General features: G+C 36.9%; 4 protein-coding genes and 1 non-coding gene across 6 annotated transcripts; 2 read left to right on the top strand and 3 right to left on the bottom strand.

The window, feature by feature from the left end:
• Positions 1-2577: 2577 nt before the first annotated feature.
• LOC141669902 (small nucleolar RNA R71) lies at positions 2578-2684 on the bottom strand. Its single transcript, XR_012554149.1, has one exon. It is a non-coding gene; the product is annotated as a small nucleolar RNA R71 (small nucleolar RNA).
• A 34009-nt stretch (positions 2685-36693) lies between these two features.
• LOC141665863 (uncharacterized) lies at positions 36694-37284 on the bottom strand. Its single transcript, XM_074471848.1, has one exon. It carries the CDS (start codon positions 37282-37284, stop codon positions 36694-36696), a length of 591 nt encoding a protein of 196 aa, XP_074327949.1.
• Positions 37285-41472: 4188 nt separating this feature from the next.
• On the top strand, positions 41473-48951 carry LOC141663982 (protein ENDOSPERM DEFECTIVE 1). The gene is made up of 6 exons (XM_074469836.1): positions 41473-42715; positions 42847-42966; positions 45629-45745; positions 45837-45926; positions 48051-48158; positions 48512-48951. Exons 1-6 carry the CDS (start codon positions 41663-41665, stop codon positions 48566-48568), a joined length of 1545 nt encoding a protein of 514 aa, XP_074325937.1. The 5' UTR covers positions 41473-41662; the 3' UTR covers positions 48569-48951.
• Positions 48952-54519: 5568 nt separating this feature from the next.
• On the top strand, positions 54520-54882 carry LOC141665862 (uncharacterized). Its single transcript, XM_074471847.1, has one exon. The coding sequence runs from the start codon at positions 54520-54522 to the stop codon at positions 54880-54882; it is 363 nt and encodes a 120-aa protein (XP_074327948.1).
• Positions 54883-56051: 1169 nt separating this feature from the next.
• On the bottom strand, positions 56052-62387 carry LOC141668059 (uncharacterized). 2 transcript variants are annotated; one of them, XM_074474746.1, is made up of 6 exons: positions 61602-62387; positions 61435-61525; positions 57601-57827; positions 57131-57298; positions 56806-56922; positions 56052-56512 (listed from the first exon to the last, which is right to left on the bottom strand). In XM_074474746.1, the coding sequence occupies exons 1-6, from the start codon at positions 62289-62291 to the stop codon at positions 56399-56401; spliced, it is 1407 nt and encodes a 468-aa protein (XP_074330847.1). In that variant the 5' UTR covers positions 62292-62387; the 3' UTR covers positions 56052-56398. The 2 variants fall into 2 exon arrangements, with proteins under 2 accessions (XP_074330847.1, XP_074330848.1); XM_074474747.1 differs by having other exon boundaries at positions 61450-61525.
• Between the last annotated feature and the right edge of the window lie 9702 nt (positions 62388-72089).

The following is a 72089-nucleotide window of genomic DNA, read 5'->3' as shown; positions in this document are numbered from 1 at the left end:
GCATAGCATGGCTTAATTTACAGTTGTGAATGAATTTCGTCATCTTGTGATAGTCCTTAGAAGCAACAATGTTCTTGTCCACCAGAGCCACAAAGTTGTTCTTCTCATAGACAAATCCAGACTGAGACATAATCTTGACTACGGGTGCCATTATTGTGATTGAAAGCAGTTACAGAGAAAGAGGGTTTTTGGAGATGAAGAGAGTAAAAATTGCTTTGAGAAAGATAAAAGTAAAATAAAAAATACAAGGGGGATTTTATACTTTCTCAGAAATAAACAAGTAAAAATTAAAAAGTACAATAAAGTACCCAATTAAAATTGCCAAAAATAGCCGTTTAAAAATGAAATTAACTGTATAAATTCTAAATATTATCCATCGACATATACATACATACGGTAAGTAAATTCGATGGATAAGTTATAGAATTAACGGCTATGATTAAAGCAATTCAACGGATATAGATTAAACACATATCCGTTAAGATATAAAGTACCCAGAAAAATATTTGATTTTCAACAAATAATAAATTTCAACGGATATTCACTTTCAACGGATAATGAACATCCATCAAGATATAAATTTTGACTTAGCCAAATTTCATCTTTTTAGGAAAAATCAAATTTATTTCTGGCTGTATTACAAATTCCTTAGACATCAAAATAACTTAGGAATAATTTAGCATTCCTAACTCACTTACCAACCTAGTGAAGGTGGACTAATCAAGTGGCTTGCTAAAGATGTCTGTAAGTTGCTGCTTACTTGGAACAAAAATAAAGTTTCACAGTACCATTAATGACATGTTCTCGAATGAAATGGTACTTGATATCAATTTGCTTTGTCTTTGAATGTTGTGCATGATTTTCAGTAATAGAAATCTGATAATTGGATTTTATATCTACTTGGAACGCATCATTACATGCTTAAGTTGGTGTTTTGGACTCAAGTTATTGGTATTTTTGATGTGTTTTTGTGTTATTGCATTTCAGGCATCAGTTAAATGAAAAAAGAGCTTTTCAAGGAAATATGCTGAAAATAGCTAAGAATTGGAAGCGTAGGCCATTCTTAAGTTGAATAGAATCTCGTTAGCTTCGCGTGGGCAGTTGAATCGCCTAATTCTGATGAGCAGGACTCAAGATACGACCAAAAGAAGAAACTGCAGAAAAGTCCAGAAGTCAGGCGCGGCCGCCCCCAAAACTTGCGCGGCCGCCCCGCCTTTGTGCCAAAAAACCAGCGCGCCCATGCTAATTTGAGCGCGTCCGCCCTGCCTTTTTTGCCCCAGAATCCTGATTTTAGTAGAATTTAATGATTTTGAGGGTCCAAGCCCACTAGTGGCTTAAATATAGTGATAAAAAGACGTTTTTAACAACAAGGAGACTAGGGAGAGCAATAAGAAGACTTAGAGAGCACAAGAAGGCTACGGAGAAGAAGACTTATATTTTATTTAGTATAGTTGTACTTTGGATGCTTATTTTTTATTTGTCTTTGAACCCTAATACTCTTATATTGTTTATTATCATATTTTCATTGGAACCCATGGTGACGATAAGTTCGGTTATGAACTAATCGTTATCGTGGGGTTCTAACAGATTTACTTATGGATTTGTATAGTTAATTTGTTTCAATATCTTGTGTATGGTGATTAATTAATATCCTAGTACTGGTTGTGCTTATTCGTCTTATGTGTGTAGCTAACATATAAGATAGCGTGTTAATCTCTATTGAAGCGAAAGTGAATATAGAGATTTAGAACTTGCCATGCTAGCATAGGTTCATGTATTTATTATGCATGATTCATAGGTAATTTTAACCATCTTACTTGCCCTATGTAATCACGATAGATAACTTGTTCATTAAACCTTTATGTTGTCAAATTCTATAGGCATATAAGGTCTCAACATAATTGGTGTCTATTCAGCTTCAATCTCTTATGTGGATGTCTCGTAGTAGGGTATTCGTGCAACGAAAGTTGGCGTTTACTAGTTTCGTGTTATCTGATTAGTTGTCATCACCATTGTATGCTAAGGTTAAGAACAATGACTTTGAATGAAGTATTTAATGAAGTTAGAATCCCATGTTTGTCTCATATAGTTAATTCAATCACTTTGATTCTTAGTTAATTACATGTTAGTTTAATCTTAGTTATAAACATCTCAACTTGTTATTGTCTTAGTATTGAGCGATAGCCATACCATTGTTGCATATGTGCATAATCTTAACTTAACTAAAAAGAGTCTCTGAGGGTATGAATCTGATTTATATCTTATACTACTTGCGAACGCGTATACTTGCGTGTAATTTTAGCGCGAGTTTTCACTCTAACAAGTTTTTGGCGCCCCTGCCGGGGACTCGGTGTTAATTTTTAGTTTATGTGCTTGACATCAGTGGTCGTTAAAGTTCACTGACTCGGACTCTCTTACTTACAAGGTTTTCTTTAGTCGTGTGTTTCAGGTACTCTAGTTATCATTACAATGGGAGAACCAGTAGCAAATCCGAAAGCTTTGATGGATTATTCTCAACTGAAGATCAATGACATTCAGTCTAGCATTGTCAGACCAGCCATCGTGGCGAAGACAGCTGCACTCAAGAATGCTCTTACTTAATTTACGCAGCAATTAGGAGAAACTCTATGTGAAGCTTGGGAGCGCTACAAGGACATGCTTAGGAAGTGTCCTCATCATGGCATGCCAGATTGGATGATTATCAATTATTTTTACAATGGTTTGGGAGCACAGTCTAGACCCATGCTTCATGCAGCATCAGGTGGAGCATTATGGGCAAAAAGTTATGAGGAAGCTTATGGTCTAATTGAACTGATGGCTGCTAATGAATATCAGTATCCAACCCAGAGATTACCATAGGGCAAGGTAGCAGAAGTTCTAGAAGTGGATATAGCTACGACTATCACTGCTCAACTAAAGGCGTTGTCTATGAAGATCGATTCTCTGGCTAACTATGGTGTTAATCAGATAACCAGCATTTGTAAGATGTGTGCTAGTTCGTATGTGACGAAGCAATGCGCTATATCTAGTGAATTAGCTTAGTTTGTGAACAACTTTCAGAGATCGCAACAACCAGTTCTAGCCACTTATCATCCTGATAACTAGAATCATCATAACTTCAGCTGGAGCAAAAATTAGAGTGTGATGCAACAGCCTTATCAGCAGTATGCAGCAAAGCAATTCAACCCTCCTGGTTTTCAACAACCGCAATATGCACCAAAAAAACAACTCCAACTTCAACAATAAACTCATGGAGGTGTAGGTCTATCTTCGAATGAAAAATCTGAATTGGAGGAGTTGCAGATTATGTGCAAAAATCAGGCTCTTATATGTCAAAGCCAGGCTGTTTCTATCAAGACTCTGGAGAACCTAATAGGGAAAATTGCTAACACCTTATTGAATTGACCATCAAGAACGTTTCCTGGTGATATAGAAGCCAATCTAGGAAAGAGGTAAGTTAACGAACAGGTGAACGCCATCACCTTGAGGTCCGGAAAGATCGCAAGCCCCCAAATTCAGTAAAATGAAGAGTATCAAAACTCTGTCCAGAATGTAGGTGCATCTGCACATTTGCCAAATCCAGAAAATGAGATTGTAGCTGAAAAAGTGATGTAGAAGGATGCCGAGGTGGAACTGAAAAAGAAAGCTGTTGAAAGCAATCCTCCTGAGGGTAATACAGGGGATAAACAGGTCTACCCACCTCCACCATATCCTAAAAGGCTTCAAAAGCATAAGTTCAACAAGCTATTTGCCAAGTTTTAGGTAGTTTTCAAAAAGCTGTATATCAACATACCTTTTGCTGAAACTCTAGAATAGATACCGAGCTATGCTAAGGTCATGAAGGGTATTCTATCTCGGAAGCTAAAACTTGAGGAGTTGGAAACCGTTGCTCTAATAGAAGAGTGCAGTGTTGTGCTGCAACAAAAACTACCTCCCAAGCTTAAATATCCAGGAAGCTTCACGATACCTTACACCATTGGCAATCTGTCGTTCGACAAGTGTTTGTGTGACTTGGGAGCTAGCATCAATCTGATGCCCTTGTCAGTTTTCAAGAAACTTGGACTACCTGATCCAAAACCTGTGAACATGTCTTTGTAGTTGGCTGATCGTTCCATCACTTATCCGCGAGAAGTAGTGGAGGATATCTTGGTTAAGGTGAATAAGCTCATCTTCCTTGCTAATTTTGTAATTCTAGACTTTGAGGAGGATAAGAAGATTCCCATTATCTTGGGAAGAACATTTTTGGCTACAAGCAGAACTATGATCAATGTGTAAAAAGGAGAGCTTACGATGAAGTTTCATGATCAGAAGGTCACTTTTAATGTTTTCAAACTAATAAAGTTATCCACAGATAAAGAGCAGTGCTTTAAAGTAGAGTGGATCGACTCTGTCGTGAATTCAGAGCTTGAGCAATTTCCAAAGTTAGATACCTTAGAGAGAGCCTTAATAGGGGAATCATTTATTGAAGATGAAGAAGGAGCAGAGCAACTGCAGGTTTTGAATGCATCTCCGTGGAAGAAGAAGTTGGATATGCCATTCGATTCTCATGGGTTAGCAGAGCTGAAAATTTCTCAGGAGCATCTCGAACCGTCGATTAAAAAAGCTCTCACACTTGAGCTCAAATCGCTGCCAGAACACTTGAGTTATGCATTCTTAGGTGTACCTCCTGACAAGGGGTTAGAATATATCTATGATAATCTAAAAGGTGACCGGCCGGATCCTCCCGTGCTTACAGAGGGTACCTCGCATTCACCACAGACAGTTGATAGGTTTGGTCTTGGTGATGCGCAGTGTAGAAGGTTGATTCAGCGTATTGAGGCCATGCATGACATCCACCGATGTTTTGCTGAAGATTTAACACACGCTCTCGGTACTGTTTTCCAGAGACACTGGTGTCGAGGTTGATTAGCCACCTGATCCTCCACCCGCAGAGGGTGATCCTCCTGCTAACTAGGTATGCCTGAAATCCTTATTATTACCTTCAATGAGGACATTGAAAATTTTAAGTTTGGGGGTGATAATGTAAGGATTAGTTTGTGTGTGTCTATAAAGATTCATATAGATTTATATTGCATGTTTAGTTGTATTTCATTCATATTTTTGCGTGATTGTTCATATATGTGGCGCCCCAAAACCCGGGGTCAGGAGTCTCGGAAGCCACGCTATCTAAACTTACACAACTCACACTACGATATGTAAATACTCATGCTTCACGACCCCACACTTAACACACACACACACTACAGGTTATTGTCTTGGAAACGAACCATCATTACTAGAGAAATTTTATTACAACCCAAATATAATTAGTCTTACCGGGGGTGAACTTTAAGTAAGGTTAATCCTCCGGCCGAATATACGTTTCTTATTTCTTATCTTACATAAACCATACTTATAAATAAGCCGAACTATAAACAACTGAAAACTAATCCAGCTTATTCCGACTACCTGAGGTACTACACCAAACAATCTACGGAACAGCTGACCATTTCCTACCCGTTTCCTGGCTGTGGTTCTCATGGCAGGCATCTTGATTCACTGTTGTGTTGTGTCAATTTAAGAAAACAAGTGTGAGCTAAGATTCTCAGCATAATAATGTACAGTATGAAAATGACTGTATAATAACATCATATATTATATATATGTTTTATTTAAAAGTAGATTTCTTGGTGTCCCACACCTTCTTATGAAAACAATTCTTTTAAGGGGGTTTTATAACCTGCGAATACCTTAATAGTAATCCCAGCACCTAGGCTTGGGTTACGGTATTGCATATCAATTCCAATTGGAAGAGTTTGGACATCTCACAGGAGCCACCGCATACGATGATCAGTCGTCCTACAGAAGTAACCTTCTTTACTAGTAAAAGGACGAATACTGTCATCTCTCAGGTATCACCCTGGCCGTATTCGGGCTACGTGTCCCATTTTCGGGTATGCACATACTTCACAAGTTCCTGAATACACAAAGTACCTTCGCTTGCGGTACCTTTGGTAGCCCATCCAGCACACGTAGTACCAGAGTCTACCCCTCCATTGTCCTTCAACAGAATTCTATCAATCTCGGGAACTTGAACCATATCGAAGTTCCCCAAGCGTTTTGCTTGTTGATAGAGATAGTTTATCTTTTTAAATATAAGTGTACATATATGTATATATGTACTTCCGAGAATTTCGGAGGAAGTACTAGGGGTGTGAGTTGACCGTTGTCAACAGATAATTAATAAGGGGAAAAGTCTCTTCTTGAAACTATATTTAATATAACAATAAGTCGGAATAATATTCACCGACGATCTGAAATTATTCGAATAATACTTCTAAATCAGAAGGTATATCAGGATCTATGATCTTTCAACCAATAACAATCCTTAATAAATAATCATTACTTAAATAGTAGTCTATAAATAATTTAAATGATAATTGATATTAATCATACCTCGAATGAGTGATTCTCTAAAAGATTTATTTAAATAGTATTCCTCAACTAGTTTGTGTCTACATAATTAATAACCTATCATGATTAATTGGGTTTGAAATAAATAAACGTTGAAGTATACTACTCCTATAATAAAGGAAAATGTATATAATATTTAATATCTGAATCAATAAAATATAGTTGAGGGAATATGCTCGTTGGGAAATCGTTTTAAAAGTTCGAGGTGTTTTAATGTTTCGTAAGTGGACGATGAGTCCCTTTAAAATGTACTATTATGGACTTATATCCGCCCTATAATATCTCCGGAACGATTCCCGGGTTTTATCTTAAATCCCGACCGACACTCGGTCTTATATAATACATTACACTTAAAGCGAAATAACATTTCACGATATATACTTAGCGTAGTACAACATCGCTATATTATGCGAAAATTCAAAAACTACGTATCATGGCAAACATGGTATTTAAGCGATGATAGTAAAACAATCCTTTCATAACACAACAGTAAAAATGGAGTTGGGTTTGTAAACTTGTCTGGGTATCTCGAGGTGGAGGATGCTGTAGGTTCTGCTCGGAAATCTATAACCATAAACATATTTCATTTCGTTAGGTTCCGTCCTAACTTATGGTAACTCGCACTCATGTGCTACTCATTATACACCCTCTCAATTCATACTACCCTTAACATTTCTTTTAAGTCATAAACACTTTATGGTCATTTCATTTTCCTAAGTATCTTAGTTCATTCTCAATATCGACGTCGGCTCCGCTTAAGGATTCTTACGGTTTCTAATCGTGCGGTCTCGGCTCCGACATTTTTATAAAATTGATAAATCATTATTTTCACTTGAAATTTTTATGACAGTTAGGAAACTCCATATGTTACTCTGTGTAAAAATTTCATGATTTATGAATACTTTTAAGTCTATCCTTTATATTTTCAAAGTTCGTGATTCGTAGCAGTTTTTGTCGCGTAAAACACTTTTACTAAAACGATCATAACTTTTGATCCGTAAATCGGAATTAAGCGATTCAAGGGCCTAAAAGATCCTTAAAAAATTGTCTATCTTAAAAAAAGGTTATTTCTCAAGAATATACAGTTACGACTTCGAGACTTTCTGCAGAAACTTAAAGTTACAGTTTGTTGGTTTTAACGAAGTTACGCTTACGATCGGGGTTTCGTTTACGCCTTAACTATCAACACAACCACCAACAATCATCATATCATCATCAACACACAAACTCCTCTCAAGAACATCATGTTCTTGAGGCAACAACAACCAACCTTAAATCTACTTAGCTTAATCATCAAGATTTCATCAACAACATTTAGTAAGCTAGGTTTACTAACACCCACTAAATGGATCTTAAACATGAACCTTAAATAAAGTTAGGCCAAAGATTTTTACCTTTCTTGAAATCTTGAGATGTGTTCTTGAAGATGGTGGAGGCTTGGAAGTGCTTGGTATGATTTTTGGAACCTAAAACCACCATTAAAATCAAGAAACCAAAGAGAGGTTACTATTCACACTATTCACTAGTGAGTTTCTTGAATTTATTCCACCCATCAAACCTTGATAAAAAGAGATGAAAGATTTTTTTTACCTTAGTTTAGTTTTTAGGAGGCTTGGGAAATAATTGTGGGATTTTACAAGAACTAGAGCTTGGAGTTTTGAATTGTAATTTCCCTATTTTCTTCAAAATAGCCGAATGGGAGCAAATGGGAGTGGGGGGGGTATTTATAGCACTTGGTTGCTTCTCTTGGATGATTTCTAGGTTGCTTCTTGGAAGGTGACTTGATATCTTTGCAAGTTGATCTTCATTCTTCCTAGGATAGCTTTAGGTTTATTCCTTGTCTCCAAATCCATGGACATATCTTTGTAGCTTGCTAGCTTACAAGCTAAACTACAAGGTTAGCTCCTTAGCACACTATTTGCTAGCTAGCTTGGTCATCCTAGGGTTAGCTCACTATTTGATGAAGTAACCATGGTTACTTCCTTACCATGGCTTAGTTAGTGCGTTACGTTTAATTAATCGTTTACGCGTTCGCTCGGTTACTTAAACGTTCTCCGCAATACTTATTCGTAAATGGTTCGCAATGTAATTCTTTTCATATTTATTCCTTATATTTTTATTTATCCTAATTGAATATAAATCCGTAGGATTTTAATCTCGTAATTATATTGTGATTCCCGTAGTCCTTGATAAGTCGTAATTACGGTCGTTTTTCAAAGTTCATTTTCTTCGAAAACTAATAGCGTTTACATACACTCATTTGGTACGTATAGTTGTAATATCGATTCCGAAACTCATTTTCTTATGCACTATATAGTGTGGGCTCAAAAGTTTTTCCCGTCTGTCAGGGTTACTATTCATTAAACATTTTACAGGGTCTCAAAAATTCGAGTTATTACAGTCTTCCCCTCTAACTAGGATTCCGTCCCGGAATCAACTAGAAAATAAGTGGGGATATCTATTCCTCATGGTGTCTTCAAGTTCCCAAGTTGATTCCTCAATATTTTGATTTCTCCACAAGATCCTAACTAGCTTCACCGTTTTGTTCCTCAGCACTTGTTCTTTCTGGTCCATTATCCTTATTGGCTGCTCGATGTAGGTCATGTCTGGTTGTAAATCTACCTGCTCTTACTCTATACATGTCGGGCATCGGCATGGTACTTTCTCAACATGGATACGTGAAACACGTTGTGTACTTGTGGCAAATTAGGAGACAAGGCGAGCTCGTAAGCTTGAGGTCCTATCCTCCTCAAAATTTCAAAGGGTCCTATGAATCTGGGACTCAGCTTCCCTTTCTTTCCAAATCTCATCACTTCCTTCCACGGAGATACCTTCAATAACACAGAATCTCCTACTTCATATTCCCTATCCTTCCTGGTCTGATCGGCGTACTTCTTTTGTTTGTCCTGGGCTGCTACCAGTCTCTTCCTGATGAGTTTTACCATTTCTCTGGTCTGCGGGACTAACTCTGGTCCTAATAGCTTGTGTTCTCCAACTTCATCCCAACACAGGGGAGAGGTACATCTTCTCCCGTAAAAAGCTTCATACGGGGGCATTCCTATGCTAGCGTGATTGTTATTGTTGTAAGAAAATTCTATCAGGGGTAAGTGATCATCCCAATTTCCTTTGAAGTCGATGGTACATACTCGCAGCATATCTTCTAGGGTCTGTATAGTCCTTTTGCTTTGTCCATCAGTCTGGGGGTGGTAAGCGGTACTCATGTTTAGTCTGGTGCCTACACATTCCTGGAAGCTTCTCCAAAATCGGGAATTAAACCTCGGGTCTCTATCTGACACTATGGCTACAGGAACGTCGTGTCTTATTATAATTTCCTTCAAGTAAATATCTACCAACTTGTCTACGGTGTACCTTTCATTGATTGGTAGGAAGTGTGCAGACTTGGTCAGTCTATCAATGATAACCCATATAGCATCGTGATTAGTCTTTGTCCTAGGTAAGCCTGTCACAAAATCCATGGCTATGTGTTCCCATTTCCATTCCGGAATTTCTAGGGGTCGTAACAGTCCACTAGGTCGCTGGTGTTCCGCCTTCACTCTTTGGCATGTCAAGCACTTGCTAACCCACTCCGCTACTTCTCTCTTCATGTTAGGCCACCAATAATATTCCTTAAGGTCATGGTACATTTTCGTACTTCCTGGGTGGATTGAATATCTAGAGCTGTGCCCTTCATGCAACAGCTCGTCCTTTAATTCTTGCATATTCGGAATCCAAATCCGGGATGCATACCTCATGATCCCTTCCTCATCCTTCTCGCATCTCACTTCTTCACCGGTCAATGTCCCTTTTTCCTCACTCATCTTCTTTTCCTGACATACTCGTATCTTTGCAGTCAGTTCTGGTACTAGCTTAATCTCAAATAATCCTTATGTTTCCTTACCGGTCATTTTTACGTCAATTTCCATCTTCTCAAATTCCTTAACTAATTCCTCCGATGTCATTATCATCTTGAGTCTTTCCTTCCTACTAAGGGCGTCAGCCACCACATTGGCTTTACCCGGGTGATACAAAATTTCACAGTCGTAGTCTTTTATCAACTCTAACCATCTCCTCTGTCTCATGTTCAATTCCTTCTGAGTAAAAATATATTTGAGGCTTTTATGGTCAGTGTAGATCTCGCATTTCTCACCATATAGGTAGTGTCTCCAAATTTTTAGGGCAAATACTATGGCTGCTAATTCTAGGTCATGCGTAGGGTATCGGCTCTCATATTCCTTCAATTGTCGAGAGGCATATGCCATAACCTTGCCGTGCTGCATTAGTACATATCCTAATCCTTTAAGTGATGCGTCGCTGTATATCACAAACTCTCCCTTTCCATCGGGAAGAGCGAGCACTGGTGCTGACACCAGCCTCTTTTTCAGTTCTTGAAAACTCTCCTCACACTTTTCCGTCCATACGAACTTTTCTGCCTTCCGGGTAAGTCTAGTCAGTGGACCGGCTATCTTAGCGAAGTCTTGCACGAATCTTCGGTAATATCCTGCTAAACCCACGAAACTCCTAACCTCTGTTGGGGTTGCTGGTCTTTCCCAATTGGATACCGCCTCTATCTTGGCAGGGTCAACTAAAACTCCTTTGCTACTCACCACATGTCCTAAAAACTGAACTTCTCTCAACCAAAATTCGCACTTCGAAAATTTGGCATACAATTTCTCATTCCTCAAGATTTCTAAGACTATCCTCAAATGTTCTGCATGTTCTTGCTCTGTCTTTGAGTACATCAGAATATCATCTATAAAAAATATCACACATATGTCCAGGTACTTTTTGAACACTCTGTTCATCAAATCCATAAAGGCTGCGGGTGCATTGGTTAATCCAAATGACATGACTAAGAACTCATAGTGTCCATACATAGTGCGAAAAGCAGTCTTTTGTATATCTTCCGGTTTGATTTTCAACTGGTGGTATCCTGTCCTTAAATCTATTTTGAAAAAATGTACAGCTCCTTTGAGTTGGTCGAATAGGTCTTCAATTCTGGGAAGAGGGTACCTATTCTTTATAGTCAGCTTATTCAGCTCTCGATAGTCTATACATAATCTCATACTGCCGTCCTTTTTCTTTACAAATAGTACTGGTGCTCCCCATGGTGACACACTGGGCCTTATCATTCCGTTATCTAATAATTCTTGCAGTTGAGAAGCTAGTTCTTTCATCTCAACTGGGGCTAACCTATATGGGGCCTTGGATACTGGTGCTGTCCCTGGTGCTAACTCTATAGCGAACTCTATTTCTCTGTCAGGTGGTAATCCTGGTAAGTTTTCTGGAAATACATCCTCGAATTCGTTTACTATGGGTATGTTCTGTATATTAGGGACCTCCTTCTGGGTATCTATTACATAAGCCAAATAGGCCTCGTTACCTTTCCTTAACAATCTTTTTGCTTGAAGCATGGTCAAAAATTTCTGATTCTGTCGTTGACCTTTAAACACTACTTCTTTATCATTCTGCACTCTTATCTTAACTTTCTTCTGTTCACAATCTATTTGCGCTCCATTACTGGATAACCAATCCATTCCTAAGATCACATCAAATTCTCCTAACGCGAATGGTATTAAGTCGACCTCGAAGATCTTCTCTTCTAATTTCAGCTTGCACTTAGGGTATATTTGATTTACAAGGATTATTTCCTTGTTTGCTATTTCCACTCGTAATACCTCACGTAAGGGTATGGCATTAAGTTTTAACTTGCTAGCAAAATCTTGAGATATAAAAGACTTGGTTGCTCCAGAATCAAATAGGACATTTGCATGTTCGGAATTTAACAAAAGGGTACCTTCTATCACGTCAGTGTTTCGGACAGCATCCTGAACAGTCATGTTGAAGGTCCTAGCGGCTGGAGGTCGGTTGGATGCAGCTCTACTCATTCCTGAGGCTGGGGGCTTCAACGTTGGGCAATCCCTCTTCATGTGTCCTACCTTCCCACATTGGAAACACGTTAATTTGGGCCGGGTACAACTGTTGGCAAGGTGCCCGATTTGGTCACACAGGTAACATCTCAGAGGGGCTCTTGTATGGTTACACACTCCAAGGTGCCTCTTCTTACAGGTTTGACATTCTGGTATTGGGGCACGTGGTTGGCTATGAAATGTTGCCCTAGATTGTCCGTCGCCCTGGCCAACGCTCTCACTTGGGGCCTTTCTGAATCCGGGGCCTCTTGCAGGTTGGGACACCGCTCCCCTGACGAACCTACTTGGAAGGCTCCTGTTTCCGGTTCCTATTCCTTGGCTTCCTATCTTCCTCTTCCTATTCTCCTTTTCTTTCACAGTCTGCTCACTACCAGCTTCAACAATCGAGGCTTTCTGTACTAAGGTGGCATAGTCTATCAGCTCTAACACTGCTACTCGGTTCTGTATCCATTGTTTCAGACCAAGCTGGAACCTTCGCACTTTCTTTTCTTCGGTATTCAAAAACTCAGGCACAAATCTAGACAACTCAGTAAATTTGGCCTCATATTCTGCCACGGTCATCTTATCCTGTTTCAACTCCAGAAACCTAAATCTCCATCTGGGTTTCCATAAACCTAGGGAAGTACTTGTCTAAGAACAGTCGGGTAAATCTATCCCATGGGATCACAGCATCAGTTTCTAGGTTTCGTTTGGACTCCCACCAATAGTTAGCTTCTCCTTTCAACATGTAAGAAGCGAAAATGGTCTTATGTCGTTCCTCAACTCCTAGTATCTCGAAGGATTTTTCTATCTCTTTGAGCCAGGCTCGTGCTTCAACGGGGTCAGCAGATCCTAGAAACTCTGGGGGTTTGAGGGATTTGAAGGCTCTAAAGGCAGTAGCTGCAGTCTGTTGGGCAGCATGGGGTTGTGGTGGAATGGGCTGTTGGTTCAGATTTGCTCTCAGCAGTTCCATAAATTCATTTATGGGGTTCCCTCCCTGTTGGGTATCCTCAACCTCTTCTTCTACATATTCTTCCTCATCATATTCATTATAGTCTATGTCTTCTTCACTTTCCTCATTTACTACTGGGTCACCTCGTTGTTGGTTAACAGACTCTGCGGGTTGTGCCCTGGTTCCTCTTCTACGGGGTGGCATTATTCTGATAAGGAAAATTGGTCACATGATTATAACAGTTAGGTTATTTTATTCATATATAAGTATGTCATTTATTACTTAACAGGTTTTATAAAGTGCATTAATATAGACATCAATTCTTTAATAACTGCTTCGATATATATTCATAAGATCTCCCAACTATATCTTGGGGATGAAACAACTAGTCGAGTTCATACATGCCTGATTACAATCTATCACTGCTAGTTCTAAATACTGAAATGAAAATACATAAGCCGTGTACCCTGAAAGGCTAGGAAACGCTATCTACTACTAGCAATCCTATCAAAATTGGTGACAAGTCACTTAGCCTTCTTCAAGGTCTACATCTAGTCACTAATCTCTCAGTCACTATCACTGCGAGTGAGGTCACGCACCCTCCTCATCGCTCCTGCAATCATCATATCTGCATCGACTACCGGGATGTATCTTCCCACTGATGTCATCCTCATCTGAACCCTGGTACGGAGCTTGATCCCATCGATCTCTCTACGAGCTATGGCTGGGGAAGCAGCTCTGAAATCTCCGGGGTATCCTAGTCGGGTGGCTCTCTCAGCTGTCAGTGCCTGGCATAACTCAGCAATACGGGCAGACGCCGCGGTGATCTCAGCGTTAAGCTGACTCACTACCCAGTCGTGTACGGCTACATGCATGGTCGCCGGTGGTGGTAGAGGTGAATCTGGGTCGCTAGAAGATATGTCATGGACCTCATGGAACTGTGCGCGTATCGCCTCCTCATCATCGTCATCAGTATAGGACATTGGGCTCTGGATCCCTGGGGGTGGTGTAGGAGAGCGAATAGCCTGGTGTGGGTACATCTCTACATCTCTCCATACTACGCCATTAGCTACGGGGACAGGAAGCTCAGTCTCCTCCTCTAGGACATCCTCAGTAGGGCCATCGTCTGAATCATCAATGGGTGGGCTCTCTGGCTCGGGAATAGGGTTATGCTCAGGAATCATGACATCATCAACAGGGTCAACCTCCCTCCTAGGCTCCACTGGTACCTGACACAATAGGCAAGGTGTTACTAACTTAGAGTTGGAATTCCCTTGATGGTAAAACATTCAAGACTATTCGTGTAGCCCGACGTCGAACTCGACTTGAGATCTAATTGATTGTTTTATTATTCTTAGGTCTACATATTTTATATCCTATCATTTCCAAGATTTGATAACCTAAGGCTCTGATAACATTTCTGTGGTGCCCCAAAACCCGGGGTCAGGAGTCTCGGAAGCCACGCTATCTAAACTTACACAACTCACACTACGATATGTAAATACTCACGCTTCACGACCCCACACCTAACACACACACACTACAGGTTATTGTCTTGGAAACGAACCATCATTACTAGAGAAATTTTATTACAACCCAAATATAATTAGTCTTACCGGGGGTGACCTTTAAGTAAGGTTAATCCGCCGGCCGAATATACGTTTCTTATTTCTTATCTTACAAAAACCATACTTATAAATAAGCCGAACTACAAACAACTGAAAACTAATCCAGCTTATTCCGACTACCTGAGGTACTGCACCAAACAATCTGCGGAACACCTGGCCATTTCCTACCCGTTTCCTGGCTGTGGTTCTCATGGCAAGCATCTTGATCCACTGTTGTGTTGTGTCAATTTAAGAAAACAAGGGTGAGCTAAGATGCTCAGCATAATAATGTACAGTATGAAAATGACTGTATAATAACATCATATATTATATATATGTTTTATCTAAAAGTAGATTTCTTGGTGTCCCACACCTTCTTATGAAAACAATTCTTTTAAGGGGGTTTTATAACCTGCGAATACCTTAATAGTAATCCCAGCACCTAGGCTTGGGTTACGGTATTGCATATCAATTCCAATTGGAAGAGTTTGGACATCTCACAGGAGCCACAGCATACGATGATCAGTCGTCCTACGGAGGTAACCTTCTTTACTAGTAAAAGGACGAATACCGTCATCTCTCGGGTATCACCCTGGCCGCATTCGGGCTACATGTCCCATTTTCGGGTATGCACATACTTCACAAGTTCTTGAGTACATAAAGTACCTTCGCCTGCGGTACCTTTGGTAGCCCATCAAGCACACGTAGTACCAGAGTCTACCCCTCCATTGTCCTTCAACAGAATTCTATCAATCTCAGGAACTTGAACCACATCGAAGTTCCCCAAGCGTTTTGCTTGTTGATAGAGATAGTTTATCTTTTTAAATATAAGTGTACATATATGTATATACGTACTTCCGAGAATTTCGGAGGAAGTACTAGGGGTGTGAGTTGACCGTTGTCAACAGATAATTAATAAGGGGAAAAGTTTCTTCTTGAAACTATATTTAATATAACAATAAGTCGGAATAATATTCACCGACGATCTGAAATTATTCGAATAATACTTCTAAATCAGAAGTTATATCAGGATCTATGATCTTTCAACCAATAACAATCCTTAATAAATAATCATTACTTAAATAGTAGTCTATAAATAATTTAAATGATAATTAATATTAATCATACCTCGAATGAGTGATTCTCTAAAAGATTTATTTAAATAGTATTCATCAACTAGTTTGTGTTTACATAATTAATAATCTATCATGATTAATCGGGTTTGAAATAAATAATCGTTGAAGTATACTACTTCTATAATAAAGGAATACGTATATAATATTTAATATCCGAATCAATAAAATATAGTTGAGGGAATATGCTCGTTGGGAAATCGTTTTAAAAGTTTGAGGTGTTTTAATGTTTCGTAAGTGGACGATGAGTCCTTATAAAATGTACTATTATGGACTTATATCCGCCCTATAATATCTCCGGAACGATTCCCGGGTTTTACCTTAAATCCCGACCGACCCTCGGTCTTATATAATACATTACGCTTAAAGCGAAATAACATTTCACGATATATACTTAGCGTACAACATCGCTATATTATGCGAAAATTCAAAAACTACGTATCATGGCAAACATGGTATTTAAGCGATGATAGTAAAACAATCCTTTCACAACACAACAGTAAAAATGGAGTTGGGTTTGTAAACTTGCCTGGGTATCTCGAGGTGGAGGATGCTCTAGGTTCTGCTCGGAAATCTATAACCATAAATATATTTCATTTCGTTAGGTTCCGTCCTAACTTATGGTAACTCGCACTCATGTGCTACTCATTATACACCCTCTCAATTCATACTACCCTTAACATTTCTTTTAAGTCATAAACACTTTATGGTCATTTCATTTTCCTAAGTATCTTAGTTCATTCTCAATATCGACGTCGGCTCCGCTTAAAGATTCTTACGGTTTCTACTCGCGCGGTCTCGGCTCCGACATTTTTATAAAATTGAGAAATCATTATTTTCACTTGAAATTTTTATTACAGTTAGGAAACTCCATATGTTACTCTCTGTAAAAATGTCATGATTTATGAATACTATTAAGTCTATCCTTTATATTTTCAAAGTTCGTGATTCGTAGCAGTTTTTGTCGTGTAAAACACTTTTACTAAAACGATCATAACTTTTGATCCGTAAATCGGAATTAAGCGATTCAAGGGCCTAAACGATCCTTAAAACATTTTCTATCTTAAAAAAAGGTTATTTCTCAAGAATATACAGTTTACGACTTCGAGACTTTCTGCAGAAACTTAAAGTTACAGTTTGTTGGTTTTAACGAAGTTACGCTTACGATCGGGGTTTCGTTTACGCCTTAACTATCAACACAACCACCAACAATCATCATATCATCATCAACACACAAACTCCTCTCAATAACATCATGTTCTTGAGGCAACAACAACCAACCTTAAATCTACTTAGCTTAATCATCAAGATTTCATCAACAACACTTAGTAAGCTAGGTTTACTAACACCCACTAAATGGATCTTAAACATGAACCTTAAATAAAGTTAGGCCAAAGATTTTTACCTTTCTTGAAAGTTTGAGATGTGTTCTTGAAGATGGTGGAGGCTTGGAAGTGCTTGGTATGATTTTTGGAACCTAAAACCATCATTAAAATCAAGAAACCAAAGAGAGGTTACTATTCACACTATTCACCAGTGAGTTTCTTGAATTTATTCCACCCATCAAACCTTGATAAAAAGAGATGAAAGATTTTTCTTACCTTAGTTTAGTTGCTAGGAGGCTTGGGAAATAATTGTGGGATTTTACAAGAACTAGAGCTTGGAGTTTTGAATTGCAATTTCCCTATTTTCTTCAAAATAGCCGAATGGGAGCAAATGGGGGTGGGGGGGTATTTATAGCATTTGGTTGCTTCTCTTGGATTATTTCTAGGTTGCTTCTTGGAAGGTGACTTGATATCTTTGCAAATTGATCTTCATTCTTCCTAGGATAGCTTTAGGTTTATTCTTTGTCTCCAAATCCATGGACATATCTTTGTAGCTTGCTAGCTTACAAGCTAAACTACAAGGTTAGCTCCTTAGCACACTATTTGCTATCTAGCTTGGTCATCCTAGGGTTAGCTCACTATTTGATGAAGTAACCATGGTTACTTCCTTACCATGGTTTAGTTAGTGCGTTACGTTTAACTAATCATTTACGCGTTCGCTCGGTTACTTAAACGTTCTCCGCAATACTTATTCGTAAATGGTTCGCAATGTAATTCTTTTCATATTTATTCCTTATATTTTTATTTATCCTAATTGAATATAAATCCGTAGGATTTTAATCTCGTAATTATATTGTGATTCTTGTAGTCCTTGATAAGTCGTAATTACGGTCGTTTTTCAAAGTTCATTTTCTTCGAAAACTAATAGTGTTTACATACACTCATTTGGTACGTATAGTTGTAATATCGATTCTGAAACTCATTTTCTTATGCACTATATAGTATGGGCTCAAAAGTTTTTCCCGTCTGTCAGGGTTACTATTCATTAAACGTTTTACAGGGTCTCAAAAATTCGAGTTATTACAATATAGGACATTTATTTGTGTTTTTATGTGAGTTCATATAGTTGCATGTGCATGCATTTAACATGATCCCTTGGGTTAAGCTATTTCTAATTGGTTGGTTGATGTTAATTTGAGTGTAGTAATGACGAATAGAGTGATGTTTAAGTCTTAATGAATTGATTTGCATGACAGAATTTTTTTTCAAAAGTCTTATAGGATTGCTTTTGAGCTAGATCATGATCATATTTGTTTAGTTGTTGATATTTAATTACTTGGTTATATTTAGAATTTTTGCTATTCTCGTAATGATGTAAAAGCACTGATTTTTAAACTGGAGAAAAGCAGAATTTCATTGCTAGTTGTGAATAAGGCTAGGCGTCAAATGGCTAGTAGCCGGCTCATATTTATATGAGTAGTCTAGGGTTGAATGAGATGGAGCGAAACACACTCATTCAGAAATTGTTGAAAAAAAAAGAAAGAAAAAAAAGTATGTGTTAGTATATGCATAATTGATCACGATCGAGATCTTTAATACTCGAGTTATTAAGTTCTAGGGGACTTTGTGCCTAGTGACCTAAGGCTTTGATAGTCTGGGATCCGCTAACCTAACGCTCGCTACATGGTTATTATTGCATAAGTCTTGTGGGACCTCACTCATTGTACGATCAAATAAGCATCTTTGTTATGTGTTTAATAATAGCGTAAATCCTTGTATAACTCACGTAGGAAGGAGGTATTGTGAGTCATTATGCGTTTAACGTCTATTCTGTTTATAAACTTATGATTATTTTGATGATAGATAAGTTATGGTTATTGATCTAGTATCGAGAGTATATCTGTTAAGCATCCACACACACACATTTCTGGTTTGTGAGTTGGTTTGTGGGATTTATTCGAACTTTGTTTTAAGTCATTGCATTCTTAGAGACATTAGCTTGTTGGTTGGTTATGGTTATTCTGAAGGGATCGAATGCATTATCATTTAGTTGCATTCACGTAGTTGCATTCATGCATTAGGTTTATTTTATAGATTTGAGTCTATTTATGCTTGAGGACAAGCATCGATTCAAGTTTGGGGGTGTGATAAGTGGATTTTATATATACTTGGAATGCTTCATTACAGGCTTAAGTTGGTGTTTTGGACTCAATTTATTGGTATTTTTGATGTATTTTTGTGTTATTGCATTTTAGGCATTAGTTAAATGAAGAAAGGAGATTTTCAAGGAAATATGTTGAAAATAGCTAAGAATTGGAAGCCTAGGCCATTTTCAACTTGAATAGAATCTCGTTAGCTTCATGTGGGTAGTTGAATCGCCTAATTCTGACGAGCAGAACTCAAGATACGGCCAAAAGAAGAAACTGCAGAAAAGTCCAGAAGTCAGGCGCGGCCGCCCCAAAACCCGCGCGGCCGCCCCGCCTTTGTGCCAAAAAACCAGCACACCCGTGCTGATTTGAGCACCGCCGCCCCGCCCGTTTTGTCCCAGAATCCTGATTTTAGTAGAATTTGATGATTTTGAGGTTCCAGGTCCACTAGGGGCTTATATATAGTGATAAAAAGACGTTTTTAACAACAAGGAGACCAGGAAGAGCAATAAGAAGACCTAGAAAGCACAAGACGGCTACGAAGAAGAAGACTTCTATTGTCTTTAGTATAATTGTACTTTGGATGCTTGTTTTTGATTTGTCTTTGAACCCTAGTACTCTTATATTGTTTATTATCATGCTTTCATTGGAACCCATGGTGACGATAAATTCGATTATGAACAAATCGTTATCATGGGGTTCTAACGGATTTACTTATGGATTTTTATAGTTAATTTGTTTCAATATCATGGTGTGTGGTGATTGATTGATATCCTAGTATTGTTTGTACTTATTCGTCTTATGTGCGTAGCTAACATATATGATAGTGTGTTAATCTCTATTGAAGCGAAAGTGAATATAGAGATTTAGAACTTGCCATGCTAGCATAGGTTTATGTATTTATTATGCATGATTCGTAGGTAATTTTAACCATCTTACTTGCCCTATGTAATCACGATAGATAACTTGTTCATTAAACCTTTATGTTGTCAAATTCTATAGACATATAGGATCTCAACATAATTAGTGTCTATTCAGCTTCTATCTCTTTTGTGGATGTCTAGTAGTAGGGTATTCGTGAAACGAAAGTTGGCGTTTACTAGTTTCATGTTATCTGATTAGTTGTCATCACCATTGCATGCTAAGTTTAAAAATAATGACTTTGGATGAAGTATTTAATGAAGTTAGAATCCCATGTTTGTCACATATAGTTAATTCAATCACTTTTATTCTTAGTTAATTGCATGTTAGTTTAATCTTAGTTATAAAAATCTCAACTTGATATTGTCTTAGCATTGAGCAATAGCCATACCATTGTTGCATAGGTGCATAATCTTAAGTTAACTAAAAAGAGTTTCCGAGGCTATGAATTTGATTTATATCTATACTACTTGCGAACGCGTATACTTGCGTGTAATTTTAGCGCGTGTTTTCATTCTAACAAAGTGACACTTGTGTTGTCACGGAAAATTGGAATCTTGTTAACATGTAGACCATAATCCTATAACTGATTTTTTATCTGTAGAATCTGTGCACAACAACTACCAGCAGCAATATATTCAGCCTCAGCTGTGGAAGTAGAAACTGAGTTTTGTTTCTTACTAAACCAGGAAACTAGCTTGTTTCCTAGAAACTAACATGTTCATGTTGTATTTTTTATGTCTATTCTACAACCTGCATAATCTGCATCTGAATAACCAATTAGATCAAAACCAGAATCTCTAGGATACCAAATGCCAAGTTTTGGTGTTTCTTTGAGATATCTGAAAATTCTCTTAATAACTATTAAATGAGATTCTCTAGGATCAGATTGAAATCTAGCACAAAGACAAGTAGCAAATATTATATCTGGCCTACTGGATGTTAAATATAAAAGTGAACCTACCATGCCTCTATAATTTAAAATATCTATATATTTTTCAGTTATGTTTATTTCAAGTTTAGTGGCAGTGGTCATAAGAGTTTTTGCAGATGTGCAATCCATTAAGTTAAACTTCTTTAAAAGAACATGAATGTATTTGGTTTGACTAATGAATATTCCATCACTAACTTTCTTAACTTGGAGACCAGAAAAGTAAGTTAATTCTCCCGTCATGCTTATTTCATATTTACTTTGCATTAGTTCGGCAAACTTTTTACAGATTTTTTCATCTGTAGAGCCAAATATAATATCATCTACATAAATTTGAACAAGTATACTAGAGTCATTAATATTTCTAAAGAAAAGAGTTTTTTCAACTAGACCTCCTGTGAAATGATTTTCTACAAGAAATTTTAACAAAGTATCATACCAGGCTCTAGGTGCTTGCTTCAATCCATAGAGTGCTTTCAAAAGATAGTAAACATATTCTGGAAAGTTAGGGTCTTCAAAACCAGGAGGCTGACTGACATAGACTTCCTCCTCCAAATATTCATTCAGAAAGGCACTCTTTACATCCATTTGATAGACTTTGAAATTGGCATGGGCTGCAAAGGCTAGAAAAATTCTGATAGCTTCAAGTCTTGCAACATGAGAAAAAGTTTCATCAAAATCTATCTCTTCATGTTGACAATAGCCTTCAACAACCAATCTGGCTTTGTTCCTTATGACTATGCCATTCTCATCCATCTTGTTTCTGAATACCCATTTGGTGTCAATAGAATTCTTGCCTTTTGGTTTGAGTACCAGCTTCCATACTCCATTCCTTTCAAATCGGTTTAGCTCTTCCTGCATGGCTAAAACCCAATCAGGATCCAACAAAGCTTTCTCTACTTTCTTTGGCTCTTCCTGTGATAGGAAGCTTCTATAAAGACACTCATCTTGAGTTGCTTTTCTTGTTTGCACTTTTGAAGATGCATCACCAATAATTAGTTCAAATGGGTGATCTCTAGTCCATTTTCTTTGTTGTGGTAGATTAGCTCTAGACGAAGAGGCCTCAAAGTTGTCTTGATGTGTGACTGAGTTTTAATAGAAGAAACTCCCTCTGAGTTTGTAGATCTTTAACTTGAAATTGGGGTCCTTTCCGTTTATGATCTAAAATAACTTTCAACTCCTATTGATGGCTCAACGGATGTTGAATTTTGCCTTTTGATGGATGATGCAGATTGTTTCTCAACGGATGATGCACCTTGTCTTTCGACGGATATAGAGTTTTGTGCTTCATTTGTTGCTGACTTTTTTGGATTTTCCTTAGAAATTATTTCTTAATCACTTTAATCATCACTATCATCACAGTGTATCTCAATATTGTCAAATTTGAGGCTTTTATGGAAACCTTCATCTTGCAGTCCTTCAATCTTCTTATCATCAAACACAACATGTAGATATTCCATAATAATGCTGGTTCTAAGATTGTAGACTCTATATGCTTTTCCCACAACATATCCAACAAATATACCTTCATCAGCTTTGGCATCAAACTTTCTATGTTGCTCGGTTTGATTCCTTAGAATGTAGCATTTGCATCCAAAGACATGAAGAAAGTTAAGTGTTTGTTTTTTATTCTTGAACAGTTGATAAAGAGTCATACATTTTTCTTGATTAACCAAAGAAATATTCTGAGTGTAGCATGCAGTATTTACAGCTTCTGCCCAAAAATAAGTTGGTAACTTTGATTCTTCTAGCATTGTCCTTGCAACTTCAATAAGAGACCTATTCATTCTTTCCACCACTCCATTTTGTTGTGAAGTCCTTGTTGCTAAAAACTCATGCATGATCCCATTTTCTTCACAAAATAACCTCATTGCATAATTCTTGAACTCAGTTCCATTGTCACTCCTGATTCTTCTAACTTTGAGATCATGATGATTGTTGACTTGCCTTATATGATTGATAATGATTTCACTAGATTCATCTTTAGATTTTAGGAAATATGTCCAAGTGAACTTTGAGAAATCATCCACAATCACTAGGCAATATCTTTTCTTTGAGATTGACAACATATTGACTGGTCCAAATAAGTCCATGTGCAATAGTTGCAGTGGTTCTTCAATTATAGATTCAAGTTTCTTCTTGAATGATGCCTTGATCTGTTTTTCCTGACTAACTCATTCATAGTCTTGAAGTTCATATGGGACATCTTCTTGTGCCATAGCCAACTTTCATCTTGACTTGTTTTGCTGAAAAGACAAGTATTGGAATTTGCATTAGATGAGTTGAAGTCAGCTAGATAAATATTTCCTTTTCTCACTCCTGTGAGAACCACTTTGTTGTTCTTTTTGTTTGTAACAACACAGGCTTCTGAATTGAAGGTTACAGAGTTGCCTTTATCACATAGCTGACTGACACTTAGAAGGTTGTGTTTGAGTCCATCCACTAGAGCAACTTCCTCAATGATGACATTGTCTTTTGAAATCAAGCCATATCCCACAGTATAACCTTTGCTGTCATATCCAAACGTGACACTTGGGCCAGCTCTCTCCTTGAACTCAGTAAGCAGGGTAGAATCTCCAGTCATGTGCTTTGAGAAACCATTATCCAGATACCAAAGATTCTTTATGTTTCCCTGCATACATCAAAATCAAATCAAGTTGATTTCGGTATCCAAGTTTCCTTGGGTCCTGCCTTGTTAGCTTTCTTTTTAGGTTTCTTAGGATTTTCCTCATTTAACTTCGAAGATAGAGATTCAACCTTTGTTATTAGAGTATGGCTTTGAAAACCATTCATAATTGCAGAATTATAATGCACAGGTTGGTTAACATGAAATGGCATATTATGTGCAAATATGTTATTCCAGTATGGCATGCTAAATGGCATTTGAGGCATATTGAATGCAGTATAGTAATGATTTTATGCAAATGGCATATTAGCAAATCGTGCATTCAAATTTTGTGCAGGCATAACATTCACAGGCAATGTGGATATGTTGGGAAATGAGGGATGTGCAGACCTGGGTGCAGGCATAGCAGATTTGCAATTAACAGACAAATGATTAACACTACCATACTTGATACAGATTTTTCTAGGTGCATATTTATCAGGTATGTAGTTATTATATTTGTTAATTCCTACTTTCCCATTCTATTATTTTTCCTTTTGGAGTCTGCCTTGACCTCAATTTTTTTCAATTTGTCAATCAGTTGTTTCATTGACAGATGCCCCACATTAAATTGTTTGTTCTCCTTGGCTTGACTTAATTCTATTGTAACAAAGTTCTTGGATACTAATCCAAATTTCTCATTGTGTTTAGCTAGATTGGCTTTGCTAATTGGCTTACGTTCTTTCAACGGATGAGCATCCTTGTTTTTCAACGGATAATTATTTTTATTTTTTGACGGATAAACTTCATCATCTGTTGAATCCACATATGTTGATAATCCATCTACCAACTCAAGATCCATTTTCTCCTTGCTCTTTTACCAGGCTTCTTCATAGAATAATTCTATTCTTTGAACTTTAGCAATTTGGGCATGTACATTCCTTGATGACTTCTAGGCCTTGATTACCTCTTGCTCTCGTTCAAGCCGCTTTCTCAAAATTTCCTCTTTCTTCAAAGATTTAGTCAATTCATCCTTTGCAATATTACACTCTATCTTCAGTTTCTCAAACTCAACAAATTGAGTTTCTAACACAGTATCCCTCTCACTTATAAACAGATTGTTATCTTTAATTTTTGTGTTTTCTTTAGTGAGTGATTTAAGTGTAACACGCAAGTGATATAATTCCGTTGACATGTCATTTATAGCATCATTACACTCATCTTTAGAAAGGTGTGCTAGATTAGTAGTGATTACCTGATTGCTTGAAGAACTGACCTCTGCTTCATCTGATTTGGCCATTAGAGCTAGATTGACATAGATTGTTTGAGCAATTCAAAGTACTTCTTTTTGTAATCCACAGGCTTAAACTTCTTTTTCACAGAATCAGGCTTTCTGCATTCATTGGCAAAATGACCACTCAAGCAACATTTGAAACACTTGAATTTAGATTTATCCACCATCTTTCTAGTTGGCTTGGTTGCTCCAAAACTCTTTTTGAAGTTGAGCTTGGCAAATATTCTTGATAGGAAAGCTAGATGTTCATCTATGTCCTCTATTTCATCCTGGCTGAGAGGGTCTTCATGCTTAGCCATTAGCCCTTTTCCTTTGTCTTCACAAACCCTTGAGTTTGGTGTAGATTCCACAGCTTCAACCTTTATCTCTTTCACTCTCTCTTGTTCAGCTACCAATATAATTAATCCTCCCTTCTTCCTTCCTTTCTCTATATGCTCATCTTGTTCTAACTCAAGCTCATAAGTTTTTAGAATGCCATACAGTCTTTCTAAAGTAAACTCCTTATAATCTTGAGAGTTTCTAAGAGAGACAGTCATAGGCTTCTAGTTTTTTAGTATAGATCTGAGGAATTTCAGGTTAGAATCTTTTGTCTGATAGACTCTTCCATGCAGTTTTAGTGCATTTAGAAGTTTTTGAAATCTTCTAAAAATGTCACTTAAAAATTCACTGTCTTCATAGTGAAAGTGCTCATACTGCTGGATTAGAAGTTGCATCTTGTTTTCCCTCACTTGTTCAGTTCCATCACTTATGATTTGAATTGTATCCCAAATATCCTTAGAAGATTTACAGTTGATAACATTGTCAAACATGTCACCATCAAGACCATTGAACAAAATATCCATAGCCTTTTTTTCTTTGTGCACTTGCTCAATATCTTCATCTGTCCATTCTAATTGTGGATTTGGAATGCTTTGCTCATTGCCTATAACTCCTTCAACATCTATTGCAGCTCTTTGAGGAACATAAGGGCCTTTCTCAATACAATCAACATACCTTTTATCTTGAGAGAGAAGATGCAGGTGCATTTTCACCTTCTAATGGTGATTGTTGTCTTTATCAAGAAAAGGGATCTTCACTCCAACATCCTTCCTACTCATGTTGTTAGTTGTTTTGATCTTTCAACTCTTAGTGTGTCAAGAGCTTGCTCTGATACCAATAATTTTCCCAAAAAATCTAACGATAGAATTACAGAAGGGGGTTGAATGTAATTTTTGGTTTCCTTTTAAATTTAAGAAACTTCTTTACCAAAATATATCAATGTTTGAATATGCAAGTGTGCGGAATGAAATATAAATATATTCAAAATATAAAGTAATTAAACACATAGATTTAAAAACTTTCTAGTGGATTGAACTTTCCACCAGAGATATATATTGATTGAGAACTCTGTGATGGAAGAATGCATACATCTGCTTACAAGTAAAATTACAAAGTAAGAACAGAGAAATTCTTAACAGGTTTTTCCTCATTTAATTTCTCAGTTCTTTCAGTTGATAATTATCTACTTTCTACTCTTGGTTTATATATCATCAAGTTACATGAAGAAAAGACAAATACATATAACACAAAAATGTCTAAGTCTAATTACATATTTTCTTAATTTCTCTTTCCAGCATCTTTGTATTTTTTTAAGTAAGCATCGAAATGGAAATGCTTCTTTGTTCTCAAAATCCTGCTAATAGGCTGTCACATTCCTTTTACATACAATCAACCTATGTGACTGTCAAGTCACTATCAACTCCTTTTTGAATTTGTTATCCATTGAGAGTGACTTGGCTCATCCGTCGAGCCTCTATTGGATCATCTGTTGAGAGTGACTTGGTTCATCCGTCGAAGCCTTGCAGAAACATCCGTTGAAAGTATTTACATAGCAGTTGACACAATTCCATTTATGCAAAATTACAAGACATCTAATATTTACAATTAGCCAACCTATTTTGCATATCATTCTAGTAGTCAACATGACTTAAAATATCCTACAACCTCTAATTCTCTAAGGCATTACAGTATACAAGAATGTGCTACAAAAACTTATTTAAACATAAGCTACTCTTTCAACGGATGACAAAGTAAGATTATCCGTTGAAAGTTACAAACACACTTAAATAAATCTACTAAGGTGTTTTGGTGAAATATCATCAAGTCTATAACATATTCCTAACAGTAATAACTATAAAATTTCAATTGGAGGTGATGGTGATATATGAGTTAGTGTAATAATGGCTGTGTATAATTTGTAATAACTTTTTATCAAATTTTCTAAATCATTTTTACAATATAAATTGGTAATTTAGTAGCACATATTAGTTATTTGTTTAAGATAAATTAATTATTTCAACGTTAACCCGGTTCAGTAATTTTTGATATATAAAATAATGATTTCAGTTTAATCTTAAAAGAGTTGGTGAAATTGTGTGTTAATTATCGATTTATATAGTGTGCTACTCTAGTGAGACCAAACTTATAATTAGAACTTATTATGGGTCAAAAAATAGGCGCAATAAATAAAAGTGATCCGATGTATTACAATTTAAAATGTTATAGATATATACGGATAATCCTTACAAAAAGGTTAAAATATATGATTTCCCACGCAAAATAACACACCTTTTTCGCTCCTTCGGTACTTCGAATAAAATAAACTATCAACTCCAAATAAGAGGCAATTTTAATTCGATGATTTTTAGGTGATTTCAAGCAAGATTTTAGTGTTGAAGGCTATCAAAAAATGATTCTGAAGGCTATTAAAGCAAAGTACGATTTTCCATATGTATTAGTCAAATAAAAATGTGATTTATCTTTTAAAGAAACAAAAAATAACTATTACATGTTTAACATGTAAATATTATTTTAATAGTTAGAGTGCTATGATTTTGTATATTGACTATGGTGTATTTGGATGGTGTCATGGTGTAATATAGAATTTTGAGATGAAATTAGAGTGATGTGGTTATGTATATTGGATGTTGTGTGTTTTGATGTCGTTATGGTGTAATATAGTGATTTGAGATGAAATTAAAGTTCAATAGTTCTGTATGTTGACCGTTGTGTATTTGGATGTTAGCGTGGTGTAATATACTGGTTTGAGATGGAATTAGAATATTCTAGTTCCGTATGTTGTTCGTTGTGTATTTGGATGTTGTCATGATGTAATATAGTGCTTTGAGATGAAATTAGAGTGTTCTATTTCTGTATGTGGTTCGTTGTGTATTTGATGTTGTCGTGGTGATATGGGGTGCTTTTAGATTAAATTAGAGTTCTCTGGTTCTGTATATTGACCGTTGTGTATTTAGATACCGTTGTGTTAGTAAATAGCGATTTCACATGAAATTAAAGTGCTCTGATTCTATATGTTAAGTTTTTGTGTAATTTTATTATAATTTAAAGTACGATATAGTAATTATAGTTCAACTTTTTCCAAATTTTAATATCGTTGTGTTGTAGGATCTCGTGTTGGTGTCAAATAGTGCTTCTACAGTAAATTAAAGTGTTATGATTTTTTATGTTTAGTTTTGTGTTGATATAGGAATTTACTGTTTCTATATATTCAGTTATTTTCTTTTTTTTTTCAGTTCAAGATAGTTCTAATGCTTTTAGTTGAGTTTTCTCTGAAAAATTTGTAACGCTTGTCTAGTTGAATTATGTTTCTTTCATGTAGTAATTAAATGATATGAGAATTCAATATTGTAACTGTTGTCTGAATTTATGTTGTATATCTTATCTTCCTTCATTTGGTTTTTCAAATAATTTAATTGTGATTAGGTTCTACTACAAGAAAAAAGGAAGAGACTAAGACAAACAAGTTTTCCCAAAGCATCATTCAGTGACCCCAGGAGTATTGAAGTTGCTGCTGAGGACGAGAATACAAACCAAGCCACATTAAATATGTCAGTGACATTAAAAAAAATCTGAAAAAAGACCCTTAAATTGCACTAGCTAAGACTAATTATCCTAACGCATAAGAACTATTTAATGAAGTTGGTTTATGAAGTTTATTGCTATTGTTAAGAATTAACATAAATCTTGTATTAAACTATTTATATTGGTGGAACTCAAAGATTTGTGTGAATTGGTGTTGACCTGCACCAATACATCGATTTAAATTGTTAGAATATATCTAACTTGTTTAGCACACTCAATTTTGGAATGAATAAATTCATGCATATCTCATTAACTACACTTATGTCTATGTGTATGATTTTAATTTTAATACTACGTTAAAATTCACAAAAGTTCTAAATATAAAACCCCAATTTATGCTAAGTTCTAAAAAAAACTACATAAATCACTTATATTAGTTGGAAAAACACATGCAAGGCATTTTAGATAAAGACTAGTTTACTAAGTTGTATTTCACAGCGGCCTTAAAAATTAATGTTCCATTTTTTCTGTGTATCCTACTTTTGTTATGTACCTTTCCCGATTACCAGCATTGCTTCTTTTGTCGACTTCTTGTTCTTATTTTTAATTACAATAATTTATAAAGAAACACGTGTTGTGCTCGTGTAATTTTTTTATACCCCCTATTTAAAATCTGATAGATTTAATAAATTCAAGTAAAAGAGTTGGTTATGACTGTAATGATAGTGAAAGAGGTCTGGGAATGAAGATTATGTTATAGATGGTGGTTATCGTGGTGGTATGTATATTGCGTTTTTAGTGGTATGTTGTTGATATTTGGCGATTTTGTGTTATTATTTAGGTGATTTATGTTAAAATTTGATGTTTGTGAGGTGCTTTGTGTTAATTTTTAGGTGCTTTGTGTAAAAATTCGGTATTTGAATTATATGTTTTGTGTTAAATTTTTAGTGCTTTGTTCTGAAATTCGGCGCTTTGTGCCAATATTCGGTACTTTTATGAGGTGTTTTGTGTTAGTTTTTAGGTGATTTATGTTAAAATTCGGTACTTTCGTGATGTGCTTTGGGTTGAATTTTTAGTGATTTGCCTTTAAATTCGGCGGTTTGTGTTAATATTCGGTGCTCTATGTTAAATTTTTAATGTTTTTATGTTGAAGTTTAGTGGTAAAAATCTGGTTATTTTTGTATATGACAATAATGACGATGTGGTCGTGATTTTTATATTTAATTGTTTTTCAAAATCAAACGCGTTTTCAAAAATGAATATGTTACAATTACTTTTAAACTCACCAATATCAATTTTTCGTTCTTGAGAAACTATGTTCGTAACTATAATGTATGTAATGTTGTATCTAATACTTTGAATTTTAAAATTTAAATAAGTCGAGCTGTTGAAGGTTAACTGTATTTGCTATGTTATTTTTTTGGGCTTATTTCAAACTAATACTAAATTTTAATTTGAACATGGGTTTATTTAGAGTAGCACCTTACATAGACTTTTCATTCATGTATACGGGGATATATATCTTGATCAACAGTAGAATGATTTGTAGTGAATTCAAAAGAGTTCGGAGTTAATGCATCTAAAATAATTTAAGTAGAGCACAAAAACATATAAAATTTATTAATGAATTACAATAATTTAAAACAGATTATGCATTCACATTTATAAATATTTATACATATAAATACCAATCACAAATTCACACCTCGATTAACTGCATTACAATTCAACACTGCCTTTGTTTGTAGCTCATTGTAAAATTTTAGAGTACGGAGGAATTGTACGAGTTAAATAAAAAATTATTAAAACTAAACATGATCGAACCCATAAATCAAACAATAGTAAACCTACCTTCAAAGTTCAAAGAATTGAACACCGGTGAAGAGAGAACACCACAACATATTCATCGAAGTAGCACATCCAATCGACATCATAATTTATGTGTTTATGAAATTGTTTGATTCACGGAATAAATCAACACAATAATTACTCAAATCTTTTATTTAATAACTTAAAGATTTGAAATGAATTGTAAATTTGAAGTTGGTAGTATATCTTTTTTAAATAATTTAATTTTTTTAAAAGTTTATTTGATGAAAATAAATAACATCATTTAAATGAGCTGTCCACCAATTTTTTTGTCTTTATGTGTTTAGTAACTAATAAATTATACATAATACAAATTATCCGAACATATATCAAATTAAAAAAATTTACTTTTTTACATATTACTATAAGCAATTGTAAACCATAATGAAGTAATATTGTAAAAAGACGGCAATTATAGTTAATCAGTAGAGGTATCATATTAGATTATCGGTATTAATCAGAATGATTAATCGGGTTATTCAGTTATTTTTTATATAGTTTTTATATAACTTTAGTTATACGTATATAAACTACATATTTAATATATATAATAAATATGTAATTACGATTTTTATGAATAAAAAACTAGGTTATAGTTATTGCTAGGGTTCGCGAGCTCAAGGCCTTTAATGGCTGCACTTGTGTTTCGTAGCTTAAATCTTCATTCACGAGATGCCTACGTATTTCTATGAATTTAGAGAATCAAGCCAAAACGTAGTTCTGAATGGATGGGTGAGACCCTTTATATAAATATTGGATGTCTTTGAATTGTACTAGGGTTAGGAGACTTGATGAATAAGTCTTCATTTTAGAGTAGACTTTAGAGTCCTAATAAGTAGAAAGCAGATTCCTTATTGGTATGGGTGCCTTAGAGGCTACTCAATGAAGAATTTTATCCTTCATGAGATATACTTAATGAGTTGTTATCCTATCTTATTTATTAATTACAAAATTAATAAATAATCAATGCCTTGGGCCTCATTAACTAGGCATCGTTACTGGACCATATCGGGTTTAATTAATTCAACATTAATTATGCTTCGAGGCTAGTTTCAGACCCATATCATTTGTCCCCCAAATTTTGCGAAACCTGGCAAAGATTTCGCAGAAGTTAAAGTTTATACCTTTTATGGCTATCATTTTTTATCATAAAGTGTGGAGCGACCTACACATTTACTACGATGCTCCCTTTGGAATTCATCCTTATGGGCTTCTCTAATTTTTTCAGGAATTTTTTAGTACCTTCTGGTATTTTTAATGATTTTTCCTTAATTTTTCAGGAATATTCCAATACTCACAGGTATTTTCCTCAATTTTTCGGGAATATTTTGCTCAAAATAATTTTTAGAAATTATTTTCTAACTTTCCTAAATTTTTGGGATTTTCCTCTATTTTTCCGTAATTTTTGCGATTTTTAGCTATTTTTCTCATTTTTGCCCAGTTTCTGATTAATAAAATAATCAGAAAATGGGCTGCAGGTGGTCATGCATCCTAGGTGTGGGTCACGCCCTCCTAGGAGACATTTTTTGAACAACGCCTAAGATTTATGTCTCCTGGGCGTTGTTGGCTCTTTTCCTAGCATTCATCCTAGGCGTGGGTCACCCCCGCCTATGAGATAATTTGTGAACCATGCCTAGGAATCATGCTTCCTAAGCGTGGTTGGGCTTCATCCTCCCATAATTCTTAAGCGTGGGTCACTCTCTCCTAGGAGACATCTTGTGATACACGCCTATGAATCATGCTTCCTAGACGTGGTTCAGTTTCCATAGCTCCAATACTTCCTAGGCGTGGGTTGCCCCCGCCTCGAAGACATGGTATGAACCACGCGTAGGAATTGTGTCTCCTAGACATGGTTTGACACCTTCAAGTTTCAATTTCACCCCCGCCTAGGAGACATGGCTTGAACCACGCCTAGGAACTGTGTTTCCTAGACGTGGTTCGAAACCTTTATTTTCCCTTGTGATTATTTACAAATTCTGGGTAAATAATTTTATGCCCTTACTTTTTTGGTAAGGAATATTCTAGAATATTCTCGAATTTGGTAGTGCATTCTAAATTTTTAAATTTTATGGGCTTCCAGCCCTTGATGATTGACATGCTCAATTTCTTTTGGCCCAAAGACGGTTGAGTTACCGCATATAGAGGGCTATATAAGGAGTGAGGTGTGAGATCATTTCTCACACTTCAGTTCCACAAAAAAAATCAATCTATACTTTCTTTTTCTCTACAACTTTTTCTCTCCTTCTTTTCCACCACAAGGCGATTTCCGGCTTCCTATACCGCCGTAGTCCTCCACTGCTTTCTGGGTTTTCTTGAAGATTCCATTTGAATCTTCATCTTCTTCCCCTCCTTCAAGACTTTTCTGGGTTTTCAAGCATCTTTCGCAAGAATTTCCATGGCGGATTCCGACTCCTCCCTTCTCAGCCTCCTCAGGCCGCTCCTCACCCATCTAGGGCTAATCGAGGTAAAAAATCCCTCATCCATGCTTCTATAGTTTCTCTTAGGGATCTTTTAACAGAGTTTGGTCAGGCCTTCCCTAACATGCTCCATTTAGATGCTTATAATTACCCCTCAAGTTATGATTCTGAACAAGTAGGTACTATAGCCCGCTTATTTGGGATTTCTGCTCCGTACAGGGCTGAGGCCCCAGGCCCAAATGACAGGGCTTGTTATCCAAAACCTGGGGCCATTCGTATATATAAAGAAACCTTTTATGCTGGATTTCGTCTTCCCCAACATCCTTTTATTTTTCGTATTTTAGCTGAAGCCCGTGTCTGTCCAACCCAACTTACGCCTAATTCTTGGCATTTTATTCATTGTTATATGGCTCAATTTTGTAAACATGGTTTTGAGCCTAATGTCTGTGTCTTTCGCTATTTATTTAAATTTGTAAATGCTTCTGACGAGCAAGGATGGGTCAAAATAGTTCATAGGTCCCTTGCTCGTTCTTGCTTTATTTATAGTACCAACCCTGACTCGTATACTACTTGGAAGGGCGAGTGGTTTTATGTATATCTGGACGCCGAGGAGGGTTGGGACCATTTTTTCAGGCCCAATTTCTCTAAAAGTGTAGACGGTTCTTTAAGGGATTTAAAATTGGGGATAGACGAAGATGCGGCCATCAAGGCCATAACAGCTGATAACTTGCACCACTGTGCTCTCATCCTTTCATAGGGCAATTTGCAAAATTTAGGTCTAAGCGACCTGGGTCCCAAGGGTATCTCTTTCCCCTTTTTAACTTCGCTTTTTATTTCGTGCATTATTATTTTTCTAATGTTTTTGCATTTTTGCAGCTAAGGCAGCTTTGGACTCCATTTTTAAGAAAAGGGAGTCTCGCGCCTCTCGGGGCTCCGCAGTTGAAACTCACTGTGAGAAACGGGTGAGGATTGGTGAAGGCCCTTCGGTCACCATTACACAAGTCATTCCCACTTTTATATCTAAGAGGCCTCTCATCCTTGATGAGGATCTTCCCTTTTTACTGTGACCCGGGGCCTACAGAGAAGGGACACAGTTGTGGGGAGTTCTGAATCGGCTGTTGTGTGGTCCGAGAGTATGGTTACACCTCGTGACCAGGCTGAGATCGTGGAGTCCTCTAATGATCTTCATATTAAGCGCCTTGGTTCCCATGCAGTGGCTTTAGTAAGTCTACTTCCCTCTTTTAGCATTTTTTTGTTTTTCCTTTATACATATAGCTTATTGTGCAAAAACATGTTTTTGGCAGATGAACACCTACCTTCAGGCTGCCCTTCATAACCCGAGGGAGGTGAGAGCCAGCCTGACTATCTCTGAGAGGGATAGGGATAGGTACCTCAAGGCTTTAGAGGCCAATTTCACGCGCTTCCAGGAGGCGGGGAGAGAGTTAGCTGAGGAGAATCAGAGAGTTTGCAGGCTAGAGTTGGATGTTCAGAGGGCCCGAGCTGAGGTGATAGCAGACTATAAGGCATCGGAGGACTTTCAGGAGGTCCTAAATATTGAGTATGATATTAATTTCCCTGTTACTTTTGCCACCTGTAGGGAGCAGATTGTGAGAGAGATTGGAAAGAAGGTTCTAGAGGTGACTCTTGCGGCGTACCCAGTGCCTCCTATTCCTGGGCAAGGGTCTCCTTTCGAAGATCTTCCTCCTTCTCCCATTCTTACTACTTCTGCTGAGGCCACAACTTCTCTTTCCCGAGACGCTACTCCTATGGAAGATGACCCTGTTCTTCCTCCTCCTACTACTACTGATGGGGAGAATGATGATGATTTATTTAAGGATTTAGATTAGTTTCCTATTCTTGTTGTCCCATCATGGCTTTCTTGTATCAACTTATTATACTTTGACCTTGTTACCCTTCGGGGTTTTATTTATGTTATTTTTCTTGCTTTATTTCCTTGCTTTTCATAGCCTTACCTTTAAGTTTTCAAATACTTTTGTATTACTTATGAATTTCTCTTTTGTTTGCTATTTATTACTCTGTCCATCAAAATATAAATTTTGCTAAGTAAACAAATCATAACTTGGTTCTTCAAAGTTTGAAATAACTTCAGCTCAAGAATATAACTTGGTTTTTCAAAACCTTATATAAGATGGGTTCGACCCTGATAATCACAAGCTAGAATGCAAATCCTACTAAAACTGAGATATAAGAAGCAAAGCTTCATGGTGCATTTGAACCTTGTTACTATTTTAATAAGTAAATACGAACTATATGTAATAAATTTTCAAGTTTTGAGCATGCCAAGTCTGAGGTACTTCTTTTTCATCCATGGTCTCCAATTTGTAAGACCCACTTCCTCGAACGCTCTTAACTTTATATGGCCCTTCCCAATTTGGGGTGAGCTTTCCTTTCTGCCCTACTCCAGAAGCTTCCACTTTCCTTAGGACCAAATCTCCTTGCTTGAAGAATCTCTCTTTCACCCTCAGGTTGTAGTAAAAAGAGGCTTTTTTATGATAGTCCACAATCTCTACGTGCGCTGCATCTTGTACTTCATCTATTAAATCCAGGGCTAGTCTTTGACCCTCCTCATTTTCCTCAGCGTTGAATGCTTGGATCCTTGGGGATGAATGTGATATTTCTACTGGTACAACTGCTTCTGCCCTGTATGCTAACATAAATGGTGTTGCTCCTGTAGTGACTCTACATGTGGTCTTGTAATCCCAAAATATTGGAAGTATTTTATCCACTCAACTACTCCAGAACTTCTCAATCCTCTTCTTCATTCCATCTAAAATAACCTGATTCGCAACCTCTGCTTGTCCATTGGCTTGAGGATGTGCAATAGAAATGAACCGCAGATCGATTTCATTATCTTCAGAATGCTTTTTGAACTCCTCATTATTGAACTGTGTTCCATTATCGGTCACCAAGATTCGGGGAATCCCATATCTGTACATGACATTTTCCCACATGAATTGGGAAACTTGTTTAGTTGTAATCTTGGCCAAAGGTTTGGCTTCGATCCACTTAGTAAAGTAATTAATTGCTACGATCAAGAACTTTCTTTGAGCAGTAGCCATAGGGAAAGGCCCAAGGATATCCATTCCCCATATAGCAAACGGGATTGGGGAGTTTATGTAAGTAAGCATTTCGGGAGGATGCTTCTGACAACGATCGCATCTCTTTACATATTTTTTGGCGTCAACCATCATTTCTGGCCAATAGAAGCCTAAGCGGGAAATTTTGTGGGCTAAGGCCCTACCCCCCAAGTGTTAGCCACATATACCCTTATGTACTTCCTTCAAAGCAAGTTGAGCCTCATCCGACCTGAGACACCTTAAGTAAGGAACTACGAAAGACCTTTTATAAAGAATCCCATCAATTAAAGAATATCTTAGAGCTTGTAAAGACAACTTTTTTACTTCCATAACATCATTAGGCAGCCATCCGGTTTGTAGATGAGCCTTAATAGGATCTATCCATGACCCTTCAAGCCCTATGGGGGCAACTAGTTTGACGTCTATGCTCCGTGTTTTTAAAACACGAAAGTACATACTTCCGGAGCTTTCTTCTATTTCTGATGAGGCAAATTTGGATAATGCATCGGCCTTAGCATTTTCTTCTCTTGGAATGTGCTCAATATGACATTCATCAAACTGAGTCATCACGGCTCTCACTAGGCGTACATACTTCGCCATGGTTTCATCCCTTGCTTCGAACTCTCCCTTGACCTGGGATACCACAAGTTTCGAGTCCCCACATACTTTCAAATTTTTGACTCTCAACGTCCCTTCTAAGCCAAGGCCAGCTATCAGAGCTTCATACTCGGCTTCATTATTTATAGTTGAAAAATCTAACTTCATAGCATATTGAATCAAGAATCTATCGGGGCTTTGTAAAACTAGCCATGCTCAACTCGAATTTGTTTTTGATGCTCCATCAAAATAGAGAACCCAGAATTCCTTGTGCCTATTCTGTCTTCCTTCATTATCCTCCATACCCTGATGTTCGGTATCTTCCTGCCCCACGACTTCTTGGTTGGGGATGGTACATTTAACCACGAAGTCAGTCAATGCCTGGGCTTTTATCTCCGTTCGTGGCTTATACTTTATGTCAAATTCTCCCAGCTTAATGGCCCATTTAATCAACCTTCCACTGGCTTTAGGACTGTGAATGATGTTTCTCAAAGGATGATTCGTTAGTACCTCAATCTTATGAGCTTGGAAGTAAGGACGCAACTTCCTTGTGGCCATCACCAGGGCTAAAGCAATTTTTTCAATAGTCGAATATTTCAACTCAGCTCCATGCAGAATCTTACTGACATAATATATGGGTTTCTGGACTTTAAGTTCCTCCTTAACCAACACGGCGCTCAAGGCATTTTCTGAAACGGCCAGATATAAGTATAAAGGTTCATTCAGGACTTGTTTGACCAACAATAGGGCTTGAACCATGTATTTCTTTAACCCTTCGAACGCCTCTTGACTTTCCTCGGTCCATATGAAATCTTTTACTTTCTTCAAGGCTTTGAAGAATGGCAAGCACTTGTCTCCAGATTTGGAGATAAATCGTCCCAAGGTAGCAACAATAGGGCTTGAACCATGTATTTCTTTAACCCTTCGAACGCCTCTTGACTTTCCTCGGTCCATATGAAATCTTTTACTTTCTTCAAGGATTTGAAGAATGGCAAGCACTTGTCTCCAGATTTGGAGATAAATCGTCCCAAGGTAGCAACTCTTCCAGTGAGTTTTTGAACATCCTTGATAGACCGCGAAGGATCCAGGTCCAAAAGGGCCTTTATCTTATCAGAATTTGCTTCAATTCCCCTCTTGGAGACCACCAATCCCAAAAAATTTCCAGATCCCACTCCGAAAGCACACTTTGCAGGATTTAACATCATCTTGTGATATCTCAGAACCTCAAAAGTTTCCCTCAAGTGGGCTATGTGATCAGCCTTCACAAGACTCTTGACTAACATGTCATCTACATATACTTGTATAGTTTTCCCAATAAGATCTTTAAAAATCTTATTCACCAACCTTTGATAGGTAGTTCCTGCATTCTTGAGACCAAATGTCATAACTAGGTAACAAAAAACACCAATATCAGTGATGAATGATACCTTTGGGATGTCATCCTTATACATCTTGATCTAATTGGAGCCACCAAATCCATCTATAAAGTTTAACATCTCGTGACCTGCAGTCGCATCAATCAGAGTGTCTATCATTGGAAGTGGGAAACAATCCTTTGGGCATGCATCATTCAGATCAGTGAAATCCACACACATTCTCCATTTTCCATTAGCTTTCTTTATCATTAAAAGATTTGCTAACCATTCTGGAAATTGTATCTCTACAATGAAACCAACCTCTAAGAGTTTCTCCACTTCTTGCTTGATGGATTCCTACCTCTCTAGGGAAAAACTCATTTTCTTCTGCTTCATGGTCTTTCGATTAGGATCCACGTTCAACTTCTGGGTGATTAATTATGGGTCTATTCCTGGAATGTCTGATGCCGACCATGCGAACACATCATTATTCACTTGAAAGAACTTTACTAACTTCCCTCTAAGGGGCTCCTCCAACGACGCTCCAATTAAAGTTACTTTTTCAAGGTCCCCGGGAGCCAAAGGAACTGCGATCAAGTCTTCTGCTGGTTTTCCTCGTTTCTCATCATTCTCACGGATATGCAAGTCTTCAATAGGTAGGACCTGCCCCCTACTCCATCTGCCCTGAGGGAGGCCACATAACAACTCCTTGTCATCTTTTGATCTCCTCTCTCTTCTCAAATCCCGTTCTGGGTAGGAAGCTTCATCACCGAATGGTAAGAAGAGGGGACTACCTTGAAAGCATGTATTCCCGTTCTTCCCATGATTGTATTATAAGTTGAACTAGCCTTTACCACTACAAAGTTCAACATCTGTGTTGCTTTCCTTGGTTCCTGACCCATAGTCAAAGGTAACTTAATTATCACTTCCACGGGGCATTCGACTCTAGCGAAACCATATATTGGCATATCAGTTGGGGTTAATTGAGAATCACTGTAACCCATCCTTATGAAGGTGTCATAGAGTAAAATGTCCACAGATGCTCCATTGTCTACAAGGACTCTTTTCACCGGACTGTTCCCTATAATGGGTGTTATGAATAGGGGAACGTCATGGGGAAACTTAACTCCTTCCAAGTCGAAATCATCAAATACCATTGCTACTTCTGTCCTGGCCCTTTTTGGAGCTTCTTCTACTATATGCATGACTTCTCCAGCATAAGCTTTTCTTGAGTTTTTATATAATCCAGCAACAGTTGGCCCTCCAAAGTTAGTGTTTATCACTGGCTCTCGGGGTTGACGGTCTCGCCCCTAGTCATCTTGATCCCTCCTACGATCATCGAAATTCCTTCTTCCACTGTTATTTCTTTCATCTTTCTCCCAATTTCCAGTATACTTGCTCAGCCTTCCTCTCCGAATAAGGAATTCAATTTCATCTTTCAGTTATCGGCACTCATTAGTGTCATGACCAACATCCTTGTGAAATCTAGAATATTTGCTCTTATCTAGCTTAGCAGGATCAAACTTCAAGGGCTTAGGCCAACGAACATCTCTATCTCTCTCGATTTTCATTAAGATTTGGCTTATAGGAGCATTCAGCTTAGCATATTCGGTGAATTTTTATCCAGGTCCTCCCTTCTTCGGGGTTGAATCAGCGTCTTTCTCAGTTTCTAGGATACTTGTCCTTGGCATTATATTCTAGATCAGTCTTTCACTTCTTGCCACCAGCGGGCTCGTTATTCACCACAATCTTCTTCATACTTTCCTCCACCTTAATATAATTTCCGACCCTATCTTGGAGCTGTAACATACTTTCAGGGGGGCATTTAGCTAAGGACATCTTGAAGAACTCATCTCTAGTTCCCTGCTGCAGTGCTATCATAGCTACCTTGTCGTCAAGATCTGAGACCTTCAATGCTTCCTTTGTGAAACGATTCAGATAATCTCTCAAGGACTCATTTGCTCCTTGAACAGAGCTCATGAGAGATGCTGAACTTTTCGCATGTACATCTTGGGGATTCGTCCCTCGAGTGCTCATGGGGCGCTGGTTAGAATCAGGCATCGGTTCTTTACCAGCACGCCTCCTTCTCGGAGCAACATCATCATCCGATGATTCATAGTCTCTTTCAGTATAAGGTCCAAAGAATTCTTGATCCTCCAGAATAGAAGTCAAACCACGTATGTATTGGGGCATCCGCCCTTGTGCTTCACTACGATTGGAGTGTCCACTTCCTCCAACCTCGGGGTATAGGGGCATCCCGTAAGGGGGTTAATGGTCACATCATAGGTGCATGTTGCAGCTGAAATTGGGGATTCGTCTCTTGAGGAGTCGGGGGATTCGTCCCTTGAGGCTGTGTCTCGGTTGCTCCCACCAGGGTTCCTCTTTGGGTGGAGGCGTAGGTTAAGTGCGGGGTATCTCCACCACAGATGAAATTATTTGGGTCGTCCCAGAAGGTATTCCTTCAAGGGCGTTGTTTCTGCTCCGCGTGTTCATCATGGTTGTTATTATGTTTTCCAACGGACGACGCCAAATATTATGAATAAAAAATTAGGTTATAATTATTAATTTATTATTAGGATTTGCGAGTTCAAGACCATTAATGATTGTACCTGTGTTTCGTAGCTTGGTCGTGTTATCAACATTGTGGGGATCTTTGCTGGTGGACCTTTAACGCTGCGGAGTACGGACCTCTGCTGTTGTGGTTCCATAACGCAACATGAGAGCTCTCACATTTATCATTTTTCAAAATTTGAGCGTGTTGTTGTTTAGACCATATTTAAAAAGGTAATTTTTCTGAATTATATTACTCGGATATCATTTTATTTTTTAATTCTACCACAAAGGCCATCGCCTAATCCCAGTGGACCAATTATAAACAATAAATTTATGTAATCTCCTCGCCGAGTTACGGACTTGCGGGATTTTATAACCGGCCCGGTGTAAAATAAAACAGATAGAAAAGGGAAAAACACAAGCGGCCCGTTACAAGTGGGGGAGTTTTAAAATTCACAACGGCTATATTTGGGGTTTCTCCTCTCCTCTGTTTTATTACCAATTTTATTATTACAATCACAACCCTATTTATTATTCAATTCTCATAATCCCCAATCATTTTCTCATCCAATTTTTGTTCACTTGAATCCTAGAATTGAGGTTATCAGAATTAATCCTGATCGAATCGAGGTCGTAAAATGAGCGAATCGAACTCCACTCCGGCCACTAATCAGCCACAAGACGCGGTGCCTCCACCGACTAATCGACGGCCTAGAGTCCGAGAAGTGAGCTCTAGGTTTATGAATTCTACTCCTGTACCGAGCGGTGAACATCCTACATTTCAACATCCTATTAAGACACCCAAACATAGCGTATCTACGCCAATGCCATCTCAAAAGTTAATGATGCAGCGCTCAAAGACGGATAATCTTCCTCATTATCATCTTCACGATACTGTTATTCGAAGAAGTTACTCTGATTCGCCTTTCACATTACACAATTATAATAAAGTTCCGCCTCCTCATAGTATTAGGCCTCGTGGTGCTTCTACTAGATTGGTTTTTAAGGAGAATAAAGGAGTGAGATCAGGTGAAGGAAGTGATACTGATGATGATGGTAATGAGGCTGTTCCACAATTGAGATTGGCGAAATCGAGTTCTTCTAGGCCGGATACTCCAGCCACTCAGAGGATTGTGCCTTCGCGGTTTAGGCAAAGTGGTAATAGCAATTTAATGTCGGCTTCTGCTGCTGCGAAGCTGTTGCAATCGAGTGGATTATCGTTGTCATCGTCTGCACCTAAGGAACCTATTTGTGATGGTAAAGGTACTGGTTCGAATTCTGAGGATGATGAGGATGGTTGTAGTACTAAGTCCTGTCCTAATTCTCCTATTCCTATCCAGAACAGCAATTTGCAGTGGAATTCGAGTGTACGGTCTTCGATGCCAGAGAGGACTTGTTTTAATGGTGGTGAAGCTCAGTTAAGTTCGAAGCTCTCTTCTGCCTCCTCTTGCTCTCGCTCGCTCAATTTGCTGAATCCTTCTGTTAAGATGATGGGGTTTAACCTCTCTTTGCCTCCTCCACATCCCATGGCACTTACGAAACAAGGAGATGCTACGAAGAAGGGGAAAAAGCTTTTTAATCGTGAAGAGCAGGTGCATTCCTTGAAAATGCTTCATAACCAATACTTGCAGTGGAATTTTGTAAATGCTAAATCGCAAGCCTCTTTTCGTGCTCAGACACGGGATGCAGAGGTTTGTGTCACTTTCTGTTTTATTTTGTATTAGCTTTTTTACTGCTTTCTTCATTTACACATTCTTCGACATAGTTTTGAATCCATATCTCATTCAGTATTTCACAGCTAAATCTGTTGTCTATGTCGCAGGGAAAGCTTTGCTCTCTTGGAGCCAAAATATCAGATTTGTCCGATGTTGTAAGGAGGAAACGCATGGAGCTTGAGTACTTGAAAAGAATACAGACTCTAAACATCATAGTTGATACTCAAGTAAGGCCGATATTTGATACATATATCTTTTGTTATGATCCAATAGAATTGTGTGATACTCTGTCATGATTGGCAAAAATAACATTAGTCTGAACAATTACTTTGGTAAATGGCTTATGTAGTCATAATCACCACTTTACTAGGATCCACCGACGCCACTCACTCAATACATTAGTCTGAACAATTGTTCCAAGGGACTTTAATTTGAGGGTAATTCACCTTAATCAACTTAGCATAAAGCGTATGTTGTCTCATAAACACCTTAAAGACATGCTCCGGTGCTTAAGATGATTACTTAAGCTTTGTATACACTATACACACTAGTATATCATTAAAACATATTGATGTAAACCTTTTTGCTGGGCAATAGCAAACACATTGGTGAGATATTCTTATGTGGCAAGGGCATCACGCTAGATTAACAATACAATAATAAATTTTTTGGAGTGTCTTGGATTTGGGCCCTCGTAATTTACCAACTTTTTTTATACAAACTTGTAACATACTTTTTAAAAAAAATTTGCTCATTTAGTATATCCACTTGGTGGATGTGAGAATCTTCCCCCCTAGGTAACTGTTTTCAGAGCCTCCTCCTCATTCCTTAGACATGCTCATTTAAGGACTCGGTTTATTCCCCAAAGTGTAAAACCATAAAGGTTCAAGGATTAAAATGCCTGTTATTAGCTATGAACCTTTAGTTTTTCTTTTCTTGCCGAGAAGTTGTTCCCTTTAATGTATATAAGGTTTATAATCAATAACGCCTGGAAGCTTATTTAGGATAGGCGAATACAGGTTTCTTGGAACCATATACAGAGACCTTCTTTTTGAAACCTAAATCATATCTGGGTTGGGTGCCTTAAGTGAAGTACAACTGGACTTGCAATTAAAGCCTCATAACATTTTTCACTGTTTTCATTCTTGCTCCAGGTTTTTTGGATCCCGAAAATTATGATGTTTATTAAAATCTTAATTGAGACCTCAAATATAACTTCTCATACAAATACAAAGCTCCAGGTTGATAAATGGAAGCTGTTCAGTCAATCTTTCTTAAAATATTTCACACTCACCCTAGTTTAAATTGATGATTATTCAAATTTTCAATTCCTTAAACTGCTCAACATTATATTGCATTGTATTAAAATTCAAGCCTTGGGAAACTGCTCCTTGTAGTTGATCCATTTTTTCCACATCATGACTATCTTTAGAGGAAACTCTTAGATATTAACCTGAGCTGCTTCGAATCCTCATGAAAATGCTCATAACCCACTAGAACTATCTCTTCTATTTCTTCAAAGTCCTCTTCTCTATATCGAACATACAGCTTGTAACTTTTCTTGCCTTCCATTTGTCCACCTTGTATAAAGTTGCAAATTGTTGAGTTTGAAATTCTTGAAGTAAATTTGATTACGTTAGAAAATCAAAGACGTACATTACCATACTAGATATGAACTAGAAGAATATAAAATTAGTCACAGTTTTAATACAAAGATAACAAGTAGATTTTAGATATACCCCAATATTTTTTTTAGAATTTGTACCCATGAAAAGCAACCAGTGGTGAATAGGAAATGAATTCAGTAAAGCAATTTTTTTGTTGTAGTAGGGAAATTGTTACTAAATATTGTGTATAGATAAATCTAAGCTAAATTCTGGGAAGCAGATTTCTGTACTACAGTATGAAAATTCTCACCAATAATGAATTGAAAGTGAGTTCTATATGCTTTTCATCATCTATGCATTCTAAATTTATTGCTGTTCTATTCTAGTTTTCTTCAGATGTTTTTAGTTTTGTTAGAGTAGTCTTCGGGTGTTAAAAGAAAACTTAAAAAATTTGATATAAGACTTTTCAGAAATTGAGGTTAAGCAAGGCAACAGAGTCGTGATTTGCGACCATGGTGTTAAAGAGGGAGTAGATATAATTAATCAAAGGTGCCAAACAGAACCAGATTTTTTTGGATCTGCAGTAATTTCTGTGGTATCTGGATTAGGTTGACGAAAATGGTTTATTCAAAGCTGTGTAAGAGAGTTCAAGACAAATATAGGTTGAGGATCTAATGATTGCATTTGGCTCTACCAAACTCTATCCCTACTATTACAACTCCTGGCCATCCATGTACAATAGAATATCAGCTAAGGCATCATGCCCATGTCGCTTTCTATATTTTTTCTACCAACAGAGCTCTACAGAAACCATTCTTTTAACAACTTAGCAATTAGCTGGGCAACTGAGTCTTTTCTGAGGATTTGCTACTAATTTATTTATGTGGATCAAATCGTTATATTGCAAGGGACATTTGCATGACAACGAATTGTAATCCTTCATTTGTGCATCAACATGTAAGTGTCAATAGCTATAAAGTAAAAAACTTACAAAGCGGAAAACTAAAATCAGCTAAATGTTTTAATAAGATAGTAGTTGATTTGAAAACATGTACTTTTTGCAAGTTGTTAGTCAGTAAGACATTGTATTACAAACTGTAACAATATTGCTTCTTGGTCACTAGGATTTCATCTTGTATCTACATAAATATAGGCAGGAGAACTAACATACGATGCAACCCATTTGCTCTTCTTTTCTTTGCAACACATTTGCGCAGGTTGTAATACTTTATTGTATTCGAGTCATCTAATAATGTTCTTTTTTTCACTACTTTGATGGCAGACCCCCTACTTGGACGAATGGTCTGCTTTGGAGGAGGAGCACTCTAGCTCTTTGTCAGGGACAACTCAAGCTCTAGTCAACACTTTAGTTCGTCTGCCGATCGGTGGAAATGTTAAGGTAAGCATCTAAAGTTCAATCAATATCTAAATTTTTGCTTTGATATCCTCTGTGGATTATTCACTGATCCTTTGCTTTTAATTTATTGTAGGTTGATATAAAAGAAGTAGGAGAAGCTTTGAATTCCGCTATGAAGCTTATGGAAACGATATCTGTCAATGTTGAAAAATTCATCCCCAAGGTATAAATACAAACACCCGTATCTTTCAGTAATGGTTACAAAAGTTTAAACTATTTAGAATCCAGATCCTATTCATGACGGAAAATGTCCTAACTATAAGCTTATAGAGTAAATCTTCTAACTGTAAGCTTATAGAGTACAGTGTAATTTTCTAGGGAACAAGAGCAAGAGATTAGAAACTAATCAAGTGCATTACTTGTGCTATGAAATGTACAAGATTTCTCTTCAGTCAAAGAAGTCCATTCTAGAGATTGTGCCTTAAGGATGACAACCAAACAACAAAAATGATCTCATAGGAGGGTAGAAACGAAAAACTATAGTTCAACCAAACAATGTGATCATAGGAGAGAAGAAAAGAAACAGCATAATTTAACAGAAATCATCACCTATAACTAGGAACTTATTTGATACCATGTACAAAAGGAATAAATTAAAAGATACAAGTAAAAGTACAGAGAAAGATTTATTGTTGCAACAACAAAAGTAACATTTAGACATCTTTTAAAAAACTAAGCATCATATTTTTGCGTTGCTTCCATATTATAAGAAACATAAGTTTGCATACTACCTGCTCATGTTTATCTTAAACATATTATTGAATTTTTAATTTATAAAGTTGATTATTTTGGTACGCATGTTTAAGTATCTTTTGTCACAGTTCATGCAAGCATATAAGCAAAGTTCTTTTAGTCTAAGTATAAGCATCAGTCATCATTCATTATATTCCCTCCATCCCAAAATATAAATCCCTTTGACTTTTTAGTCTAAGTATATAAGTCAAATGGACTTGTATTTTGGGACGGAGGTAGTATCTTTATGTTCTGTAAGAATATAGTAAAATAATGTACCTCGTCACTAGTATGTCCTTCTCAGACATGTTTTTTCATTTGCTCTGTCTAAAAAGCTATTATATATGAAATAAGTTGTATATTTTTCAAAACAATCCGTATTAAACTCTCCGGGAACAAAAATATAGGTGAATTTGAAAATGGAGCTGTTATAGCTGTTTACAAGCAAATTTAAAATAATTAATGCTTCTCTTGGCTGGAACAAAATGAAAAATATAACCAAAATTAGAGATGGGTTATGGAAATGCAGGAAGGAGGAAATTGAGAGTGAAAATATGAAGTATCATGCTGCACATACAGATAGAGATAGGTGATCATGAAAATTGTTTTATTGTAGCATGTGGAATTTTCTTAAAGCAAGTTAAAACTAAAATAGGTTGGACGGAAATCGTGACAACAATGAGGAAAATTTTATAGTTGTAATTGAAAGAAAAACCATGAAGCAAAATTTTAGATGGTAGTGAAGGATGGAGGACCTGAGAGTGCGTATGAATGATGTGGAATTTTCTTTAAGCAAGTTAAAACTTAAATATCTTGTACAGAAATCGTGAAAACAATGAAGAAAATTTTTTAGATGGGAAGTGAAAGATGGAGTACTTGATAGAGAAACCATGAATCAAAATTATAAATGGTAGAAGGATGGAGCCGGAGGACTTGAGTGTGTGTATGAAGGATGTGAAAGGAGGATGGCATTCCAACTAGTCTAAATTTTATTTGAGTCCTTAGGACCAAATGGAGACTAAGATTTTATCAACAGATAAAATGTGTATGAAAGATAAATTGCGTATGAAGGATGTGAAAGGACGGCATTTTACCAACTAGTTTAAATTTTTATTTGAGTCCTTTTGACCAAATGGAGACTAAGATTTTTTATAAACAGATATATTGCGTACGAAAGATAAATAATAGTAATTACTTGGCATTCAACCCTGTGACTACTTTCATATAAGCAGCTGAATATGATTTTTAGTTTAACGACTTTGTTACTTGTTTCTCTTTAAGTATAACACTTCCATTGCAACATTTAAGATTTCTAAAAAGCAAAAGGCCGGGAACGAAAAATAAATAATGATTCAAAATAAACTGGATATGTAGTATTAAATTGAGATCTTAAAAAAAAAAGCATTCCATAGCCAGTCTACTTGGAGAAGCTACATTATGCATCCAAGCAACAATATTTAGAAGAAAAAATTGCAGAAACAATTTTTAGATAACAAAAAAATAGACATGTTTCAGAATTTTTTAAGTCCACGTTTCACAATATTTCAATGTGCAGGCCGCTGAAATGGATACCTTGAGCTCAGAATTGGCGAGATCAGTAGCTGGAGAAAGAATTCTGATTGACGAATGTGGAGATTTATTGTTGAAGACATATACATCACAGGTATGATATAACGAGTAGCACTTTGCTCTTCGCATTAGTCATTACTATCAGTATGTTGGTTACAATGGTTCCACTTTCTACATATACATCACAGGTATGATATAACGAGTAGCACTTTGCTCTTCGCATTAGTCATTACTATCAGTGTGTTGGTTACAATGGTTCCACTTTCTAGTTGATGTAACGATATTTCTAACATAAAAACATTCCAACATATAAATAATCATTCTAAATGTTGCTATTTTACAGTGTAATGTATTAGCCCATTATGTAGTTCTGTACGTATCGTAGTGTTGTTTAACAAGGCATATGACCTATTTTTGTTGTTAATTTGTTTATGTACGGACTTTCAGGTGGAAGATTGTAGTTTAAGGGGACATTTGATGCAATTAAAGAAGAAAGCAACTTAGTACAGAAACAGTTATGCAGAAATATACAGCAGGAAAGTTAGACGATACCCTCAAAGAGTTGTCATTGTGGCTGCAAAAACATGAGGCGCTGTTGCTGAATAGTGAAATATAGAAGAAATTGTCTTTTTGTTATGGATGTCAACTATCTAGCATCTGTGACATTATCGTTCCTTTGTCCCATAGCACCATTGGTATTGGTAAGAGTCAGCCTGAATGGCCTTTTGCATAATGAAACTCTAATTCTTTGTCGTACCATAATGTGGTTGAAGTTGGTGTGTTGTGACAAGTTCATGCAAGGTTCTTATACAAAAGCGTACAAAATCTCTTAGACAGTTACAGATTATGCACCTTTTGCTAAAACTTCCAATCTTTTAATTGTTAATTTGTTCGCGGGACGACAAAAATATCTCTTCTCTCCTCTCTCTAGTATGCATTTTGTGATATTCCTAGATTGGAATTTTTGAGTTTAAAAAAATTGAAATGTCATAACAGGATTACAAGGGACTATATAACTAGATAACTTTTTCGGACTTCAAAATAATTAAAATTCTTTGCCAAAAAGTTTTTACAATGACAATAATAACAAAACAAGGTCATCCATTTCTAAATCTTTTAAATGTACATAACAGTAGAACCTTATTATCCAACCTAGTGAACTCAATCATGTCATTGTAGTTAATTTTCTGAAAATTTCTCTGAAGTCCTTGCTCTGATACCATCAACACCGGCAAGTGTCTCTTCATCTTTGTCATATTTCGCAAGCTCTCTAGTTAACCACAAACTTTTGTTGATATTTACACAAATAAATAAATGAGGATCAAAATCAACAAACCTTTTTTAATAGCAAGTGACTTTGCTAAGTATTTGAAAAGATCATAAAGCATGATCAGTGCCTCGGGATCTTTATTAAAGTAGTCCATCATTTCAGCAAAATTATTCCCATATGATGGCCCATAAAAGCCGCCATCGCCTACGAAACCATCAGCCTATGGCCTTCCAATTTCCCTGGCCTTCAACTCCCTGGATGTCTCATGCCTACAGATGTCTCCTGCCTACGGATGTCCCTCTCTCCCCTCCCAAAGGCAATATAAAGAAGTAGCCGCAGGCTTCTCCTTCAGCCTAACAAAACCTTCAGCCCTACTGTAGGAAGCTCCTGGACACGTGTCACGAAGAGAGAACCAGTCATCCCTTCAAATCTTGAAAGACCGCCACCTTACTCCTTTTGACACAACTAGTTGTTAATGACTCATCCAAGCTATTATGACTCATCCAAGCTATTATAAACACTCTTGAAGAAAGAGAAGAGGGGGGAGAGGGACCAAAAACAAGGACACATACCCAATAAACGTATAGGAAAAATAAACATTAGCGATAAGAAGAAAAGACATAATCATATTAAATCTTCTGATGGTGGTTGGATAGTTCCTACAGTTCTATCTGGGAAAGTCCTACAGCCATCACCATACTTACTAGAATTTGATCCAAAACAGTCAACCATTGATCATTCACTAGAATTTGATCTAACTTACAGAACATGGTATTATCCACATTGCTATCCCACCGCGTAAAAAGCTGAGCAGAGTGCCTCAAGTCAGTAACACCCAGATGGTTCATACAGTTTTTAAACTCCACCATACCAGTAGTGTCCACCACTAGTTTCATTAGAGTGAAAGAAAGCATTGAAATCACCTGATATGCTCCACGGGGGGCTGCTATCAATTCATGTAATGGAAGCTTGAATACTAATCAGGTCCGCCCAAAGTCTTCTACGATCAGTAGTGAGATGCTGAGCATACACCATAGTGAGAATGCAGGCCTTGCTACCATCCAACTTAGAAACGTGACAAGTGATGTGTTGAGCAGAAGCTTTTAGCAGGGATACTTTCCAAAGAGAGGGATCCTATCCAAACCATGCCCTACCATTATCATGATTGTCATAGTTAAAAAGTTTGGGGCAATAATCGACGATCAAATTGCCACATTTTCCTTTTTGACATGAGTTTCAAGGAGGGAAAATAATCCGATGTTATTTAAGCTCAAAAAATCCTTGTCAAAGGCTACTTTACTAGCAGCCCTTGGATATTGTAAGAACAAAAATCAATCATTAAAAAAATTAGAATGTCCCACCTCAATCATTCTAAAGAACTTGGTGGCAGCACTTTGCTTTTCCTTTTAACCTCCGTCCATTCCTCGTTTTGCTTAGCTTCCGAAGTAAATGCAATTTCATCAGTGATTTCACCTTTGTTATGCTCAATCAAACCAACGCTGTCAGACACATCATGAACTTGTTCTGATTTTTCACTTATAGTATCTTCCTGGTTAGTAGCTCTATCTTTCCTCGCCCATTTCCTGGTTACTTTAGAGCAAACCCAACAATGTCGCCTTATAAATATAAAATATACTTGTCCAACATGCCTTAAATTTTAACTTGAGCAAGTTTTTAGGGCACTCTTGGACACTAACGGTCTTAATGGGTAGCTAACAATCACATCATGCTTAGTTTTTAACCCCGTTACCTGGTCTAAAGCCATAACCTCCATAGAATTTGGTAGATCATCACCAGCCGTATAGCTAACACACATTTTTTCATTAGGAAGAATTTCAAGTTTTGATGTAAGAGCATACTGCATATAAAGGCTTTCCAATAGGGCTTGCAAGCCAGCTGAGGCCCTCGGTCCAATAACACAATCTGGAACATTTTCGAATTTAACCCAAAGAGTGATATTTTTACTGAATTAGCACCCCAAGCAGTTACAATCATGAACCATCTGGTGTTTGCAGACGATGTGTTAATATTCTGCAAGGGTGAAGAAACCTCTATTCACGCTTTATTCGAAGGAGTGACTCGGTTTTTCTAGCATATCCGGCCTCTGTCCAAATCCTTCAAAAACCATGTGTATTTTTAGCAGTGTTTCAGCAGAAATTCAAGAAAATATACTACGTAAAACAGGATTTGCTAGAGGGGAGCTTCCTGTTGATTATAGGCCCAATAAGACCCATTGAACGAAGGCCCATTAAGCGGTTGTGCTACCGGACCGAAGGACCTCCAGGCCCGCGCTGCCGAGGCCCATGGAAGCAGCCCAGGCCGAGGCCTGCTACTCGCAGACTGTTGGACAATGCGAGGGACATAACGCCCCCTTTTCACTCCCTCGTTAATAGTTGGCAACGGAAGAACATTCATGGCATGATTGAGTATAAAAACCCTTGTGAAGTAAGATAAAAGAGACACTCTCAACACTTTCTTCTCTTGTATTACTACCCTAATTTTACAGCCAGATTTTGATTCTCACGCCGGAGGTGAATCGGGGGTCCAAACCCTCGCATTCTCTTCACTTTCAGGTACGGCCGAAGCCTTCTTCAACCCAGCCGAAGCCTGTTCATACCACCGAAAGGACACCGAAGCCTTGGTCCACTGTCGGCAGAGGGCGAATGAGGAGTTGGGGGATTATCTCGCCAGATTCAAGGAAGAAGCGGGAATGGTCACCAATCTGGACAAAATCAAAGCTATGGGCTTCCTAACGGCGGGGCTAGACCCCTATAAAGGTAAAAAGTTTCGTTCATCTCTTTACGATTTCCCCCCAAAATTCCTAAATGATATATATGTGAGAGGCGAGAATATTCGCCGCAAGATGGAAAGTATTGGGGGATATAAAGACACAAGAAGGGACGACCGATCAAAGCGAGCCGACAGATATGAGGGCTCAAGAACAGGATCTGACCGGAGGGATAGCAGAAAGGAAGGAAGGAAGGAAACAGATCGTGGGGCTGAACGACGTCGAGATAGAGATTCGGCCGTGTTCACTCCTTTGAATGCGCCGATCTCCAAGATTCTCCATGAGATAAAAGGCAAGCCGGGATTTGTTCGCCCCGCCAAGATGAAGGTCCCGAACCACAAGAAAAACCCTGATAAATAATGTGACTATCACAGGGATAAGGGGCATAACCAATGTGTGTGAGTGGACTTATTGTTCGAATTGGTCGCCGTCCAATCGGGTCGCCCTGCCCGGCGGGCGATGGTGTAAATACCCGCACTCTTCGGATTCCTCCTAAAATCGTAATGATACCAGAATAGGCGAGTGCTGGGTGCGATCCCGGCGTGAAGACACCTGTTCTGGAAACAGTTGATGTGGATGAACCCGTTCGGATCCATCTGCCTGAGGGCGATACCCATCTGGAAGAAGAGGTGCTTGATCAGCTTCAACGGCGGCACCCTCAAGCCGCATTTGAAGGCCGCCTCTGAAATCCCTACGGCGCAGCCTCCATATCCATCCGGCACCCCGGGAGTGTCGAAGATCCTCTCGCCTTCCCTCGGCGCATACAGCCAATAAAGTCCTCGGGGAACCGAATAATCATCGTACATCTGAACGACGCGCCTTTTCGTCAGTTCAGATCTATTATTGGCTGCGGGATAGTCGGCAGCCGAAGCATATAAGGCCCGTCCCGTCCGCTCGGGGCGAATGGAAGACGTTCCCACCAAGCTATTGGATAAGGGGTCCCAAGAATCCGGGGGGCGTTCTGCTCGGTCCATGTCCCTGTATCAGGAACAGAGATACATTAGTCCATGTACTCGGATTAACAGATAAAAGAAAAAATAAACACCCGAGTACACGTCCCAGGACCGAACGAACCAGAACCCCGGAGGCTGTTTCCGAAGGCTGCTCCCGAGCCAAGCCCACCCGAAGGATGTTCTTGCCTACAGAGCCTTACGCAAACATCGCTCCAGACCACCTGTTTAAGCCCTGGGTCGGCTCCCGAAGGGTGTTCTAAAACCAAGAAATCCCGAAGAACGTTCTTGGTCATAAAACACCTCGCATGCCATCTTTAAACCCTTGAGGCCTCCTCAGAATTGGTAAAACCCAGAAACCTATGTTACCTACCCAAAAACCCCAGAAAAACACAATAGCACACGCAAAAACCCAGAAAATTCTCATAAACCCAGAACCAAAGTTCGCATGCAAACTCTATAAAACACGGGAAACTAACATGCAAACTTAAAACTGGAAAACAAGAAGAGAAACTTACTTATTTGAAGGTGCTCTTGGATTGAAATGGGATGATTTGGGAAGACGGAGTTGTTGTTGCCCGTGATTGAGAGATTCTTCGCGATTTGTCACTGTGTGTGGAGAAGCTAAAGTGATAAAAGGGAAATGAAACCTACAAATGGGCTTATATAGGCGCCTAAAATTAATTTAGAGAAGCGACGTTTGGGGGTTTTTGAAATGGACGTCCCAGATCAAGACGGTTGGCATTCAACGGCAGAGATTGAGTCATGAAACGACGTGCCACCAGCTGTCATCAATGCACTGCAAGTCCCTATAAGCTTGCCACGTGTACGACCGAAGATCGAGGCGGAACTGAAGCGATCGCCCTAGGGTTCCTTCATCCCCATATGGGCCGAGACCGGTGTCCGTCGGCCGGCCCGAAGGCCCAGCCGAAGGACAGAGACATGTTGGTTATAGGCCCATTGAACGAAGGCCCATTAAGCGGTTGTGCTACTGGACCGAAGGACCTCCAGGCCCGCGCCGCCGAGGCCCATGGAAGCAGCCCAGGCCGAGGCCTGCTACTCGCGGACCGTTGGACAATGTAAGGGACATAACGCCCCATTTTCACTCCCTCATTAATGGTTGGCAACGGAAGAACATTCATGGCATGATTGGGTATAAAAACCCTTGTGAAGTAAGATAAAAGGGACACTCTCAACACTTTCTGCTCTTGTATTACTACCCTAATTTTACAGCCAGATTCTGATTCTCACGCCGGAGGTGAATCGGGGGTCCAAACCCTCGCATTCTCTTCATTTTCAGGTACGGCCGAAGCCTTCTTCAACCTAGCCGAAGCCTGTTCATACCACCGAAAGGATCTGGGCGTAACACTTCCAAAACGGATTAAGTTAATTCACACTTGCATTTATATCGAGGCACCTATGTCCAATACGGTTGTTAACCAGTCAGATGGTATTCTATGGGGGTGGGTACATTGATTCAAATAATAAACTTTCGAGTATTTGGCCAACTCTGAAACCAGTGAATGCAAATGCACCTTATTGGACGAAAATGGTTTGGCCCAAGTTCTCTATTCCAAAATGCTCAGTTCTCCTTTGGTTGGTTTTAAAGAACAGACTTCTCACTACTGATCATAGGATGCTGCAGTTCAACATGGTCGTGGATCCTCACTGTGTGTTATGTGGTGCGGTGTTGGAAACTCAAGAACATTTTTATGTTCAATGTCCATTTACTGCAGCTATATTTAGAGAAGCTCCGGTTTCTATTGATCTCTCTTGGGATGACCTTCATCTGGACACACGAGGAACTTGATAGCCTACCTGTTTATAGCAGTTGCATATTATCCAATATGGACTCAACGGAATATTAGGAGTCATGTGTGAGGGCATTTAAGGCCGGTAAATTACATCATCTCGGATGTTAAAGTGAAGATTAGAGAGAAGTTGTTCACATGTGATACTTTCAAAAAGAGAGCAGGCCGAGATACTTCCCTCCCTACAGCATATTTTAAATTAACACAGGCCTTTTTAGTTTTAGCATCAGTTCAAAACTGATAGCTTCTTTTCAGGCCTTATAGACCTCGTATTTATTTTTCGTTAAAGAAAAAAATTTCAAGTCTATTGACAAATAATATAAGAGACCTGGGAAAAGCTTAGTCTTATATAAATAAGAAAATTTAGGTTCAATTGCATTTTATATAATAGTTTTGTGTAGGATAGCCTTCACAGCTTTGAAATTGGTGCTCATTTTCCAGGAAACTCTCTGCAAGCTATTAGGGATACAGAGACCTTTCTCACTACAATTATCAAGTAACCAAAATCATGCTGCCACTTGCAATACATCTTAAAAACTATCAAATGCCTTTAGAGAGGAATAGAGACATATTTTCTATCTTCTTTCGCAGGTGGCAAGATTTAGCAGAACTTTATGATAGCGGGTTCACAGACCAGTGTTGAAAAATTAGCCTTTAAGAGCACTCAAGGAAGGTTCTGACCTTCACGAATCAAGCCTATTGCTTGGCTCGTGTCTCTGACCTTGTTTTGCTACACACCTATCTATCATTTCTTGAATAGCTTAGGGATTCTCCACACTACTTTCCTCATGATCTCATCAGTACATGAATAAGTAATGAAATTTAGCATCCCAGATTTCTAGTTTTTTTTTTTTTAAGTATTAATTTATTAAAAGTACCTCCACTTATAGTAGGAGTTCATCCATTACAACCTTCAACTGGAAAACATAGACATAGAAACCCTTGCTGCAACAAGGGCAAGTCTAAAACTAGAACAGAGCTAAGCTACCAGAAAGACTCAAACGAGTTTAAACATAACACGACCAACTGAAGAACTAGGACTGGGATTAAACTAAACAACAACTGACATAATGGACACGCATAGTAAAGTTGAGAATCATCCTATATAGTCAGCTATTGCTGACCTGAATAAAAATGACCATAATATAATTTCACAGACATAGTAAGCGTATAAAGCAACAGTTTCATCAATTACAAACTGTGAATCTCTTTGCAAATAAGCATGTGTGACAGTGACAGTGAGTACTATTATCCATATATGCCAACAAATTTACACATTAGCTGTGTGAATCACTATACATATGTGTGTGACAATGAGTTACAATCATATATGCCTTGAGGCTTTATAATACTTTAAACATCTGGTCTTTAAAATCTGACTTATGCATCTCCTTGCTTCTCATTTCTTTTGAACGGCAATGCCACTATGTGACCAAGCACAAGTACAAGGAGTTTGGTCATCTCAAAGCCTTCAAAGAGGAGAGGGCGGTTGTGAACCCAATTATGTCATTTTAGTTAATTTTCGAAACAACTTAAAGTTAAAGGTTTCAAAAGCGGAAACTTTGCCGCAAGTCCTTTCTCTGAGATGGCTTCATCTTCTGTTTGTGGAGTCAGCAGCACCTGTAGGGACTGAACGTGCACAAATAACAATTTATTGTTAATAGTTTATAATTTATATGCACAAGAATATTGATTTGTTAACAAATATGTTGTCCGGAACGTAAAAAAAACAAAAAAACATTTTTGTTGGCCACAAAATGAGACATGGCAAGGATTTAATTGTCATGTCAAGATCGGACATTTAGAATATTTATGCTTGTAGAAGCTTTTTTAACGAGGGAGGGAGAACTGAGAGCACGTTTTCTAATTGAGACGTACATATCAAAAAACAAAAAAAAACAGACATGCATGCGGTTAATTACCTCTATTTTATTCTTTGGAATTGAACTCAACTTTTGCAAGACCGTCTTTACATGTTCTGTATTGCACTGCAAAGGCGGAATTGAGTATACACCACTGGCAAGCACCAATATTGTTACCTGGAAAATTGTAGATACAAATTGACATTTTCAGACTTTTGCACAAGGATGTTTACTGATAGTCAATAATTGCATAATAATAAATTGCACCCTGTGCTTCCAAAAGAGTCTTAAAGACACCGGTCGAATCTAGTTTTGGCTAAGAAACTATGTAATCTTGGTAGAGACTTGCAAGAAATATAAGCTGTAGAATTAATAATGAAATTACCACTAAATAGTCATTGTCAAACATCCTATGAGCTCTACCAACTGCCTCCTCTTCATTTTGCATACCATCAACACTAGCAAGTGTCTCTTCATCTTCGTCATATTTCGCAAGCTCTCTACCTAAAAATTCTGCAAACAGTTGTTTGGAGCACTTGCCATCATAGTATATCTGCACTCATATTAAAGTTATCATAAGATTTTTTTTTCTTTGCAAATTAATAATATCTTTTACTATAAACTATGCGTTTTTGTCATGTACATATATTGATTATACAGCATATTTCAAGAACTAATTCAGTAGTTGACTTCCAAAAGCAACATTGCTTGTGTACAACAACGCTCAAAACCTGAACACATCTGTTTGAGTTGACCGCAATGAAAAGTAATAACTACCACAAACTTTTGTTGACATTTACACATGTAAAATAGATTTGGATCAAAATCAACTATCTCACTAAGCTGATTACTAACCTTTTTTATAGCCTTTATCAAGGCCAGGTGGACGAAAATAGCAAGTGACTTTGCTAAGTATTTGAAAAGATCATAAAGCATGACCAGTGCCTCAGGATCTTTATCAAAGGAGTCCATCATTTCAGCAAAATTATTCCCATACTTTTTCTCATCAGATATACATTGAGTAACAGATAGATGAGCAAAACGGCAAGAATCATTACATCGAAGAAGAGATTTTACCACTCCTGCAATAAATATGAAAAAAGGTCAAAATAATTTACAAAATCAATGTAATAATAAAGTTTAAAATTTAGAATGCCTAAATTAAAAATTTGAAGGTAACCCCTGCAATAAATAAAGAAAAGGTCAAGCCAAAATAAAAAATAAGGAGGTCAGGATATTAAAACATATGAAAGCTGATCAATAACAATTATTCTTTGGAGCAGTTTGCAGCCAGATTTTAACCATCCAGCATCAGTTCTTTCTCATGGCAGAAAAGAACAAGATTGTGTTCTAGTTCATAGTATTCTGTATATTCCCCTCTTTGCAGAGGGTAGATTTCAATAGAGAATGTAAATTTTTCGCAAAAAAAACGTACACATTTATAAATAACCTCCTTTTCAGCATAAGCTTTTACAAGTTAATTAGGTCTGGGACTGAGCCAAGCGAAGCTTTATATTTCACATGCTTGACTCATATAAAAAAATTCACCAGCTCGAACTCGAGCCTAGCTTTAAATGTGTTTGATTTCTACTTCAACTCTGATTGTTAAGAATATAACTTGTTTGCGAACAGCTCACTAGTTGGCCGAAACAAAGTTCTCAATTTCAACTAGGAAATTAGCCTTGGGAGCAAAGGTGTACAGTATTTCCCTCTTCGCAGTGGGTAGATTTCAATAGAGAATGTGAATTTTCTGCAGATAATAATGGATAAGTATATAACCTATCTCAGCAAAAGCTTTTACAAGTTAATTAAGTACGCATTGAGCCAAGTGAAGCAAAGCTTTTTATTTCACACACTTGACTCATCAAAAAAACACCAGTCCGAACTCAAGCCTAGCTTTAAATGAGTTCGTTTTTTACTTAATCTCTGTTTGTTAAGAATATAACTTTTTTGCGAACAGCATACTAGTTGACCAAGACAAAGTTTTCAATTCCTACATAGGCAATTGGCCTTGGGAGCAAAGGTGCACCTTCTATTTGTAGTTTTTAGTACACTACCACTACATTCCATTTCGCTGTGGACACAAGATACATATACTTCAAATTAAAACTTTAACAGTCTAACTTTTCACTTTCTGTCTTTATCATCTTAAAGACAGATCCTTCTTCATCTTATCTAGTTATGCATACATCCTGAGCATAAAGAGGAAAACAAGTTCAGATTCCAAATGAGACAATAGAACTGATCCACGCGCCTTTAGATTCTTCATGGATTAAATCCTTTGAATTTTCATGTTTTACAAAATCCTGAATCGACCAATTGCTGTGACAATGTCAGAAGCTACTTCTTCTTTCACTGATGTCCTTCACATTCACTAATGTCCCTCAGATTCTTCATCTTGCTTTCACTGATGTCCTTCAGTTTTTATGGTTTGCATAATCCTCAAATCTCTGCAACTCCCTTCACATTCTTATGGTTTTCATGTTTTACAAAATCCTCAATCGACCAATCGCTGTGACAATGTCAGAAGATACTTCTTCCTTTCACTGATGTCCTTCACATTCATTAATGTCCCTCAGATTCTTCATCTTGCTTTCACTCAGTTTTCAATCACTCCAGCTTTTTGCTTTCACTGATGAAAGCACAAGTCTATATTGACCAATCTCTGCAACTCCCTTCACATTCTTATTCATAGACCACATGCCCTTAGAGATGAATAGAGACATATTCTCTGTCTCCTTTCGCAGGTGGCAAGATTTAGCAGAACTTTATGATAGCAGGTTCATAGACCAGTGTTGCAAGATAAGCCTTTATGAGCAGTCAAGGAAGATTCTGACCTTCACGAATCAGGCTTATTGCTTGGCTCGTGTCTCTGACCTTGTTTTTCCATACACCCAACTAACGATTTAATAAAGAGCTTAGGGATTCCACAGACTGCTTTCCTCATGATCTCATCAAGTAAGGGTGTTGGCACCAGCACCTTGCTACCAGCCAACACATCAGTTATCACCTCTACAAACTTAGAGATCCTTCTTTGACCTTGACGCAACTTTTGATCTTTCTTAAGCATGATGTTCGCTAGTGGCATGGCTTAAAGGAGTCTAAAGTCAAATTTAGGGATATCTGGAGCTCTATCAGGACACCTTCGACCATCGCCACTTGCACTCCTCAGTTAGCATAAGTTGCGCTTTATAGGCATGCTTTCTTATTCAGTTTTTCATCTGATTTTGCCTACCTTTGCTAACAAAAAGCTTTGGGCTCACTTGTGCAGCCCGCGTATTCTTTGTCAGGGAAAAAACCAAGACCTCGGAGCTTCTTCTCCACAACAGGTCCACAAATATATCCTCAGAGACATGAAGTGCACATTGAAGTCTTGGGGTTTAGAAAAGACATAATCAAGCCACCTCAGTTCCACTTTTAGAGCAGACATACTCGGTATATCTACTACCTTGTTACTTCTACTGAGTTGGTTTCTTATTCAGTTTTACTTAGAGTGTACATAATTGGTGTATCTACTACCTTGGCACCTCTAATGAGTTTAGTTTCTTAGTCAATTTTACTCTTATTACGTATTTTGGTTCCTTTAATTTGTCCTTAGCTAGCCAGTTCCTTAGATCATGGTTTCCATTGATAGTCCTTTGTCCACCCTGCAAGATAGTGTATAGAGTGCTCTATGAGGCCTGGCCAAGAACTGGGTTTCGTCATATTTGTACATTTTCCCATCCTAATATATATTTATTAAGGAAAAGGAGAAATATTCACCATCACTAAACTAAATGCTAAATTTATAAATCCTTGTACATTATGTATCATCCATGTTTCAACAGCTTATGCACGATAATTTTTTTTTAATTCTGATCCTATCTCGTTTTACAAATCCCTCTAGCGACATTCACCGCAAAAGCACAGTATCAGAAATCTGCAGTCATTAGGTTCCTAACTAGTTATTCTAAGAGCTGAATGATAACGGAAAGAACTCCGTAGCTGCAGTCATTATATATGCATGCAAACAGATGCATATGAGCTGTCAAAAGAGAAGCGATAGAAGCATCAACTGAAAGTATGAAACACTGAAGGAAATGATCTTAAGAAAAAGTGATATGCTCCAGCCGCTATGTAGCTTTAAAATGAGTACAATACTACTGCAGTATGAATTAACAATTTAGCATTTGCTTAACCAGGAGTCAATACGGGAACAATCAAAAGTGTGATATAATTGAGTGCCTTTCTTGGTAGAGTAGAGCAGTGTCATTGTGGGTAGAGACTAGAGTAGTGCAGTGTCATGATTTATGTATTTTGAGTTCATAGACATGAAAAGTTAAAACTTGACTTAACCTCTGAGGAATAATATGGAATGAAGACAACAGTGGTAGCTTGACACCAATCCCAAAGATCTAGGCCAGAAGCGATGAGAGTGAAACCTCGCATATAAAATTGTTTCCTAGCTCCAGTTTTATATAGTGGAACACTTTCTACTTGTCTACTTAAGTCCTCTTTAAACTCTGTTATTATCTAAACTTCAAGTTATTGATTTAAGTCGAATCATAAGCAGAATAAATTTAGTCAATTTTGTTGACACATAATAGTAAGCCAACAACAGTAGTATGTATCTTAAAAAGTTAATTTGAATTCTTTATTTTAAATAACAATTACAAATTGCAAACGAGTAAGAAGTTAAATATTGTTAACCTTTCAGTTTCATACCATCTAAGTTGGATGCAACTTGAGTAATTTTTTGAACTTCTCTTTGCAATTCACGTGTCCCGTCCAAAACTCCAACCTTCCAAATCAGACAGAAAGTAAATCAGACATAGAGGTACATATCAAGTAATGGAATAAAGAGATTTGAATCAAACCTGAAGCATAAGAATACTCTTTTCTTTGGTATTTTCACATATTTCCAAATAGTATTTGTAGCCAACTAGAATTGCTGCAAAAAACGGTATTGTCAAAGGAGCAAATATAACGCAAAGTATTATTGTAATTATCTGAATCCACAACTCTTCCAACAATTCATTAGCAGGCTTTGATATATTATCAATTTTGTCGCAGTCCTCGTTGCAATCGGAATCAGGAGTAACACTAGAAGATAAAGATGGCACTGATGCTGCAAATGCGGGAGTTCTAAACGCAGAGGAAGTCATAAAAGCTAGAAATCCAAATAACAACAACGAAGCTATCGTATTAACAACCGTCTTTTTAATTTCAACAAGTTTGTTAGTAACACAAGAGCTGCTGCTGCTGGTATTGCTATTGCTCTTATCATCACAACTAGAGTTGATGATTGATTGGTGTTTATTATGAACAACAAAAGGCTTATTAATTTTCTTGTTGAATAACTGTAAATTAGAATCAGAAGCATTATAATAATAATTGAGATTGTTTAATTTTTGAGGAGTAACAGAGAGTACTAGTCCAACGGAGGTATTCGTGTTCCGGCCAAAACAAATTCTTGCCGGCGGATAATATAATTTTGCTGGTGATGTCGTGAAAAGTTGTGGCCGGAGAATAACATCTGATCTCGTAAGCATCATCGACATGATCATCGCGCTCTATTCTCACGAGTTCTAGGGTTTTTATTTGTTTGGGGTTTTTTAAATTTAAAAGCAAGTTGCGCTTTTATAGTTTGCGAGCAAGGAACCTGATCCGGGCCCAATCCGGTTAAAAGCCCGATGTTTAGATTCGTATCTCCCTCGTAGGATTTCTAGTAGGATTTTCGGTTCGGGTTTTAACAGTGTCCTCATTTGTTTATGCTATATAATGCTTCTATTCTAGCAATAGTCTAATATTGGATATTATTTTTCATATTTTTTAAAGTGATATTATTTTCTATATAATGGATAAGTTTATAATAAAAATAATACGTTAATTTACTTTTAATCAAGTTATATATACAACTCATACTCATCAGAATTATGAATGAAATTCTTAAGTATAGAAGGTTTGTTGGATCAAAATAGACATACTCCATTTCAATTGGAGTACAGGCCTGATTCAAGATAATTTTTATTTTTTTTAAAAAGTAATTATTTATTTAATCATTTCAGTATTAAAGCATGTACCATATTTTCTAATTTTCAATATTTTAGAATTCAACAATTTTCATTTGAGTTTTCAAAATAATTAAAAAAAAATACTTCAATTTAGGATTTAAAAGGATGTATTCATTTCAGATTTTAAAATATTGATAATAATCCATGGATTTTAAAAGATTTTTATTGATTTTACTTGTTCACGGATTTTGACGGAGTTGATAAAAAAAAATTGCAGAGTCTTGCTGATTTTGTGAAATTTTCCAGAAATTCTTCAAAATCTCATATATTTTAAAGAGATTTCAAAAGATTAAAAATGAAATAGCAAATCCATCAAAATCCACCAGTTTTTTTTAAAAAAACAAATCTCCGGACTTTTGAATACCATTAGATTTTAATTGATTTTTAAAATCTAAATTGAATAACGCTAGATTTGAGTAGACATTTTAAAATCTAAATTGAATACACTCAAATTTTAAAAGACTTTTTCTAATCTTTATTAAATACCATCAAATTTAAAAAAAAATGCAAATTAAATACCGCTTGATTTCAAGAATCCAAAAAAATCTTTTAAAATTTTGATTGAATACACTCCTCATCTTAAGGCCTAGATCTTAGATGTGTTATTTCCAAGATTTGACTTTCTAAAATTAGTACTCCCTCTGTCCCAAAATAAGTGTCGCTTTGACTTTTGACACGTTTTTTAAGGTACTAAAAAAGATATTTGCATATATTTTTTTCAAATTTTTTTTTCTTGAATTAAAATTTTACATTTATATTTTTATTGAGAAAAAAAAATTTATAAAAAAAATGTATACAAGTACTTTTTTAACACCTCAAAATACGTGTCAAAAGTCAAAACGATACTTATTTTGGGACGGAGAGAGTATCTATTCTCTTTTTTCAATGTATTTAATGAGGTATTTTGTTGAAAATGTTATTTAACTAACAATTTTTTTAATATGCATTTTTTTTCCAAAAAGGATCTGTAAAATGTGACGGAGGGAGTAATTGATTATAAATTTTAGCTTCAATGCCCACCTATTACTCCTACAAAGTCAAACGTAATATCATCCTAATATTGATAGTGGAGTATTTGGTGGGACACTCGTCCATCATCACCGGAATGGAGTATATGTCTGATTCTAGTTGAAAATGGAGTATATGTCTGGGTCAATTAAAATATTGGTGGGTGTTTTGAGCAATTTATTAAAATATGATTATTTAAAGTCTTCGTGATAAGGACTAAAATTAAATAAAGTAAATGTTGTAAAAATAATAATTTTATATTAATCAGTTTATTATATTTAAATTTATAAAACAAAGTCAACTTTGTTTCATGCTTGTAAAACAAGGTCAAATATTTTAAATTAAAATTATAGTAAAAACTTTAGTTGAAAAATAAAGAAAATAAAGTTAAATGGTAAATATATTTTTAAATAATTATGTATTTAAAATATATTTAAATACCTATTTATTAAATAAAAATTACATTACCCAAAATTTATATGCTTATTTATGTTTTTAAGTATAGATATATTGTGTGTATAAAAGATAATAAATAATTCATAACTAATTTATTGTTTTAAATTAATAAAGTAGCTATCTATATAGTTAGTAAACTCATTTTATGAGTGAAATGATAAGTAGGAGGAAGTATTTATTTTAATGACTTATACTAATTTAATTTTAAAAATATTACATTATATTTCTTGCATGAAGATTAAGTTTCTGTTAGGTCCCAATTTGTTTGTAGAAGGGGGGTTGAATGCAAACAATACCGTTTAATCGAATAAAATGCGGAATAAAAATATGAAACAAAATTCAAGTTAAATAAAATTTTTATTAAACTTGAAAGGTGTTACAACTACGGTATCGGTTACAAGGGATTAATCTCAAATCAATTATTACAAATCTAGAATAAATTCGACATGAACTTTTTCTATTTTTGCAATTAAAAGATCAAATGTTAAATGCGATTTGAGATTAAGTTCTAGGGATTTTAATCCGCTAGATTGACACAAGAACAAGATAAATAATTCTAGCGGATTGGATTTAACTTTTCAATCTAGAATTTTGATCTTGAATAAAGCAGATGAAAAATAAAATGTTGAGCCTTTGTTTTCTGCTGAGTTCTTGACTTGTGTTTTTTGTTGAATTATTGCATGATGTCTTCTGCTGTGTTTCTGTTTGTTTAAGTAAACAAAACCATCTAGTTTACTCAGCAAGACTTTCGGCAAGACAATCAAATGAACTGGTATGACAATCCATTTGAACTGGTAGGACTTTCGGTGAGACTATCCTTTTGAACTAGCAAGACAATCCCAATAGCTAGCAAGACAATCAGAATGAACTAGCAAGACTTTCGATATGACTATCAATTGTCATACCGATTGTCATAGTAGTTCAAATTAAAATTGTCTTACTGAATTATTAATAGATTTTAATCTAATAATAATTCTGAAAATCCTTAAAATTAATTCTGAATTAATTAATCAATTAATTCAATTAATCAATAAATTAATCTTTGCAGATATAATTTATTTTCTTAATTAAATTATATGACTTAATTAATTAATAGAGAATTAATATTAATCTTGAGCAGCAACCATTCTTCTGAAAATCTTCTGAAAATTACTGTCAAGTATGAATCAATTCCACCACTTCAATGTTGACACTCGATGTACTGTCTGGTTCATGAGTGACTAACTTTCGTGACGTTTCTTCAAGTCTTGACCTTGATACTCTTGATTTTCTTCAGACTAAATCCTTGTAATTAATTGATACCCTGACGAGATCTCTGTCACTTGATTAAATCCACAATCCTGATTTATATCACTGAGGCTTGATCAATTTCTTGAGCTTCTTCCAGTGAATTAAGTCTTCAAGTCTGTAGATGAATAATGTTTCTTAACCGTTTGACAGATGTTACTATATGAGATCTCTCTGACGATAGATCCACTATTTACTTATTACATTCTTATTTGAGTTGAGTTAAATCCTCGAATATACAAATAGGCTATGCCATATGCCTTTCAATCTCCCCCTATTTGCTTGTTAGACAATAACAACAAATACCTAGAGGATAACTCAACTAACAAATAAGAAAAAGATATAAACAGTAATGCAAAGTAAATAGCAGAAAAGTTCTGGATTATATTTAACATTTTCCAGATTCCAAATGAATTTACAAGTGAATACAAGATAGATGTTCCTCTAGCCTGAACATATAACTACATTAGACTATCTTGATTCATAAAGCTCTAATCATATTACATTGAGTTTTGAGCTAATTTACTTCAGTTGTCTTCTCTTCTGACTTCACCTTCTTCTAACTCTTGAAGCAACTCTTTGTCAAAGACACGATCCTTTTCTGAAGTGAAGCTTGCTGGTCTGACTGGTTGAACTCCAACTGACTTCAGCTTATTCTTGATCTGATTATACCTTTTAATATTCTTTTTACAATAAGCTTGAATCAAATCAGCAGCTTGAGTCTTCAACATAGATGAGTATCCAGCAGTTCTTAAATGATGTTCCATCCAGACCAGATGCTTAGCTGAGTAGTCTTTAAGAGATTGTACATCTAGCTGACAGATTTGAAGACAATCAGACTTAAAGAATCTCACTTGATGAGGATTATTGACCACTTGAGGACTAGTCCTGCTGGCAAACTCTTTAAGCCTTTCTCGAAGAACTTCATTCAACTCTGAGCTTCTTTTTACCTTGTTGAGAAGAACCCAAGTCTCTGACAAAGAACGATTCTCAAACATATGAAGTGACACCTTGAAAGATCCTTCACTCTGACAATATACAAAAATGCTCATCTCATTTAGGGATCTATCAAAAGCAGTTGTGATCCTTGAGACTTCAGTCTTGATAGCATTCATGTACATATCATTGTTAGGATTTGAGATTTCCAGCTTGTCAAGAAGATGTAGAAACTGTCTATCATTGTTAGTGCTCAGCTGAGGCATATCAAGTACTCTCCTAGCTTCATCCCATTTCTCACCAATCTTCAGTCTGACATCTCTTCTCCTTTCTTGAGCCTTAATGTCATGAAGACGTTGCTTTTGTAGAGTTTCTGTTCTTTGTATGTCTTTCCTCATGTCAATGATCTGGGAGACCTTTTTGAGTTCAGCTTCTTTTCTTTTCATCTCTGACTGCTGCTGCTGAAACTCTTTCTCAAAGATAGGATCCACTGTAGCTTCTTCTTCCCATTCTCCAAAATCACTTTCCTCTTCAGCTTCAAATAAACCATCTTTATCTTCCAAGACTGGTTCAGTGGGAATGTCAAAAATATCAAAGTCATCCTGTTCTCCACTGTAATAGACATCATCAGCCTTTCCTTTGTCCCCAGCAGAGGTATCTTTTTCTTTCCCCTTTCCACTACTCCCTTTCTTCTCCCCCTTAGTTGAGGGATCCTCTACTGATTTTCCCTTAGATCCTCCATGACCTCCATCACCTCCCGAGCCTGAGCCTCCACCAGACGGCCCTTCAAAGTAAGTTCTTTGTTCTTCATTGGGACAGTGAGAATTTTTGATCATGTAGTACAGGTGCTTCATCCCTTCATTCAGATGTTCCATACCTGTCTCTATCTTCAGAAATCTAGAGGAATCCAGTGAATGATTCATTTCAACCAAATCTTCAAGAGAAGTCATCCTTGTATGTAGAGAGCAGAAGTCAGAAATGTCATCAGCTGATAAAGTTGGAGTTTCCTGAATGGAATTGAGCTTTGGTGTGACCGTGTTTTTGAGATCTGAGATATCATTCCTTATGAGTGCCAGCTGATTGTTGACAGAGGTGGAAGAAGAAGACCGTTCAACCACTTGTGCTTTGAATGCTTGAGCTTCAGCTTGGCTTTTAGCAAGTTCTTCTTTTAGAGCAGCAATTTGAGCTAACAGGTTTACAGTATCAGTGTCTGTGTGTGCTCTCACCTGAATTTCACTCGTGTTTGGTTCACTCGCCTCACGTGCTTGTGTTTCTCTCAATATAATTGCTCGTGAGGAGTCTTCCTGTTGCTGTTCTTCTGTACCTGCAGTTAAAATCACCCTAGCCTCTTCAAGAGAGGTCAGTGGTGGTGCAATGGGAATTCGCGAGTCCCGATCCTCAGTCAAACCTATCATTTCATGTGAAATAGATGTCTGAATTGCTTCAGGGATAGATTGACCGAGTTGCCCTCCACTTTCTCCAGATAAATCTGCGAGTGGAGAATCCCGTGAGGGAGCCAGAGGTGTTTGATCTGGGAGGGGAGAAAATGACTCTATTAAGGGTGGCTGAGAGTCAGATTTTCCCTCAGAAGCATGTGACTGCTCTTCTGTCGTAACTATGACAGGCACTGTAACAGACTCTATGTGCGCTCCTCGCTCTGTGTCCTGAGTATCATCTGTGGATATGTATGGTTCCATTGTGAGTAATGGAATTGTGCTTGACTCAGTACAAGATGCCATGGCCCTATGGCGAATTTCAATAGATTCATCCTGTTGAGAGAATGTCTCTAGTAACTGTTCATCGGCCATTTCAAAGTCCATGTCCTGTTGGGAGGACAAGGATGGGCTTTCAGATGCCTCAGTATAAGTTCTTCTTTTCTTTGGAGGAGGCAGAGCTGAGGGTTCACTCATATTTAACAATGCACTACTTCCTATTAATCTTCTGGGTAACATTTTAGACAGAGGGGGAGTGGTTGAGATAGAATGTGACTCTGTGTTTGGCTCTATGACCTGGGATTGAAGCTGTGGTTCTACAACTTCATGGTCAGCCCTATCAACCACTGGGGGTCTTTCAACAGAAGTAGGAATGGAGTGAGAGTGAGGAATTACTACCTGTAATGGAAGAGCATCTGATGTTGGAGGAGCCTGGGTGGCTTGAACCACTGGAGGTTGAGGTTGCTGTTCATGACCGGGAAGATTGAAAATAGGTAAAGGAATATAAGTGGCCATGAAAGCAGATACAAGTACTGGAACTTGCATGAATTTAAAGGTTGTGTCTTGGCGGGTGTAAATCTTTTTGCTAACTGGAGGGGGTTCGGTTACTGTAGAGTTAGCAAAAAGGGCTTTGTGTTCAGGTGAAAGAAGATGATCTGCTATTAGCATGAGAAAACGAGCATAGTAACATGATACCCTACGATTTGTAGAATGATCACGTAAAGCAGTAGTGAGACGTCTCAAGAGAATGGGAAAAAGTAGTTTGCCAAAATTGATCCTTTGATTGAAAACAACCGCAAGACCAATATACTGCAGAGTGGAAGTGATGTTGTGAAAGTTGGATTTAGTGCAGTTGGCAAACACTTTAGAAAGTGTATCGAAGAAAATATCCCATTCAGACACCAAATTGGATTTAGAAAGTTTGGTTAAATTGATCACCCCCTGATAGTGAATAGCATGGAAAAAGTTTGTGATATCATTTTCAGAGGGTAAATTACAGAAATTGTCCAATGGAAAATTTAACGCCTGATTGATGACTGATTCATCAACTACATACTGTGTGTTTGCCACGGTGAATGAAAAAGATTTTGAATCATCGGCCACAGTAGAGGTTGTGCAAATCAGTCTAAGAAGATCGACATTTAAAATCACATTTGATTTAATAGCAGAGCTAACAATCGAATGGTCATTTAAAAATCTAATCCAAGGCTTAAATTTTTCAACATCACATTTTTCCGGATTAAAATAACCAACCTGATTATGCGCGACAATTTGGAAATTGAGAGCCATTTAAAATAATAATAAGACACACACTTTCAGAATTTTAAGAATAATATTAAGAAAATTCGAATTAATTAAATTAATTTAATAATTCGAATTAAATTAATTATAATCGAAAAATTTAGACAGGAATGTATCTCGTTAAAATTCCTAACTCACAAACACAGTTTTGAAAAACCAAAAGACACAAATCAGAAATTAAAAATAAAATAAAATAAAATAAAATATATACCCAAAATCAAAATAAACAGAAACTGATTTTGATTGGTTTGATTTCTTTAAAAAAATCCAACAGCACTTCTGTATGTATATACTTGTATGTATATATCACAGAGTGATGAATTGGTATGCTGAGTAAGAACTCGAGCAAGAAACAATGGTGACTTTGGAGTAGCAGTTCGAATAGAGAGGGAAAGAGAAGGAGACTGTTGAAATTTGGAAATAAAATGAACTGATGATAATAAAATAAAACAAACAGACACACAAACCATTAAGTAGTATAATTGGTATGACAATCGGATTGTCATACCGATTGTCACACCAGCTTAAAGACAGAAAAAAAACAACTAAAACAAAACAAATAAAAATAAATAACTGGTATGACAATCTGATAGTCATACCGATTGTCATACCAGTACAAAATAAAACAATATAATTCTGATATTAATTTTATTACTGGCATGACAATCAATAGTCATACCGATTGTCTTGCCAGTTATAAAATTAATCTGATTTTAAAATAAGCAATCATTATTACTAAAATGACTTTCAGCAAGACAATTTCAATTGTCTTGCCGATTGTCATTCTAGAATAAGATAAAATAAGTATTAACAGATTTATATATACATGTGTACTGAAATGATTTTCAGCAAGACAATTTTAATTGTCTTGCCGATTGTCATTCCAGTAGAAAGACTATATATATATTATTAACAGAATATATTAACAAATAGCGAAAACTGAAGTAAAGTGTTATATTAATAGTAAAAATTCAGAAAATATTTACAAAAACAAAGACAATATTTCAGAATTAATTATTTTTATTTCAAAAATAGATTTCTGTTGAATTTTAACAAATAAAATTCATAGAAAAATATTTTTAGAGAAAATAAAATATTCTGAGATATTTGAAGTTAACAAGTCGAGTGAATAAAACAGATAAGATAATAAAAATTCCATAGAAATAAGCAAGAAATATGATAGAATGATAAAACAAATTTGCAAATGAATTTTTCATTTATGAAAAATTCATTTATAAATTCATTCAAGAACAGATCTCAGATATTAATTAAATTAGTCACTAAAACTATTCAACATGCCCAATTTACCAACTAATCTGGTAAATGTGGATTCATCAAGTGGTTTAGTGAAAATATCTGCTATTTGTTCTTCTGTTGGAACAAAGAATAGTTCAACAGTACCATTCATGACGTGCTCTCTAATAAAATGATACCTGATGTCAATGTGCTTTGTCCTCGAGTGCTGCACAGGGTTGTTGGTGATGGCTATTGCACTTGTATTGTCATATAAAATAGGAATTTTGTTCAATACAGAGCCATAGTCTCGAAGCTGGTTCCTAATCCACAAGATCTAAGCACAGCAGCTTCCAGCAGCAATATATTCAGCCTCGGCCGTTGAGTTGGAAACTGTTTGTTGTTTCTTGCTGTACCATGAGACTAGCCTGCTTCCTAGGAATTGACAACTCCCTGAGGTGCTTTTCCTATCAATAACACTTCCTGCGTAATCTGAATCTGTATATCCAACAAGGTTAAAACCAGATTCTTTAGGGTACCAAATACCTAGATTTGGTGTTCCCTTAAGATATCTTAAGATTCGTTTAACAGTAACGAGATGAATATCTCTAGGATCCTCTTGGAACCTTGCACATAAACATGTAGCATACATAATATCTGGTCTACTTGCAGTAAGATAGAGTAACGAGCCAATCATACCTCTGTAGCTTGTGACATCTACCTTAATGAAGTTTTCACATGGTCCAAGCTTGACAGCTGTAGTTGATGGAGTCCTTGCTGATGCAGAATCCTCTAGATTGTACTTTTTGAGGAGTTCCTTGAGATACTTGGATTGACAAATAAATGTTCCATCTAACCTTTGATTTACTTGTAATCCAAGAAAGAACTTCAGCTCTCCCATCATGCTCATTTCAAACTTGCTGTGCATTAACTTAGCAAATCTCTTACAGAGATTATCATTAGTAGACCCATATATTATATCATCCACATAGACTTGGACTAATATAGTATCATTCTTATGTTTTTTAGAAAAGAGAGTTTTGTCTATGACACCTCAAATAAAGCTATTTTCAATAAGAAATTCAGAGAGAGTGTCATACCATTTTCTTGGAGACTGTTTGAGCCCATAGATAGCCTTGAAAAGAAAGAAGACAAAATCCAAATGATCTGGATCTTCAAAACCAGGAGGTTGCTCTACATATACCTCTTCATCCAACTTTCCATTCAGAAAGGCGCTCTTGACATCCATTTGATAAACTTTAAAGTTTGAGAATGCTGCGAATGCCAGAAATATCCTGATGGCCTCAAGTCTAGCCACTGGAGCATAGGTTTCATCATAATCAATGCCTTCAGCTTG

This window comes from Apium graveolens, chromosome 6 (genome assembly GCF_009905375.1).
Source record: "Apium graveolens cultivar Ventura chromosome 6, ASM990537v1, whole genome shotgun sequence".
In the NCBI taxonomy this organism is placed as follows: Eukaryota; Viridiplantae; Streptophyta; class Magnoliopsida; order Apiales; family Apiaceae; genus Apium; species Apium graveolens.
The sequence above is the reverse complement of the archived record's forward strand: the minus strand, read 5'-3'. Positions and strand labels throughout refer to the sequence as shown.

Coding starts and splice junctions, on each gene's coding strand:
- LOC141665863 (XM_074471848.1), bottom strand. CDS start 37,284: ATGAAGTTAGATTTTTCAACTATAAATAATGAAGCCGAGTATGAAGCT.
- LOC141663982 (XM_074469836.1), top strand. CDS start 41,663: ATGAGCGAATCGAACTCCACTCCGGCCACTAATCAGCCACAAGACGCG. Junction 45,927..48,050: donor TTGAAAAATTCATCCCCAAG/GTATAAATACAA, acceptor TTCAATGTGCAG/GCCGCTGAAATGGATACCTT. Junction 48,159..48,511: donor TGAAGACATATACATCACAG/GTATGATATAAC, acceptor ACGGACTTTCAG/GTGGAAGATTGTAGTTTAAG.
- LOC141665862 (XM_074471847.1), top strand. CDS start 54,520: ATGGTATTCTATGGGGGTGGGTACATTGATTCAAATAATAAACTTTCG.
- LOC141668059 (XM_074474746.1), bottom strand. CDS start 62,291: ATGATCATGTCGATGATGCTTACGAGATCAGATGTTATTCTCCGGCCA. Junction 61,526..61,601: donor AGAGTATTCTTATGCTTCAG/GTTTGATTCAAA, acceptor CTGATTTGGAAG/GTTGGAGTTTTGGACGGGAC. Junction 57,299..57,600: donor TGATAAAGGCTATAAAAAAG/GTTAGTAATCAG, acceptor ATATGAGTGCAG/ATATACTATGATGGCAAGTG.